This window comes from Hyperolius riggenbachi, chromosome 6 (assembly GCF_040937935.1).
Source record: "Hyperolius riggenbachi isolate aHypRig1 chromosome 6, aHypRig1.pri, whole genome shotgun sequence".
Taxonomy (NCBI): domain Eukaryota; kingdom Metazoa; phylum Chordata; class Amphibia; order Anura; family Hyperoliidae; genus Hyperolius; species Hyperolius riggenbachi.
In genome coordinates, this window is record NC_090651.1 from 279,692,156 (window position 1) to 279,764,244 (window position 72,089).

At 42.6% G+C, this 72,089-nt stretch overlaps 1 long non-coding RNA gene across 1 annotated transcript; it reads left to right on the forward strand.

Annotated features, from left to right (window-relative positions):
* Positions 1 to 24,895: 24,895 nt before the first annotated feature.
* Positions 24,896 to 60,532, forward strand: LOC137522762 (uncharacterized). Its single transcript, XR_011022434.1, has 3 exons — positions 24,896 to 24,970; positions 59,395 to 59,533; positions 60,070 to 60,532. It is a non-coding gene; the product is annotated as an uncharacterized lncRNA (long non-coding RNA).
* Positions 60,533 to 72,089: the final 11,557 nt, after the last annotated feature.

Below are 72,089 nucleotides of genomic sequence, written 5' to 3' on the forward strand. Positions count from 1 at the left end.
TGTAGTCGCCATGAAGAATTTTCATAGTCCCAGTGGCCAAATTTCAAATCTGTTGGGAAGTACTACCGTACACATGTATAAAGGAGACTCTTTCATCTTACTTCCAGTACCCCGTCCCTCTTCCTAATAGCAGAAAAGGGTCTGTTCAAGAGCAAATCCCTGTAAAATGAACTCTTACTCAAACATTTAACCAGTTCACCCCAAAGGTTTTTACTCTAATGGACCAGAGCAATTTTCACTTGTCAGTGCTCCTCCCTTTTATTCCCTAATAACTTTATTACTACTTATCACAAGAAAATGATCTATACCTCTTTTTTTTCGCCACCAATTAGGCTTTCTGTGGGTAGTACATTTTGCTAAGAATTTTTTTATTCTAAATGTGCTTTAATGGGGGAAAAAACAAAAAAATGAAAAAAAAATCATTATTTCTCAGTTTTCAGCCATTATAGTTTTAAAATTAAACATTCTCCTGTGGATAAAACAAACACATTTTATTTGCCCAGTTGTCCCATTTATTAAACCGTTTAAATTATGTCCCTATCACAATGTATGGCGACAATATATTATTTTGAAATATAGGTGTTATTTTTCTGTTTGTTTTTTTGCCCCTATATAATACATTAAAATTAATTTTCCCCATAAAATATAGATTAAAAAAGCTGAGTCCCTGAGGCAACGATTTATGTATTTATTTTAAGCTGTTTTTATTTTTACAAGTGTTTTTTTTTTTGGGGGGGGAGGGTTGTAAGTGTAATTTTATTAATTTTACTAATAGTGTGTATGTACTTGCATATGTAGGTGCTTTGTATGTGTAATATACTTTTTGGCCACAGTGAAGGAAGTGTAGGAAGTGATCACTTATAGGAAGTGATCACTTTTTTTTTTTTACTCTTTATTAAACTTTAACAGTTTCCTGTTTTATGAATGGACGCGGCCGCTGTTCGCGGTCGCGTCCATTCACTCCAGGCAGGGCGATTGGGTAGAGGACCTCTCGGTCCTCTTCCCCAATCACCCAGCACGGGAACCCGACGGAAACGGCGGAGGTAGCGGCGCGCACACGTGTGGAGCGGCGCCGGGAACGCGCAACGTATTAAAACGTCATGTTGCCATTAACAGGCAAAAGCATGACGTTTTAATACGCTAGGTTGCCGGTAAATGGTTAAAGGGGACATATAAGGCTGAGTGTCAACATTCTGCAATTTGCATGCCACGTCTGTCACTGAAATTGATGCGGCACCCATGGAACTGCAAATTCGCATCCAAATCCCTCTGCTGTGCCAATGCATGGCATTGGGAAATCAAATGCATTGTCCAGAAACATGAAGTAGGTTCTCTTCTTTTTTCCCTGCACCCGATTTGGAAGCAGCCTGTTGATTTCAATAGACTGCAAAATCACCTACAGGACAACGGAAAGAATCGCTTTTTCTGAAAACACACACTAAGGGCCCTTTTACACTTAAAGGAATACTGTAGGGGGGTCGGAGGAAAATGCGTTGAAATTACCCGGGGCTTCTAATGGTCCCTCGCAGACGTGAAAAAGCTTTCAGTTAAGATGCGTATAGTGGGAAATGAGCCATAGGAAAACATGGACATTACTTTGAAAATCAGTTGTCTTTCAGTTATAACGGAGGGCAACTGATTAAAGGAATACTGTAGGGGTCGGGGGAAAATGAGTTGAACTTACCCGGGTCTTCTAATGGTCCCCCGTAGACATCCTATGCCCACACAGCCACTCACCAATGCTCCAGCTCTGCCTCCGGTTCACTTCTAGAATTTCAGACTTCAAAGTCTGAAAACCATACTGGGCCTGCACAGTACGCTCCTGACATGGCAACGCAGGCGCTGGGGTTTTTATGGTCTTTAATGTCTGAAATTCCAGAAGTGAACCGGAGGTGGGGCCGGAGCATTGGTGAGTGGCTGCGGCGGGCACAGGATGTCTACGCGGGACCATTAGAAGCCCTGGGTAAGTTCAACTCATTTTCTCCCAACCCCCCTACAGTATTCCTTTAATCAGTTGCCCTGTTATAACTGAAAGACAACTGATTTTCAAAGTAATGTCCATGTTTTCCTACGGCTCATTTCCCACTATACTCATTTTAACTGAAAGCTTTTTCACAATGCACTGCTATGGAAAAGATGCACACTAACGCACACTAAGGCATACCAACACATTAAGTGTAAAAGGATCCTAAGCCTTCACCCATTTATATATGCTTTGTACTATTTGTGATGATAAGTGAATTCTTATAGTCATCCTTAAAATACTTTTGTTCTGAATTGCCTTTATATGGCAGTGTGCACAAATGTTTACTGTGTAACATGACATGATAAATATACTATTGGATGTACAGACATACAGTGGGATGGAAAAGTTTGGGCAACCGTGTTAATTGTCATGATTTTCCTGTATAAATCGTTAGTTGTTATGATAAAAAATGTCAGTTAAATATATCATATAGGAGACACACACAGTGATATTTGAGAAGTGAAATGAAGTTTATTGGATTTACAGAAAGTGTACAATAATTGTTTAAACAAAATTAGGCAGGTGCATAAATTTGGGCACCAAAAAAAATAAATTAAATTAATATTTAGTAGATCCTCCTTTTGCAGAAATTACAGCCTCAAAACACTTCCTGTAGGTTCCAATGAGAGTCTGGATTCTGGTTGAAGGTATTTTGGGCCATAACTCTTTACAAAACATCTCTAGTTCATCCAGGTTTGATGGCTTCCGAGCATGGACTGCTCTTTTTAGCTCACACCACAGATTTTCAATTATATTCAGGACTGGGGACTGAGATGGCCATTTCAGAACGTTGTACTTGTTCCTCTGCATGAATGCCTTAGTGGATTTTGAGCAGTGTTTAGGGCCATTTTCTTGTTGAAAGACCCAGCCCCGTTGCAGCTTCAGCTTTGTCACTGATTCCTGAACATTGGTCTCCAGAATCTGCTGATACTGAGTGGAATCCATGCGTCCCTCAACTTTGACAAGATTCCTAGTCCCTGCAGTAGCTACACAGCCCCTAAGCATGATGGAACCACCACCATATTTTACAGTAGGTAGCAGGTGTTTTTCTTGGAATGGTGTGTTTTTTCCTCCATATAGAAAAGTGAAACCGAGAGCCCAATATAGTGTAGTATGTACTGCAGCAAATGGGTAAGTAAAAGAGAACAATATATATACTCACAAGGTAGGGTTACGACCAAGGTAACCACTGTGTAGGCAGGTGAGGAGATTGTCCTGTCCCCACTCAGGAATAAGAAGTCACTCTCTGTAGATAGGAAAAAGAGGGTATCCCCCTCCACCAAGGGTGGATATTAAGTACTATGTAGTAAAACAGAGGCGCCAAAAGAATAAAACCACAAGGATAAAAAGGTTAAAAAAACTTAGGAGTCAGTGGTGGACGTACCTCCTGCAAGCAGACACTGGAAACTGTCTATTCAAATAGATATACATTTTATTGGCTTACTCCAAAAGGGGGCTGCAACGCGTTTCACAGGCGTAAACCTGCTTCTTCAGTAGAGTGACCAGACGTCCCGGATTGCCCGGGACGCGTCCCGGATTCGGGGTCCGCTGTCCCAGGAAGCATGAGGTCCCGGGAAACGTCCCGCTTTCAGCAGCGGGACGTCCCGGCCTCGGGACTCTGGCCACACTATACTCATGAACTGGCAGCGGCGTCTATAGACGCCGTGCCAGTTCATTGCCCGCAGCCCCGCTCCAGCCTCCTTAGTGTCTTCCGGTGTTCCGACACCGGCAGGCGAGTAGGGCTATGGAAAGATGGCTGCCGAAGCCCTGTACTGGAGACTATTTGTGTCTCCAGTACAGGGCTTCGGGCGCCATCTTGCCGTAGCCCTGTCAGCGCGGGAGAGAAGATCAGCAGCAAGATGGTCCCTGGAGCAGCGTGCCAGAGGCCGGAGACTTCTGCCAGGTGAGTAAATGCTTTCTTTTCCAGGTGAAATGTTTGCCCACATTGCGTTTCTTTTCTGGGGAAATGTTTGCCCGCATTGCGTTTATTTTCTGGTGAAATGTTTGCCCGCATTGCGTTTCTTTTCTGGGGAAATGTTTGCCCGCATTACGTTTCTTTTCTGGTGAAATGTTTGCCCGCATTGTGTTTCTTTTCTGGGGAAATGTTTGCCCGCATTGCGTTAATTTTCTGGTGAAATGTTTGCCCGCATTGCGTTTATTTTCTGGGAAAATGTTTGGCCACATTGCATTTCTTTTCTGGTGAAATGTTTGCCCGCATTGCGTTTCTTTTCTGGTGAAATGTTTGCCCGCATTGCGTTTATTTTCTGGTAAAATGTTTGGCCACATTGCGTTTCTTTTCTGGTGAAATGTTTGCCCGCATTGCGTTTCTTTTCTGGTGAAATGTTTGCCCGCATTGCGTTTCTTTTCTGGTGAAATGTTTGCTCGCATTGCGTTTCTTTTCCAGGTGAAATGTTTGCCCGCATTACGTTTCTTTTCTGGTGAAATGTTTGCCCGCATTGCGTTTCTTTTCTGGGGAAATGTTTGCCCGCATTGCGTTTCTTTTCTGGGGAAATGTTTGCCCGCATTACGTTTCTTTTCTGGTGAAATGTTTGCCCGCATTGCGTTTATTTTCTGGGGAAATGTTTGCCCGCATTGCGTTTCTTTTCTGGGGAAATGTTTGCCCGCATTACGTTTCTTTTCTGGTGAAATGTTTGCCCGCATTGCGTTTCTTTTCTGGGGAAATGTTTGCCCGCATTGCGTTAATTTTCTGGTGAAATGTTTGCCCGCATTGCGTTTATTTTCTGGTGAAATGTTTGCCCGCATTGCGTTTCTTTTCTGGTGAAATGTTTGCTCGCATTGCGTTTCTTTTCCAGGTGAAATGTTTGCCCGCATTACGTTTCTTTTCTGGTGAAATGTTTGCCCGCATTGCGTTTCTTTTCTGGGGAAATGTTTGCCCGCATTGCGTTTCTTTTCTGGGGAAATGTTTGCCCGCATTACGTTTCTTTTCTGGTGAAATGTTTGCCCGCATTGCGTTTCTTTTCTGGGGAAATGTTTGCCCGCATTGCGTTAATTTTCTGGTGAAATGTTTGCCCGCATTGCGTTTATTTTCTGGTGAAATGTTTGGCCACATTGCGTTTCTTTTCTGGTGAAATGTTTGCCCGCATTGCGTTTCTTTTCTGGTGAAATGTTTGCCCGCATTGCGTTTATTTTCTGGTGAAATGTTTGCCTGCATTGCGTTTATTTTCTGGTGAAATGTTTGCCCGCATTGCGTTTATTTTGTACTGACATGTTAACCGCATTGCTTTTATTTTGTACTGACATATTTGCCAGCATTGCGTTTATTTTGTACTGACATGTTTGCCCGCATTGCGCTTATTTTCTGGTGAAATGTTTGCCCGCATTGCGTTAATTTTCTGGTGAAATGTTTGCCCGCATTGCGTTTATTTTGTACTGACATGTTTGCCCGCATTGCATTTATTTTGTACTGACATGTTGCCCGCATTGCATTTATTTTATACTGACATGTTGCCCATTGCGTTTATTTTCTGGTGTCCGGGGTAACTGTTACTGCATTTATTATTTAATGGTCATAGATGGCTATGTTTGCTGCTTTGTGGTTACGGTATACTATTAGCATACAATGTCATGGCCACGCCCATTTTTTGACGCGCTGCGCGCGCCACAGCCCCCCCCCTCCGGTCTTCGTTGCTGCGCGCTCCTCAGTCCTCCCCACTTTTCTGAGACAGCTTTCTGTATTCTAAACCATGATGGTGACAAATCTTTGTCTTCAAGTCCTTTGAGAGTTGTTTTGAGACCCCCCTGTTGCTACTCTTCAGAGAAAATTAAAAGAGGAATTACACTTACAATTGACCCCTTTTAATTCCCTTTCTCATAATTGGATTCACCTGTTCATGTAGGTCCGGGGTCACTGAGCTTACCAGGCCAATTTGAGTTCCAATAATTAGTTCTAAATGTTTTGGAATCAATAAAATGACAACAGTACCCAAATTCATGCACCTGCCTAATTTTATTTAAACAATTATTGTGCACTTTCTGTAAATCCAATAAACTTCATTTCACTTCTCAAATATCACTACGTGTCTCCTATATGATATATTTAAATGATATTTTTTATCGTAACAACCAATGATTTATACAGGAAAATCATGACGATTAACAAAGTTGCCCAAACTTTCGCATTAGTGCACCAATGTTAGCGCAAATAATTCTTTTTTATACAGTTACTGGTTGATCACTTTTCGGGTCACCATAGCCTGAATTCTAAATGTTTCTTTTGATGTCCCCCCGAAGAAGTAGATGCTGCCTGCAAATTCATCTAGAATGGTTCCCCATGCTCTATGGTCTGAAGTTACTCCTATTTTGGTTGCTGGGTTGATGAGTCTCTGTACATTACACACAAGACACCCACTCCTTTCAATGCCCTACATTAGAGTGGTGGCTACAGAAGGACTAAAGTTTCTGTCTTGGCTGGATTTCAAAATGTGTGATTGGATGGTAACGGTCATGATAATAAAAGTGTTCTATGTCTTTCTAACCAGTTTATATAAAACAGTTGCACACTGCTCCATTCAAATGGCAACCATATGTGCATAGTTTAGCTAATTTGAACTAAAAGTCCCTTAGCAAATGTAAAGTTACAAAGAAACTATTGTAAAATAAAGGACTATTTGATTTGTTTTTTCTCCTGAAAGTGATGGAAGCAGAGACAGATCAGACACTATTATTTGTAAAGGTTGTATGAGTTGCCTGTGCCACTGTATTTTCCTTGTCTGCCAGCCAGAAAATATTGAGTAGTTGGAATTTAGCATATTACTATACAGGGCACTCTGAACACAAGCTTGGGTATTCTGTTTTTTCTGCTCCAAGCCACTATTCCATAGATTCATATCAATCTCTACCATGCACTGAGGAGGACCAACAGTCCGAAACGGGATGTCTGCATATTGGCTCTGTGAAATGTATAAGCCATAGGGCTTGTTTTACACCAGCAGTTCTGCATGTAAGCCTGGCTTCAGGGGCATAAAGAGATAATTTGCATATTCAGTAGTGTTGCATTTTGGGAGATCACAGTTGCTCACTCATCTGTTTTAAGAAGGCAAACTACACTGAACATTGCTTTTTAGTAGGAGAGATTTGCAGTCTCTTTTAGTTCCCTTTACTTTCCTAGTGGTTTTGGATCACCCTGAGCTGCTTGGGTATTCTGTTCAACAAATAGTGTTACAATAGCATGCTCTATATCACCAAGCAGAGCTGCACTTTTCCAGCGTGCTCCAGTAAGTAGGGGCACTTGTCTCACCTTGACCCCGGCACTAGCAGGCTGTATGGCTTTTTTCTGGTTTATAGAAGCATACTGACTCACAGCACACCTGAACTGAAAATTAACTGATGAGAGGATTCATTGTATATCTAATGGTAAATAAACTGAAAATAAGAATATGATACTTCAGGAAAGTCCTAAGGAATGAACTTCTAAGACAGAAGTGTAAATAACAGCCACGACAGTGTGATATAAAATATGCTTTATTCAGCCCCCAACAACAATAACTAATTAGCTTTAATTCTGAGATCATTATTATTTTGTTATATTTTGCTGACATATTCCACAGTGCTGTGCTGAGTACACAGTCCTGTCACTAACTGTCTCTCAAAATCTAATCCCTACCATGGTCATAAGTCTTGGGGGAAGCCAAATAGCTTATCTGTATGTATTTGTGATGTGGGAGGAAATAGGAGTGCCCAAAGGAAATCCCATGCCAGGATATGAAGAGCATACATTCTATGCAGATAGTACCCTGGAGAGCATTCTCTAGTTATCAGGGATTGCTTGCACAGCCAGATAAAAGTGTTTTGGTTTCTATTTACTATTCAGAACAGAAGACCTGTGGTTGAAATCTACTTGTTTCATGATTTACCTAACCTAATCTATTCCTCAACATATAAGTCACCAAAAATAAGTTGTCTCTGACCGACTAGAATTTATTATGGATCTTTTTCTTATTATTTGTTATACTACATTTACTTGAATAGTATTGAAAATGTATTATATACATGTGGAAAGAACACAATAAATAGAGAAAACTTATGAGAACATTTTAGGGCATGAAGTCTAGTGGTCCCAGACCAAATTATTTGTTTGTTGTTCTTTGAATGGATTTCCCATTTGAGAGAGTGCTAGATGATTAGGATGGGAAGGAGGCACAGTTATTTTGAAGAGCACAGTCACTCTCCTGATTCCTGAAAGTGGTGTGTGGTAGGCTTGCAGTTATAGTGCATGGATGAATTTATACAGCTCACTCTCCTAGGCCAATTTTTCTGGGGCCACCGTTCCATGTTCATCCCCATTTCTGTATATATCAGCATTCTATGCATCCCCCGCTTTCATGTGAAACATCCATGTACAGCAACCCCACTCTTTGATGTACATCTCTCTTTGCAGGTACAAGTGTGATCCCTCCCTAATCAGTCTGTGATTGGCCATCCATAAACCTAGATGGACCATCCTTATTTCCCCAATTTACTGAACAGAACACACATAATTATGGAATTCCAGACAATATTTGCCTAATGGGAAACATCCGTAGCTCTTGCCTGAGTCATAACTGACTATCACAAGGATTCAGGCCCAGATTTACATCACAGGAGCCTATATGCACAGATGTCCTGGCACCCTAGACTTTGCCATCCATGAACCTACAGATCCCCGCTGAACCGCACCGCAACTGTGCTGACTGCCCCAGCTGTCACTTCTCCGTTACTTCCCTTGCCTGGTAGTTGCAGTTGTCCCTTATCATTAGGTAGCCAGAGGTACCCTCAGTATTAAGTCGCTAGAGGAGCCCCGACTGAGGGGAGACCTTATCTGTGGAATACCAAGAGCCGGGTGAGTAACCTCTGCATAGGGAAGGAGAGAGGCACTGGGGGAGTGGAGTGAGCCGCCTTTCCATCATCAGGCGCCTGTAGGCACGAGCCTACAGTACCTTGTGGTAAATCTGGCCCTGCAAGGATAACTGATAGGTAAGTGTAGTGGTGACTGTGGGATTGCAGTTGTATGCATGCCCCTACCACAAGAACCTGTACAGCCTTAGTAAAGCAGGTTCAGAGAGGACCAAGACCAAACTCCCTTACTTTCCATTTTGTCAAACAAAAATATCATTACTGCTAAAGACTTAATCTGCTCACTGGACAACCAGATGAAAGACTGCAAACATTACGATGACATAGAAGTGTACCTGCAGAGCTTTTAATCCATGTCTTCTCTGTTAAGTCTACCTCCTCCTCTCCCTGGGTTTCTGCTCATCAGCGGAGCGCGGTGTGTTTGATTGACAGGCGATTGGGATTAATTGCAACCTAAGAAATGTGCATCGACCTTCCTCTTTTCCTGAACACAAAGCGTGTGTCTGTAAAACAAGCTTTCCTTGTTTGTGTGATCTTGTTCTTATGCTCAAACGTGTACAGCCATTGTAACTTCTAATGATCTGCAGCTACACGTGATGTCCACCTCCTCATCTCCTTAATTCACCATGTATTCCTCTGCCATGCCTTTCATGTGCATCGCCTAGGAGACCACGCTGTCAAGACACTTTAATACTTTTTTTTTGCAAATAAGATATTTAAAAGGGAAGAACATAGCTTTTTCTTTGAAAACCGTAAACTGTTAAACACTGTGCAGTGCATGGAAATTTCTGTTTGTTGCATGCAGGTCAATTCAGTCTTGTCAAATGGTTCCTATGCTGCCTATACCCAGCGTGATGCCCTATAATTAAGGATGGTCTCAATTTACTGGTCATTTGCACAAAGATTACATGTTGCTCTCCGTGCCTCGCCTGGAACCGTTCATCTTGGTGTAATGATGGTTACTTGAAGGTGAACAATCTCACAAAGAACACATTCGCCCTCAGGCCAAAGCTTTCTGATAATAGTGGCGCATCAAGATTTCACAAAGAGCCTCTTTCAAGGATTGTGTGATAGGGAAATTGCAGAAAGCCGTGGTGAGGCAGAGAGCGAAAAACGCCGCAGCAGACGCAAGTCGTGGCATGGACATTTGTTTCCAATTTCCATAAATAAAGTGAAGTGTCTTTAATCTATGCTGCTCTATTCTTTCTTAGCCGTAACATCCAGTTTTATTTGCATTCCATTTTAAAGCTGGATGAGCTTGATTCAGTGTCAGAAATGTGACAATGGAGACCACTTCACCATAAAAACAGCCTCATACACGATGGCAGGGGAAATAAACAGTTATGCAGGTGAAGTGCAATTTTTGTGTATTTCTATGCCAAAATTACTTTAAAATCAGGTATAGAAAATCGGACATCATGGGGAATCATCAGAGTCGTCCTTTTGTGCACAGTCACTGAGGGCCAGATTGTGGTTAAGTTCAGAAATAATAATTTCCTTTTCCTGCCCCCCCCCAAAAAAAATTGCAAGATCAATAGTAATGCATCCCCATTCACAGATGCTCCTTAATTAAAGAGGAACTGTAACTAAGAATTGAACTTCACCCCAATCAGTAGCTGATACCCCTTTTCCCACGAGAAATCTTTACCTTTTCTCAAATAGATCATCAGGGGAGTTTGTATGGCTGATATTGTGGTGAAACTCCTCCCTCAGTGTGATGTCAGGACCATTTTCCTGTCTGTGCTCCTTGTTGCATTGTGGGAAATAACATTGTTTTACAACTGCTAAGCAACCCGTATCTCCCTCTGTGCATATGTATATCTATAAGAAAAACAACCTTTTAGCCTATCGCATTGTTAGGGGGTGTGGTTATAGATAATGCACGTTGCTGCTGTCAGATTTTTTTCATGTCTGCCAGTAGTAAAGATGATGACGTGCAGGTTGACTGTGGATCAAATATATGGACAAAGTTTAAGGTGCATATCAATAGTTTCTTGATCTTTATTCTATTTTTAACTTCTCACTTTGCAATGCATTTATTTATTTATTTCCCCCCTTTTTTGCTAAGGTTCCTCTTTAATCACTTAAGTACCAGTGGTCTCTGCCCCCTTAAGGACCAGAGACCGCTGGTACCAGAAATGGCGAATAACGAATCGCCACACATACCTGCCGCAATCGCCGTCACCGCCGCACGTCAGGAACCTGGGCCACCCACTCTGCCGTCTTTACGATGGCAGAGTTCCTGTGAGCCAGTCAGCAGCCGTTTTCATTGGCTCCTGACGCTGCCTATCAATGTAAGCCAATGGGAGTTGCTTACGTTGACAGACAGGGTCAGGAGCCAATGAAATCGGCTCCTGACCCACTCACAGGGCTCTGCTGTTATAGAGACGGCAGAGCAAGTGAGCTGCGGCTGGGAGACAGCAGCAAGATTGTCGGGAGTGACAAAAAATGCGGTAAGAATGTTTGGTGTCGGTTGATTGAAATCGATGCCCTGGCAGCCAGGTAGCAATAAAAACAGGGCGTAGATTTCAATCACTAAGGTCCTAAAGAAGTTAAGGGTCCATAGCCTATCAGTCCCAAATGGGTTAAGGAATATGATTTGCACAGGAAGCCAGTACAATCTGAAATCAGGGAAAACAATCTCTCACTTCAGCTTTGAATTCTGCAGGGTGCTTAATTTTATTTTATTTTTACCCGGATTTTATAAAAATTGGGGCATTGTAGAGTTTCATTTTCCAAAATATATATAAAAATTTCGGAAGCAGGATCAGTTTAATCATATTCATTCTGCCAGCTACAGAAAAAAAAGTTTACTTCATACATCACACTTAAAGTGTGCCTCAAGGGAAAAAAATTACCCCTCGGAGGTACTTACCTCAGGAGGGGGGAAGCCTCTGGATCCTTAAGAGTCTTCCCCTTTCTCCTCATTAGAGAGGATCCAGCGCTGGCTGCATTGAAAATTCCCTTGTCACTGCTTGTTGGAAGCATCGTGTAGGTGCAGTATGAGACGCATTGCACCTGTGCAGTAAAGTGGACCCAATCGGGTTCCGCTATTTTTGCTGGAGATTGAGGGAAATGCCGCTACTGCACTTGCGCAGGAGTGCTGAAGGCGTTGTTATTGCTTTGGAACTTTCGGGCTGCCAGTGCTGGATCGGACTGGTTGAGGAGGATGGAGAAGCCTCATTAGGATCCAGAGGCTTCCCCCTTATGGAGGTAAATATCTGATTTTTTTTCATTAAGGAAAGTTACAGGTGTGCTCTAAAATACAAAGATACATACCTTTTTTTTCCACCAGAGAAATCCAATTTTTCCATTTGATTGAATAATTAAAAACAAAAAAAAAACCTGATAATACTTTATGAACTGAACATCTTTTCAGATGTTTATAGAAAAGTTAAGAAAAACTGATCATTTTTTTCTCAAAAAATAAAAAAAAAATTAAATTACATTACATTTTTTTATACAATAGATAATTTGTATTGAAAACATGTGGTAAATCGATTAGGTTGAATACTGTATGATCACCTTTAGTCTTAGTGTAGGAAAGGCATAAAGAAATGATGAAGATCTATGGTCAGATATATCTCTAGGACAATATATCATACGCTTTAAATAAAGTACCATGTGTCTAGAACAAAATATATTGCATAGCCTAAGGTCCACCAAAAGTATTTCCTCCATTAGACCACAAAATGCAAAGGGATGTATTTTAATCATATCCACCTCTAGATTAACCAGCAGATTATGATTATTTAGTATTTATATAGCGCTGACATATTACACAGCACTGTACAGAGTATATATTGTCTTGTCACTTAACTGTCCCACAGAGGAGCTCACAATCTAATCCCTACAATAGTCTTATGTCTATGTATGTATCATGTAGTGTATGTATCGTAGTCAATTTAGGGGGAAGCCAATTAACTTATCTATATGTTTTTGGGGTGTGGGAGGAAACCTGAATGCCTGGAGGAAACCCACACAGACACATACACAATACAAACTCCTTGCAAATGTTGAGCTGGCTGGGATTCGAGCTGGGGGTCCAGCGTTGCAAGGCAAGAGTGCTAACCACTATGCCACCATGCTGCCCGGATGCACATTTTCTATGCATAATCTATTCTCTCTCCACCATCTGCCGCATGTCCAGTTGGGACTTCTTACTTAGGCTTAAAAGCCTACAGCGTTGTGATGATGGTGACACAGACTCAGAGGAAGTGCCACCCGGTGCAAAACGGCCGTCGGGCTCTCCGGTGCCCGCACCCACTGCTCTGTAGAGATAGCCCGAATGGTTCGCCGGCGAACGGTTCCAGGCGAACTTCGGGTGGTTCGCCTTCGCCGGCGAAGGTGAACTTTCCTGAAAGGTTGATTCGCCCCATAATGCTCTATGAGGGTCAACTTTGACCCTCTACATCACAGTCAGCAGGCACATTGTAGACAATCACGCTACACTCAGCCCTGGAGCCACTCCCCCCTTAAATAAGGCAGGCTCCGCTGGCAATTACACTCACTCATGTGGCTGCAATAGTCAGAGTAGGGCGAGCATCTGCAGATTGTTTCTCCTAGGGAAATATTAGTTAGGCTCTTGGCTTGTTAGCTTGCTCCTGGCTGAATCTTATTGCTGTAATAGCACCCCACAACAGCTCTTTCCAGAGCTAATCCTGTTCTTGTGATCTATTTTTTTTTCTTCTGTGTGTCCCACTGACACTTGTGTTGCATACACAGCCTTGATAGTTCATACTGTGTGTGTGCTACTGCCAGCGGCCCAGCACATTCAGTGACTACCTGTGTGTGTGACAGGGAGCTGCACATTGTAATACCCAGTACTGCATATACCCAGTACCTGTTGTGTTTAGTTAACCCACCTCATCACTGCATATACCTACCTTTGTGTTAAGTGAACCCACCTCACTGCATATAACTGCCTTTTGTGTTCAGTGAACCCACCTCTCTGCATCACCCTACCTTATGTGTTCAGTGAACCCACCTCACTGCATCGACCTACCTTTTGTGTTCAGTGAACCCACCTCACTGCATATACCTAACTGTTGTGTTGAGTGAACCCACCTCTCTGCATCAACCTACCTTATGTGTTCAGTGAACCCACCTCACTGCATCGACCTACCTTTTGTGTTCAGTGAACCCACCTCACTGCATATACCTAACTGTTGTGTTGAGTGAACCCACCTCTCTGCATCAACCTACCTTATGTGTTCAGTGAACCCACCTCACTGCATCGACCTACCTTTTGTGTTCAGTGAACCCACCTCACTGCATATACCTAGCTGTTGTGTTCAGTGATCCCACCTCACTGCCTATACCTACCTTTGGTGTTCAGTGAACCCACCTCACTGCATATAACTACCTTTTGTGGTGCGTGAACCCACCTCACTGCATATACCTAGCTGTTGTGTTGAGTGAACCTACCTCACTGCATATACCTACCTGTTGTGTTCAGTGAACCCACCTCACTGCATATAACTACCTTTTGTGTTCAGTGAATCCACCTCACTGCATCTAACTATATTTTGTGTTGAGTGAACCCACCTTACTGTATATAACTACCTTTTGTGTTCAGTGAACCCACCTCACTGCATATACGTAGCTGTTGTGTTGAGTGAACCCACCTCACTGCATATACCTAGCTGTTGTGTACAGTGAACCCACCTCACTGCATAAAACTACCTTTTGTGTTCAGTGAACCCACCTCACTGCATCTAACTACATTTTGTGTTCAGTGAACCCACCTCATTGCATATACCTACATTTTGTGTTGAGTGAACCCACCTCTCTGCATCACCCTACCTTATGTGTTCAGTGAACCCACCTCACTGCATCGACCTACCTTTTGTGTTCAGTGAACCCACCTCACTGCATATACCTAACTGTTGTGTTGAGTGAACCCACCTCTCTGCATCAACCTACCTTATGTGTTCAGTGAACCCACCTCACTGCATCGACCTACCTTTTGTGTTCAGTGAACCCACCTCACTGCATATACCTAACTGTTGTGTTGAGTGAACCCACCTCACTGCATATAACTACCTTTTGTGTTCAGTGAACCCACCTCACTGCATATACCTAGCTGTTGTGTTCAGTGATCCCACCTCACTGCCTATACCTACCTTTGGTGTTCAGTGAACCCACCTCACTGCATATAACTACCTTTTGTGGTGCGTGAACCCACCTCACTGCATATACCTAGCTGTTGTGTTGAGTGAACCTACCTCACTGCATATACCTACCTGTTGTGTTCAGTGAACCCACCTCACTGCATATAACTACCTTTTGTGTTCAGTGAACCCACCTCACTGCATCTAACTATATTTTGTGTTGAGTGAACCCACCTTACTGTATATAACTACCTTTTGTGTTCAGTGAACCCACCTCACTGCATATACGTAGCTGTTGTGTTGAGTGAACCCACCTCACTGCATATACCTAGCTGTTGTGTACAGTGAACCCACCTCACTGCATAAAACTACCTTTTGTGTTCAGTGAACCCACCTCACTGCATCTAACTACATTTTGTGTTCAGTGAACCCACCTCATTGCATATACCTACATTTTGTGTTGAGTGAACCCACCTCTCTGCATCACCCTACCTTATGTGTTCAGTGAACCCACCTCACTGCATCGACCTACCTTTTGTGTTCAGTGAACCCACCTCACTGCATATACCTAACTGTTGTGTTGAGTGAACCCACCTCTCTGCATCAACCTACCTTATGTGTTCAGTGAACCCACCTCACTGCATCGACCTACCTTTTGTGTTCAGTGAACCCACCTCACTGCATATACCTAACTGTTGTGTTGAGTGAACCCACCTCACTGCATATAACTACCTTTTGTGTTCAGTGAACCCACCTCACTGCATATACCTAGCTGTTGTGTTCAGTGATCCCACCTCACTGCCTATACCTACCTTTGGTGTTCAGTGAACCCACCTCACTGCATATAACTACCTTTTGTGGTGCGTGAACCCACCTCACTGCATATACCTAGCTGTTGTGTTGAGTGAACCTACCTCACTGCATATACCTACCTGTTGTGTTCAGTGAACCCACCTCACTGCATCTAACTATATTTTGTGTTGAGTGAACCCACCTTACTGTATATAACTACCTTTTGTGTTCAGTGAACCCACCTCACTGCATATACGTAGCTGTTGTGTTGAGTGAACCCACCTCACTGCATATAACTACCTTTTGTGTTGAGTGAACCCACCTCACTGCATATACCTAGCTGTTGTGTACAGTGAACCCACCTCACTGCATAAAACTACCTTTTGTGTTCAGTGAACCCACTTCACTGCATCTAACTACATTTTGTGTTCAGTGAACCCACCTCATTGCATATACCTACATTTTGTGTTGAGTGAACCCACCTCACTGCATCTACCTACCTTTTGTGTTCAGTGAACCCACCTCACTGCATATAACTACATTTTGTGTTCAGTGAACCCACCTCACTGCATATACCTAGCATCCCCCAGAGATGGACAAAATGGACAAACCAGGTAGAGGAAGAGGTAGAGGCAGACCCAAAGGAAGGCCACCTGGCATCGGCAGGTCTGTGCGAGGTCATGTTGATGTGATTTCGTGCAGCCCTGGCCCAAAGTACAGTGCTCAGGAGAAGGCACGTGCCATCACTTCCCAAGATTGTTAGGACGTGCTTGACTGTTTAACACAGAACACCTCATCTCCCGCAGCCACCAGTGCTACTACAAGCACCACATCCGCTGCATTTGACACTTCACAGGAGTTATTTGGTGTGGAAATCCCTGCTTCACAGCCAATACTGCTACAACAAGATGAAGGCGCTAAGCAAGTTACACCACCTCATACGTCTGAGTTAGGTGGCGATAGTATGGACGTAACGTGTGAGGAGGGGATTGATGAAGTACCTGGTGTTGGTGCAGTTTTGGAGGTGTCTGAGGAAAGCAAAGTAATACCCAGTGCTGCATATACCCAGTACCTGTTGTGTTTAGTTAACCCACCTCATCACTGCATATACCTACCTTTGTGTTGAGTGAACCCACCTCACTGCATCTACCTAGATGTTGTGTTGAGTGAACCTGCCTCACTGCATCTACCTACCTTTTGTGTTCAGTGAACCCACCTCACTGCATATAACTACCTTTTGTGTTCAGTGAACCCACCTCTCTGCATCAACCTACCTTATGTGTTCAGTGAACCCACCTCACTGCATCGACCTACCTTTTGTGTTCAGTGAAGCCACCTCACTGCATATACCTAACTGTTGTGTTGAGTGAACCCACATCACTGCATATAACTACCTTTGGTGTTCAGTGAACCCACCTCACTGCATATAACTACCTTTTGTGTTGCGTGAACCCACCTCACTGCATATACCTAGCTGTTGTGTTGAGTGAACCTACCTCACTGCATATACCTAGCTGTTGTGTTGAGTGAACCCACCTCACTGTATATAACTACCTTTTGTGTTCATTGAACCCACATCACTGCATCTAACTACATTTTGTGTTCAGTGAACCCACCTCACTGCATCTAACTATATTTTGTGTTGAGTGAACCCACCTCACTGCATATAACTACCTTTTGTGTTCAGTGAACCCACCTCACTGCATATACGTAGCTGTTGTGTTGAGTGAACCCACCTCACTGCATATAACTACCTTTTGTGTTGAGTGAACCCACCTCACTGCATATACCTAGCTGTTGTGTTCAGTGAACCCACCTCACTGCATATAACTACCTTTTGTGTTCAGTGAACCCACCTCACTGCATCTAACTACATGTTGTGTTCAGTGAACCCACCTCATTGCATATACCTACATTTTGTGTTCAGTGAACCCAGCTCACTGCATCTACCTACCTTTTGTGTTCAGTGAACCCACCTCACTGCATATAACTACATGTTGTGTTCAGTGAACTAACCTCACTGCATATACCTAGCATCCCCCCGAGATGGACAAAATGGACAAACCAGGTAGAGGAAGAGGTAGAGGCAGACCCAAAGGAAGGCCACCTGGCACCGGCAGGTCTGTGCGAGGTCGTGTTGATGTGATTTCGTGCAGCCCTGGCCCAAAGTACAGTGCTCAGAAGAAGGCACGTGCCATCACTTCCCAAGATTGTTAGGACGTGCTTGACTGTTTAACACAGAACACCTCATCTCCCGCAGCCACCAGTACTACTACAAGCACCACATCCGCTGCATTTGACACTTCGCAGGAGTTATTTGGTGTGGAAATCCCTGCTTCACAGCCAATACTGCTACAACAAGATGAAGGCGCTAAGCAAGTTACACCACCTCATACGTCTGAGTTAGGTGGCGATAGTATGGACGTAACGTGTGAGGAGGGGATTGATGAAGTACCTGGTGTTGGTGCAGTTTTGGAGGTGTCTGAGGAAAGCAAAGCTGGGCAGGAGGATTATGATGACGATTATACGGATGCCACGTATGTTCCCAATAGAGGAGATGACCAGGGGTACAGTTCAAAGGGGGAGTCAGAGAGGAGTAGGAGGAGATGAGTTCCTGAAAGAAGCAGGGGGAGCTCGTCTTCAGAAACAGCTGGTGGCAGCGTCCGGCACCATGTATCACCACCTATGGACAGCCAGCCAACATGCCCTTCAACGTCAGCTGCTGACGACACCATAGTGCCCACACCCCAGGGGGCTCAGCGGTTTGGAAATTTTTGTGTGTGTCTGCCTTAGATCAGAGCAATGCCATCTGTTCTCTCTGCCACCAAAAATTGAGCCGTGGAAAGGCCAACAGCCGCGTAGGGACAACTGCCTTATGAAGGCACATGGAGAAAAGGCACAAACTGCAATGGGAAGAGCACCAGAGGAAAAACAGCACACAAAAGAAAAGCCACCCTCCTCCTCTTCCTCCTTCAGGTGCATCATCTTCAGCCACTTTCTCCCTTGCACCTTCACAATCACAGCCACCCTCCTCCACTCCGCCTCTCACCTTGAGTGGTTCCTGCTCCTCTGCACACAGCAGCAGCTAGGTGTCCGTGAAGGAAATATTTGAGCGGAAGAAGCCAATGTCTGCCAGTCACCCCTTTGCCCGGCGTCTGACTGCTGGCTTGGCGGAACTGTTAGCACGCCAGCTGTTACCATACCAGCTGGTGAGCTTTGAGGCCTTCTGAAAATTTGTAGCCATTGGGACACCGCAGTGGACGATACCAGGCTGCAATTATTTCTCAAAGAAGGTGATACCCAAACTGTACCATGAAGTTGAAAGGCAAGTGGTGTCATCTCTGGCACACTGCGTTGGGTCAAGGGTCCATCTGACCACGGATGCCTGGTCTGCCAAGCACGGTCAGGGCAGGTACATTACTTACACAGCCCATTGGGTCAACCTGGTGACCGCTGGCAAGCAGGGAGTACATGGCTGTGCAGCGGACCAAGTTGTGACACCTCCATGGCTCGCAGGCAGGCCTGCTGCCACCTCCTCTCCTTCTCCTCCTACTCTTCCTGCTACATCCTCTTCGCTGTTGTCCTCCTCCTCCTCGGCTGAGTGGCAGTATTACTCTAGTGGTGCTGCGATCTCCTCTCCAGCTACACAGCCCCAGCTCCCCAGGGCCTATGCTGCATGCCAGGTACGACGGTGTCATGCCATCTTAGACATGTTTTGCCTCAAAGCAGAGAGTTACACTGAAGCAGCTCTCCTGGCTGCTCTTAACAAACAGGTGGATCAGTGGCTGACCCCGCACCAACTGGAGATTGGCAACGTGGTGTGTGACAATGGCAACAATCTCATTTCAGTTTTGAATTTGGGAAAGTTGACACATGTACCCTGCATGGCACATGTGCTGAATCTCATAATTCAGAGATTTGTGTCTAAGTACCCAGGCTTACAGGACATCCTGAAGCAGTCCAGGAAGGTTTGTGGGCATATCAGGTGGTCTTACACGGCCATGGCACGCTTTGCCGGTATTCAGTGGAGAAACAAATTGCTGGTAAGATGCTTGATTTGCGATAGCCCGACTCACTGGAATTCGACCCTCCTGATGTTCAACCGCCTTCTACAATAGGAGAAAGCCATCAAACAGTATCTCTACAACTACAGTCAAAGGACACGCTCTGGGGAGATAGGGATGTTCTGGCCGAAGTACTGGACACTTATGTGAAATGCCTGCAGGCTCATACGGCCGTTTGAGGAGATGACAAACCTGGTGAGTCGCAGTGAAGGCGCCATAAGCGACTTGATCCCATATGCTGGAGCGTGCCATGCGTAGAGTGGTGGATCAAGCTGTGGAGGAGCGTGAACAGGAACAGGAGGAAGAGTTGTAGGATCAATTCTCAGCAGAAGCAGGTGATTCCTCAACACCTGCGGCTGCAAAGAGGGGGAAGGAGGAGAAGGAAGAGTCGTGTGGGGAAGAGGAGTCAGATGATGAGGAAGATTTTTTTTTTGGAGGAGGAGGAGGCGGAAGAACAACCGCAGCAGATGTCGCAGGGGCCTTGTGCTGCTCAACTTTCCCATGGCATTGTTCGTGGCTGGGGGAGGAGGAGAACTTAGCTGACATCACTGAGGAAGAGCAAGAGAAGATGGATAGTATGTCTGCATCCAACTTTGTGCAGATGGCGTCTTTCATGCTGTCCAGCCTGTTGAGGGACCCCCGTATAAAAAAACTCAAGGGGAATGAGCTGTACTGGATGGCCACGCTACTAGACCCTCGGTATAGGCACAAAGTAGCGGAGATGTTTCCAAATCACCAGAAGGCAGAAAGGATGCAGCACTTGCAGAACAAGCTGGCAACTATGCTTTACAGTGCATTTAAGGATGATGTCACAGCACAACGGAATAAAGGTGCCACTGCCAGTAATCCTCCTCCTCCCATGTCCACGCAGGCAAGGACAGGACGCTCTAGCTATCTCATGGTGATGTCAGACATGCGGACATTCTTTAGTCCAACGTCTCGCCTTAGCCCTTCCAGATCCACCCTCCACCAATGCCTGGACCGGCAGGTAGCTGACTACCTGGCCTTAAGTGTGGATGTAGACACTGTGAGCAGCGATGAACCCTTGGACTACTGGGTGCGAAGGCTTGACCTGTGGCCAGAGCTGTCCCAATTTGCCATCCAACTTCTGTCTTGCCCTGCCTCAAGCGTCCTGTAAGAAAGGACCTTCAGCGCAGCTGGAGGCATTGTCACTGAGAAGAGAAGTTGCCTAGGCCACAAAAGTGTTCCATCCCTCACCTTTATCAAAATGAATGAAGCATGGATCCCGGAGGGCTACTGCCCGCCCAAAGACTAAGTCAGTCCCCACACAGCATCTCTGCCTGCATGCCGTGTGACTGCCTTCTCCACCACCACCAACAGGGTCCAGGACTCCAGGTGGATTCCTGAATTTTTAAGGACGCTATATTAGTTTTTCCGGTGCGTGTACATGCCTGCTTAATTTTTCTGGCTGCCCTGCGGCTGCAACAACAAAACAAAAGGCATGTACATGTGACAATTCCCCTTCATGATCGTTATCTTGCCGCGCTGAAGAGGCTTGCATATCACAATGAAGCTATGACCGCCGGGGGGGGGGGGGGGGGGTAGGTGTATGGGCATAGGGGGGTGCGATGTGTTTAAAACGCTGCTGTGCATCAAATCCAGATTTTTCCCCGGGACTTTTGTCGTGTATCCCACTCCCCCATGCAAAAACTCAGATGTTAGACCCCTTGAAACATCTTTTCCATCACTTTTGTGGCCAGCATAGATGTTTCTAATTTTCAAAGTTCGCTTCCCCATTGAAGTCTATTGCGGTTCGAGGAAGTTTGCACGAACCAAACTTTTTGCGGAGGTTCGTGTTCGAGGTTCGTGAACCAAAAATCCGAGGTTTGAGCCATCTCTACTCTACACTAATGACACTCAAATCTATTGCTTAGCTCCTGACCAGGGCTGCTCAAATCCGGATCTGGGAGACATCCGGATAGTTCTATCCAGATATCTCCCAGTTACCTGTGCCGGGTGGGCAGGGGTGTCAATCTTAACTGTCTGACGTCTTCTTCGATCCGTCCCTCGGCGCCTCCCACAATGCGGTCCAAGCGGCGGTCACGTGATTACAAACACTTCCCCCTTCCGTGTTGAAGGAGGAAGTGTTTGTAATCACGTGACATGCATGGAGCGCATCGTGGGAGGCGCCGAGGGATGGACGAAGAAGACATCAGACAGGTAAGATTGACCCTCCTGCCCACCCCGCAAAGGTTTACTGGGAGATATCCGGATAGCAACTATCCGGGTATCTCCCAGATCCGGATTTGAGCAGCCCTACTCCTGACCTCTCTACACTATTATCTCAAGTCCCTGGCTGTATTCTCAGCTGTTTCTGCATTCATGCCATCCTGTTTTCTCAAACTTAAAGGACAACTGAAGTGAGAAGAATATGGAGGCTGCCTGCCATATATATTTCCTTTTAACCCTCCTGACAGTAATCCCGACCTGTGCTTAGCCTCCGCTTTGTGAGCTGAGAACGGTAAGCCCGAGTTCAGGTTGGGCTAGCCAAATTCGCCGCATGCTCACTGTTTCCGGTTCTTTTCATCAGCGCTGCACAGCGGGACCCAGGCTTCTCCCCCCAGTTGTTTACCTTCCTTCTGCTGTCTGTCTTTGGCTGCCGGGATCCCCATGTCCTCTATTGACGACCAATCGTTGCAGCAGTGGCGGCGTGGTGCCGGACTAATTTTAAAGCGGACCTGAAGTTATTTTTTATAAGAAAAACAGATAAATGTGCCATGTGTGTATGACTTCTCACGTATTTCACCTCTGTTTTAGAATCCACTCCCACAACCTTACAAAATAAATGGGATACAGTTGGGGACATCAAACTTGGAGAAGGACTTAGGAGTACTCATCGACAACAAGTTAAATAATCGTACTCAATGCCAAGCAGCTGCAGCTAACGCTAACAAAATTTTGGGATGCATTAAAAGGGAAATAAAAACTCGAGATGCTAGCATAATATTGCCCCTGTTTAACTCTCTAGTAAGGCCACATCTGGAATATGGAATTCAGTTCTGGGCACCACATTACAAAAAAGATATTGCAGTTTTAGAGCAGGCGCAGAGACGAGCAACAAAATTGATATGTGGGATGGAAGGTCTCACTTACCAAGAAAGATTAGATAAACTGGGTTTATTTAGTCTAGAGAAAAGACGCCTTAGAGGGGATCTAATTAACAAGTATAAATACATCAGAGGGCAATATAATAGCAGTGGCGCACCGAAGGGGTAGTTCTGGGTGTCTGGAACCCCCCCCCCCGCACCGAGACCGGAGGTGGGGCTGCCATCAGATAGATATAGAGTAGATACAGTGGAGGAAATAATTATTTGACCCCTCACTGATTTTGTAAGTTTGTCCAATGACAAAGAAATGAAAAGTCTCAGAACAATATCATTTCAATGGTAGGTTTATTTTAACAGTGGCAGATAGCACATCAAAGGGAAAATCGAAAAAATAACCTTATATAAAAGATAGCAACTGATTTGCATTTCATTGAGTGAAATAAGTTTTTGAACCCATACCATCCATTAAGAGTTCTGGCTCCCACACTTCTACTCAATTAGTCACCCTCATTAAGGACACCTGTCTTAACTAGTCACCTGTATAAAAGACACCTGTCCACAGAATCAATCAATCAAGCAGACTCCAAACTCTCCAACATGGGGAAGACCAAAGAGCTGTCCAAGGATGTCAGAGACAAAATTGTAGACCTGCACAAGGCTGGAATGGGCTACAAAACCATTAGCAAGAAGCTGGGAGAGAAGGTGACAACTGTTGGTGCGATTGTTCAAAAATGGAAGGAGCACAAAATGACCATCAATCGACCTCGCTCTGGGGCTCCATGCAAGATCTCACCTCGTGGGGTGTCAATGGTTCTGAGAAAGGTGAAAAAGCATCCTAGAACTACACGGGAGGAGTTAGTGAATGACCTCAAATTAGAAGGGACCACAGTCACCAAGAAAACCATTGGAAACACATTACACAGCAATGGATTAAAATCCTGCAGGGCTCGCAAGGTCCCCCTGCTCAAGAAGGCACATGTGCAGGCCCGTCTGAAGTTTGCCAATGAACACCTGAATGATTCTGTGAGTGACTGGGAGAAGGTGCTGTGGTCTGATGAGACCAAAATAGAGCTCTTTGGCATTAACTGAACTCGCTGTGTTTGGAGGAAGAAAAATGCTGCCTATGACCCCCAAAACACCATTCCCACCGTCAAGCATGGCGGTGGAAACATTTTGCTTTGGGGGTGTTTTTCTGCTAAGGGCACAGGACAACTTAATCGCATTAACGGGAAAATGGACGGAGCCATGTATCGTGAAATCCTGAACGACAACCTCCTTCCCTCTGCCAGGAAACTGAAAATGGGTCGTGGATGGGTGTTCCAGCACGACAATGACCCAAAACATACAGCAAAGGCAACAAAGGAGTGGCTCAAGAAGAAGCACATTAAGGTCATGGAGTGGCCTAGTCAGTCTCCGGACCTTAATCCCATAGAAAACCTATGGAGGGAGCTCAAGCTCAGAGTTGCACAGAGACAGCCTCGAAACCTTAGGGATTTAGAGATGATCTGCAAAGAGGAGTGGACCAACATTCCTCCTAAAATGTGTGCAAACTTGGTCATCAATTACAAGAAACGTTTGACCTCTGTGCTTGCAAACAAAGGTTTTTCCACTAAGTATTAAGTCTTTTATTGTTAAAGGGTTCAAAAACTTATTTCACTCAATGAAATGCAAATCAGTTGCTATCTTTTATTTAAGGTTATTTTTTCGATTTTCCTTTTGATGTGCTATCTGCCACTGTTAAAATAAACCTACCATTGAAATGATACTGTTCTGAGACTTTTCAATTCTTTGTCATTGGACAAACTTACAAAATCAGTGAGGGGTCAAATAATTCTTTCCTCCACTGTATATCTGCAGAGGCCGGGGAGGCTATCTGATCCTGTTTGCAGTGGCTCTATCATATTTCCCTCTCTGTGCACGCTCTACTTCCTTCCTCCTCCAGCAGGTCTGATTGGCTCTCCGTCCCTCCCCTTGGCATCATGGTAAAATGGAGCTGCATAGAGCCAGACCAGCAGACCTGCTGAAGGAGGAAGGCAATAGTGCCTGCACAGAGAGGTAATGTGAAAGAGCCGCTGCCAGCTCTGCACAGGGGGGAGGAAGAACGGGCTGGGGTGGTAATGGAGACTGTGTGCCATCATTTGTGCCTGCAACTCTGCAATTGTTATCACCCTCTGTGCATTTACGCTCTGTGCTTCTTGTGTATTCAATCACGTTGCAGCCTTTCCCTCTCAGTGCAGCCCGGACTCTGCAGGCAGCATCAGGAATGCCAGGCATGTGTGGGGCTGAGTGCACTGACAGGCTGATCTGCAGTACGGAGCTTACAGTATGTTTGTTTTACAGGAGGCAAGGCAATATGTTTGGGGTGAGACCACTGGGTGTGTGTGTGTGTTCCACTGAGGGGGGGGAATGTGTGTGTTCTGAGTCCACTGGGGTGTGTGTGTGTGTGTGTGTGTGTTTTGAGTCCACTGGGGGGGGGGGGGGGGGAGTGTGTGTGTTTTGAGTCCACTGGGGGGGGGGGGAGTGTGTGTGTTTTATGTTGGTTGGGGGGCTGTAAAAGCTGAATGATTATGGTCTGGCTCTGCAAATAGAGTTGTACATATGGCAAATCCTGTACTTGTAATCTAACTAATAGTTCTACTATTGCACTCTCTCTTTACTCCCTCTAGGCTAGCTCTCCCATCATTCCTTTCAACTTCTCTGTGCCTCCTGTTCTGTCTCACTTTCCCTGCCAACCCCCTCTACTTTGCTTTCTCTATCCACTTTCTCTTTCATGCTTTATCCGTCCTCACTGTCTATAAACTTATGCCGATGTATTTAAAGTGTACCCAAGCCAGGTATAAAATTATCTTTATCTAAGTAGAGGGAAGCCTCAGGATCCTATTGAGGCTTCCTTCAGTGCTCTGATGTCCCTCGTCGCTGACCGCTGCCCTCCAGAAGATTGGCTACAATGGATTGCCACTAATCATGTTAGGGCTGCTTGCCTCCTCTTTCATCAGCACAGTAAGCTGGAGCTGCTTTGCTAAGAGCGATAACGTGCTACTGCGCATGTGCGTCCGCACTCGTACTAGCAAGAGGAGCGCAGCCACGATATGGAAGGGGGTCGCTTTGATTAAGGGAGGGGACATCGGTGCATGGAGGGAAGCCTCAATACAATCCTGAGGCTTCCCTCTCTTTAAGTAGATATCTCTTTAAACCCAAGCTTCAGCTTGTGTTCCCTTTAATAGCACTGACATCTTCTGAAGCACTCTACAGGGTACAAAGTCCTTTCACTCACTATCCTCAGCTTGCAATCTAATCCTACAATAGTCATAGTTTAATGTCCTACTATATTATTATTATGTATTTATATAGTACTGATATCTTCTGCAGCACATTACAGAGTACATAGTCACGTCGCTGACTGTCGTCAGAGGAGCTCACAATCTAATCCTACCATAGTCATAGTCTAGTGTCCTACCATATTGTTATTGTATATTTCCATAGCACTGACATCTTCTGCAGCACTTTACAGAGTACATAGTCATGTCACTGACTGTCCTCAGAGGAGCTCAAAATCTTATCCTATCATAGTCATAGTCATAGTTAGGCCAGTTTTGTGGCGGGCCAATTAAATTAATATTTTTAGGGATGTAGGAGGAAAATACAATTGACAAAGCATACCATACGCTATAATCAAACACATGTACAGGCCTCATTTAGATGTGTAAGTTGGGGGGGGGGGGGGCTGGTGATAGGTGGCCTTGGGTGTTAAAAAGTAGAAATCCGGCCCTGATCTCAGCTATATGTATAGTATGTAGGATATCCTTAGGAGAGGGGGCTTCATATAAAGTTTCCTGTTGATGTCCACTGTCAGTGAATTTCTAACTGCTGCTAAGTTCATGAACATTTGGCCCTGCTCTTAAACCCGTCATTACCGTGCCCACTTTCCAGTGCACGGACAAGCCAATTTTTTGCCGCGGTGCGCTATGAGTGCCGCAGGTCAGCTACCCCTGCAGTGGATCTAGCAATTGCATAGCACCCGCAAAATAAAAAACATCTTGGAAGCCACCCCTGTTTACAATCCACTGTCCTGTCTTCTCACTGCACCTACTGCCTCCTAGCTCACTCACCCTCTGTGCTAGGTTCCAGCCAGGTGCTCTAGATTGCATACATGCACAGTAGTGAGCGGCTTTCTGAAAGAGACCTTTCGTGGAATCCCCCCCTTCAAAATCCTGGGTTTTCCCCTGAATAGCTTGGCGGATGAGCTTTTTGTCCCTAGGCCTTCTCAAAGGACTAGAGGACATGATCTGCGCATGGAGGAAAAACGTTTTAGCCATTTATTTAGGAAAGAGTTCTTTACAGTAAGAGTGATTAAGATGTGGAATGCATTGCCACAGGAAGTCATTATGGCAAACTCGATACCTGCATTTAAAGGGGGCTTAGATGCTTTCCTTGCGTTGAAAGACATCCATGGCTACAATTACTATTTAATGCCTAATGATGTTGATCCAGGGATTTTACCACCCTCTAGTTTGCAAGCTCGCAAGGTCAGAAACCTCCCTTAGTGTTTTCTGTCTATGTGTATTTTATCAAATGAACATATACCAGTTTTGGTGATGTCAAACGTATGTACTTTTACTTGTGTTGCTGGATGTCCCTGGAGGTTGTATTGCTCATGTATCTATGCTCCCTACTAGGGATTCACAGTTGGATTCTGCGTAGTTGATATTACCACATTTCCTAACGGAATTTGGAAAATGGAAATCGAAAATCCACGGAAATCCAATTTACCGCAACCCGGTAATTTTAGCCGAGTCACAGAACTCAGAAGCACTGGACCAGTCAGAGAATGCAGAATTTTTCAGCAAAAATCAGATTACTGCAGTAAATTTATGACAATCACAAGATTCCATATTTTCTATTCTATTTTTCTTATAATATTTTTGCATTCTCTGATGCAAAATAGTAACAAATAAAATCCTCCTTGGAAATTGGACAAACAGCAAACGAAAAATGGAAAAAACTGTCATTGTCGGAAATCGGAATTTTCTCAGAATCGGAAATGGGCATTTCCGACCATCCCTACTCCCTTCTTAAAGGGACTCCGAGGTCAACTTAAAAAGAAGGAGCCCGACACTCGGCCGAGTGTCGGGCTCCTTCTTCCGCGTATGACGCAGCTGACGTCACCACGCTGGCCGCCTCCCGTCACCACGGTGGTCAGCGTGAAAGTACTGCGCATGCGCCGTACTTTCACGCCGGCCGCCGTGATGAAGCGAGGCGGCCGGCGTGGTGACGTCAGCCGCGTCATACGCGGAAGAAGGAGCCCGACACTCGGTCGAGTGTCGCCGGGCTACCGCTGGGCAGCCCTTCCGGAGCGGGGACTAGGAGAGGATCCAGGACGCCGTTGTGGGACCTCCCGACCAGCACTGGGCTGGAGAAAGCCCCGGGTGAGTACTATTTTCATTTTTAAGTTGACCTAAGTGTCCCTTTAAGTCTGTTTTGAACTATGTACTGCGCTACGGAATATATAAATGAAAGATAATTATTTTTATTCTAATATAAGGATTGCATTTATATAAGTGGATGAAGACCATTGCTTTCTTGGAAGCCGAGTCATATTGAGTAATGTCATTAGATATGATTTGTTCATAACTTCCGGCCTGAAAGCTACTTAGAGGGATAACCTTCAAAATACTATTAATACAAGAAGGTATTTAAACATGACTACATATCCAGAGCCATGCAATGTATAAAGCAAATATTCACGCAGGAAAAAAAAAATTACACAGGAAAAAGGATATAACGTGAATGTCCTGGACTTTTTGAGACAATATATTGGCCTCAATTCTGGTAGGGGTAGTGTCCGTTTTACCGCATACATGGTAATTTACCGCATTCTGTAAATGCAGTTTGCAATTCTGATAGATTTTAGTCATAAATTACCAAATGTGGTGCGTCGGGTCATAAAATGTGTGGTATTTTGCGTTATTTTATCGAAAATCTGAATTTTCATGGAAAATAAGGGGCATTTTAGCAAATCATTTATCAATCATTTTAAGGCTCGCTGCACACTGCAAATTTGTTTTGCGATTCCGTTTCCGATTCCGACTTTCAATTCCAACTTTCCCTGAATGCAATCAACAGCAAAAAAGGAACAAAAAACACAGCATGCAGTAACGATTAAAAATCCGAATCGAATGTAAAGATCGATTAAAAATCGCAATCGCATGCAGTGTGCAGGGAGCCTTAGACCTGCCTGGTAAAGTCAATTTGTGTGCATTTTGCAGTTTTTAGTGGAGTTCCTATTCAGTTCCTATTCCTATTTTAGTGGAGTTCCTATTCAGATCCTATTCTTATTTTAGTGGAGTTCCTATTCAGATCCTATTCTTATTTTAGTGGAGTTCATATTCAGTTCCTATTCCTATTTTAGTGGAGTTCCTATTCAGTTCCTATTCCTATTTTAGTGGAGTTCCTATTCAGTTCCTATTCCTATTTTAGTGGAGTTCCTATTCCGGATGTGTGAGAGAAAAAAACAGTAGAAATAAAACTTTAACTATTTAATAGATTATTTTTTTTTGTAAAAAAACACATTCCAAAGACTTTCTTAACTTATGGAAGACAATTAAAGACTATTATTATTATTTACCACATGCTTACCGCTGAAATACCACACTTTTACTGCATTTTCCACACTTTTTGCTGTACTTCTTACCACAAATTTTGGCAAATTACCGAAAACTAATCGCATTTGTGGAAAAATCTTTCAGAATTGCTAAAAAAAAAAGAAAGGAAAATACCGATTGCAGTATTTTCCCAGAAAAAATAATTACTGCACATAGCTACCAGAATTTAGGCCATTATCAGATAATTATAGCTATACATGAAGTTAGCAAAAATTTGGAAGAGAAAAATGTAACTTTGAATCCTGTCACCCAGGATTGGTGTTTATGTTATTTCTTATCTCATTAGTGCCTGGATAATCTTCTATTAATATACGCTAATGAGAATAATACTTGAGCATGAGAGATGTTATTATGGGTCAACATGTGAATGACTCAGTAGCTGCTGAATATTTTTGAATGTCATTGCTCAGTCTGAAGAAAATATCTGCAACCCAAAACGTAGCATCTTCAGAGCATCCCAGGTACTTATTGCTGGTTCATTTGTGGCATGTTTTTTATATCTAACTGCCATGAGTCATCACCCATTTATATTAATCATGGCTATAGTGTATCCATGGCAATAGAAAATTGCATCTTTGTCAAACTGAATTAGAAAATCCTGAGATGGTTTCGTGACAGAAGGAAAAGACAGTAGATTCACAGTCTGTTTAATGTCAAGGACTACCATGCTATGAGTCTTTCTTTTGTATTTGGCCAGACCCAGGAATCTGAAAATGAAGTAAATAAAACAGGATCACCCCGATCAATGACTCAGAGTCTGGATATGCCATGGAATAGACAAAGATGTTTTGTTATTTCTTGAAATGCTGCTTTTTGTTTTTCAAACTCAGTCAAATAATTCAGGAAAAAAAGGATATCACAACATAATTGAAAGTTATCTCACTTTTTTTAAATCAAACTTTATGCATACATTTGTAGACCTGTAGTGTTTAGGAGTCTGACCAGGAAAGGTCTGGGTGTTGGTGGAGGTCTTGTTGGTGCTCGATGACCTTTTTCCACTGCATAGGTTTTACACCTGAAGTGAGATGGATATTTGCCATATTTATTTCCTTTTAAACAATTCCAGTTGCCTGGTTTCTTATTCACCTTTATGGATTCAGCAGTGTCTAAATCAAACACCATAAACAAGCATTCAGCTAATGCAGCTAATCTTCTGTCAGAAACAGCTGAACATGCTTGTTCAGGATCTATGGCTAAAGGTATAGGAGGAAGAGGATCAGGAGGGCAGCCGGGCAATTTCCACTATTTAAAAGGAAAAAAATATGTCAGCCTCCATACAGTGGCGTAGCTAGGGTGTTTGACACCCCCCCCCCCCAAAAAAAAAAACGAAGCGCGAAGCGTGCAGCGGCAAAAAAAATGGGTAAGGACATGACATCGCATGGGTGGGGGTAACTGTAATGTAACTGTAACAGTAATGCAGTGGGCTAATTTAGGTAGCCAGAATAGTTGCCCCCAGCATAGGTTGGATAGGTAGGTGCCCCATTATAGGTTAGTAAGCTAGGTGCTTACAATATAGTTAGCCAGTATAGTTGCCACCAGTATAGGCTAGCTAGGTAGGTAGGTGCCCCCAATACAGGTTAGATAGGTAGGCGCCCCAGTATAGATTACATAAGTAGCTGCCCCCAGTATAGGTTAGATAGGTAGGTGCCTCCAGTATAGGTTAGATAGGTAGCTGCCCCCAGTGTAGGTTAGATTACGTAGATGCCCACAGTATAGGTTAGATTAGGTAGGTGTCCCCAGTATAGGTTAGATATGTAGCTGCCCCCCCAGTATAGGTTAGATAGGTAACTGCCCCCCAGTATAGGTTAGATAGGTAGCAGCCCCCCAGTATAGGTTAGATAGGTAGCAGCCCCCCAGTATAGATACATCACACATGCTGTATACACACACACACACACACTGTACACAGATACACACACTGTACATAGACACACGTACACACACACACACACACCACACAAACTGTGCACACACACACACACTGTACACACCACACACTTTACACACACAGACACACTGTACACAGACATACACACACTGTACACACTGTACACACACACACACACACACTGTACAGACACACAAACACACACTGTACACAGACACACACACACACACACACACTGTACACACACAGGCACACACACACTGTACACACACACACACACTGTACACACAGACACACCACACACACACACACTGTACACACACACACACACACACACACACACACACACACACACACACACACACTGTACACACACACACACACTGTACACACACACTGTACACACAGACACACAAACACACTGTACACACAGACACACAAACACACTGTACACAGACACACACACACACACTGTACACACAAACACACACACACACTGTACACACACAGACACACACACACTGTACACACGCACACACACTGTACACACAGACACACCACACACACACACACACACACACACACACACACACACACGCTGTACACACACACACACACACACACACACACACACACACACACACACACACACACACACACACTGTACACACAGACACACACACACGTACACACACGTACACACACACACACTGTACACAGACACACACACACACTGTACACAGACACACACACACACACACACTGTACACAGACACACACTGTACACAGACACACACTGTCATCATGTGCCATCGCATGTACCAACCCACAGGAAGATGGATCAGTTTTAGTGATGTCATATCTTGGCAAGTAAGGCCTCAATTTGTACTGCCTCACTCTTTTATTCTGTTTTGTTTTTTGGAGTAATTGTACAGCCAAAAATTGCCTATTTTTATGTGTCTAGTACTTGCCTTAAAATATGATCTGGTGTGTCAGCAGTAGCATTAATCATCATCATCCTCATCATCATCATCATCATTTCCTGGGTTTAGAATGTAGAAAATCTGTTGAGGCATGGAAATTCTTTGGCAGATTTCCCCCTCTCTGGTTGGGGGTACCTAGAGTTATCTAAATGTATGTCATGCTTACCTTCTTACGTATATGTTGGCAGGTGCTCTTACCCTGGAGTAGGCTACAAAGCCACAGACTTTCCTGATTACGTCAGGCCAGGAGCGTTCATAGCCATGGAACTTTGACACAATCACAGGCTTCTTAAAGCACAACTGAAAAGAGAGGTATTCGGAGGCTGCAATATTTATTTCCTTTTAAGCAATACCAGTTGCCTGGCTATCCTGCTGATTGTCTGCCCCTAATACTTTTAGCCATAGACCCTGAACAAGCATACAGTGGATAAGGGGGTTGATCCACTACAAATAGCGAGCATTACCTCCTGGAATGCCGCTATCTCCTTTTGCTCCCCTTACTGCACGCTTAGCGTGCCTTATCAGATTTAACTTTCATTATCAGAGTTAGCATGCCTTAGAATAGCATAGCGAGCGCTACGAACTTATGCCTGCTAATTGGCAATGACGAGAGCTCCGCTCCTCCTGCCCTGCGGGTCCAATCACTTTAAAGGACATTATCCCCGCACTTTGTTTAGCCCAATAGGCTGCCTGTCAAGTTTCCTGTCAAGTGACAGGCAGCCTATTGGGCTTTCCGGACTTTCCATGCCTTCCCTCAACATTGACTCACTCCAACTTTTTCTCTGATCTATAGATAGCAGTTGCTCACTATCATAACACATTCACCTTTGCCCTTGATTATTTTCCTACTCTTTTAACCCCCCATCATCACTGTGACATCTGTGAACCTTGGCTTAATGATCAGATTGAATTATTAAACACTGATCTCCATAACCTTTCCCTTTTTCGATATCTTCCCTTCCATGTTGAAATATGTTCTCATAACCCAATAACCTAATATTTCAAACAAGGTATCCTGCTGCTCTTCTCAGCTACTAGAGTGTCTCTATTCGTCTTGTCTCCTCTGACAAACTACTCAAACATCACATTCATCCCAAATTGGTATATTACCTGTCTACTAAATCTATTTGATAACCTCCACGATAGTTTCTGCCCTAATCACTCCACTGATATTGCCATCATAAATGTGTGATTTATTAACTTCTATATATAAGTATTATTATTATTCTATGCTTATTATTATGCTGTATTTCACTCTCAGTTTTTAACACAGTGGACCAGCCTGTGTTCCTACCAAAACTCACCTCTTTGGGGATCCAGGATCTTGGTTTCTTTTGGTTGTACTTTAAGCATTACATATTTCAGCACCAACCTTTAGTCACTCTCCCCTCTTAAAGTACCACAAGGAACAGACCTCAGACCCCATGTCTTATCCATCTACACCTTTAGTCTTTGATAGGTTATCTGCTTGTAGCTTGTTTGGCTTCCATTATAAACTACAAACTGACGGCATTCAAATCTATTTCTCTTCTGGTCTGGTTACATTAAACTCACCCCAGGTACCATCATGGTAGGGATGACACCCGGGCAGAAGTGATTCATCACATATTAGTATACCTCTGGTGAGTTGGGCTCAGGGTAAGCCAAATGACAGCTTACCCAACTGCCGCTAAAATCCCTGGCGGCATTAAATACTATTCCCTCTCCGAGCCGTAGCAACTTGGAGGGAGAAGTAACTCCAAATTACCGTTTTGCGCCCCGCGCACTAGAGCATTACTGTTATGGGGCGCCTAGTTTCCAAGCTTGGCGCTGAGTGCTGTGTGCCAAAACCACTTGCTTTGATCCATCTGTCCCCAGTGAAAACTCTGAGGGCGCTGTTACCAGCATAAAATACTAAAGGTCAGCAGCGCTGTACACTGGGTACAACAGATAATCTTTCTAACAATCTCCCCTCTACTGTTGGTTAGTGAAATGTTCTGCAAAAATGGGTATTTTATGCAAACATTTTAGCTGTAGCGCTGTACAGGGGACAGCCATGTCACTCGGCTGTCCCCTCTGGTGGCACCAAAGCGATCCGCTGTGATAGGCTGAAGCCTATCCCAGCCGATCACACTAATTGGCTGGCGGGGGGAGGGAGGACTGGGGAAATAATGAATAAAAAAAAAGGACATTTATTTAAAAAAAATAAAGTAAAAATTTATAAAAAATAAATAATTTTGGGGGTGATCAGACCCCACCAACAAAAAGCTCTGTTGGTGGGGGGAATCACTTGTGTGGAGAGTTGTGCGGCCCTGCAGTGAGGCCTTAAAGCTGCAGTCGCCCATTTGTAGAAAAATGGCCTGGTCTTTAGGGGGGTTTAACACTGCGGTCCTCAAATGGTTAAAGAGGTAGCAATGGTTGACAACTTTAGTGGTTAATAGCAAAGTCCTTGTATGTTCTAGAATCACCAGATTTACAGGGTATGTTAAAAATATCTTTTTTAAAAACCTATCTTTTTGAAAAAAAAATGTTTTTGTCTTGTTCCCAAAGATATTTTGGGAACAAGACAAAAACATTTTTTTTTCAAAAAGACCTTGTAGTTTTTCGAGAAAATCAATTTGCATACTTCAAAGAATTTTTTTTTTTTTTAAAGTCAGCAAAATTACATTCTGCAGCAAAATTCCGAATGTCATTGCTCTGGACCTTGCTAGACTTAGTTTAGCAAGTCCAGGGCTGGGAATGGGATCAACGTGTGTGGCGCTATTTGTTGGTCATTGGGGCAGGGGTTGATGCATGTGGCCTTCTAAATCATTCATCTGGTATTGAGAGGACATGTTTTGTACAGAAATGTTATCTTGCCATGCATGAGAGATCTCACACTGGTGAAAATCCCTATTCATGTTCTGAGTGTGGGAAAATGTTTTGCACAAAAATCCCATCTTGCTCAGAGGGTGGGAAAATGTTTTGCACAGAAATCCCATCTTGTTCAGAGTTTGGGAAACATTTTTTCCCAGAAATCCCATCTTGTTCAGAGTGTGGGAAAATGTTTTTCCCAGAAATCCTATCTTCTTATTCAGAGTGTGGGAAAATGTTTGCACAGAAATCCCATCTTGTTCAGAGTGTGGGAAAATGTTTTCCCAGAAACGCCATTGTGTTCAGAGTGTGGGAAATGTTTTTCACAGAAATCCCATCTTGTTCAGAGTGTGGGTAAATGTTTTGCTCAGAAATCCCATCTTGTTCAGAGTGTTGGAAAATGTTTCAAACATAAAACAGAGCTTGTTTCATATTCATTTAACTGAATTTTAAAAAATACTTATTTCCTCCTCTCGTAGCTCTAAACTCAATTTTCTTAAAAGCTACAAGGTCTTTTTGAAAAAAATAAAAAAAAGGTTCCTCTTATTTCAACTGTTCTCCTTAACATACCTTGCACATTTGGTGATTCTAGCACATGGTGTACCTGTTTTTTGGACAATTAAATGTCCACCCTCCCAAGCTTCATTAACCTCTTGTCCCCCATGCAGGCTTGGCTTACCAGAATGTGGAGACCCGGCTGCGTGGGGCTCCACAACTTGAGCTCTACCAGCCTGCATAGTCCATGAAATGGGGGCTGTGGAAGAGAGGGGTGGCCAAGCCCCCCCTCTCCTCTGCCCCAGAGCCCTTGTCCGATAGATGGAATTAATTGATTATGTTGAAAATTCCTAACGCTATATGTTGTGCAGCAGTGATTATAATAGGTGTCTTTGCTTCACATGTGCTCTGAGGAAGAGGGCTGTGCTTCCACAAAATGCATTGTCTTTTGAGCTAGTAAATGTCTTTTTGGTTTTTCCCCATATGTTTGTGATCCTTGGAGGAAAAGTCCGCCTCTTGCCTCACCTCTTTTTTTGGTGGGTCCTATACTTTTCATGTCATCAGTTGTTTTGTTGCCCTGAGTACAGATTTTAGATCAGGAAAAAAGGCCATTCTTTTCCATTACAAAAGTTTAAGTTAGATAAAGGCATCACTAAACCATATACCTGACATGTGCCTGTTTTGTTCATTTAGCAAATTCTTATAGCAAAACTATAGTAATGTATTATTACTATTATTGATTCATACAGTGCCAACATATTCCATGGCACTGTACAACATAAGAAACAATCATGGGGTGCATAATAATAAAGACAAATGGAATACACCAAAATACAAAATTGGTGACAAAATACAGAATTCATAATGACAGTGACAAAAGTAACATGATGAATAAAATGTATAATGAATTCCAAGATACAAAAGGGGGAGGGAACCCTGCCCTTGTGAGCTTACAATCTAAAGGAATAGGGAGAAAACAAGAGGCGGGGTAGTATACAACAAACATACCAAAAGCAGTGTGTTTTTAGGACATCTAGTAGGAGTGCAACTTGGCTTTTGGACAAAGGGAAATGGCCTGAGGTAGAACGTGTGCTTGTCAGAACAAATGAGTTTGAGAGCGCATTTAAGGTAACAAAGGTTGGAGAGTGACAGATGTGTTTTGGGAGGGAATTCCAGAGGAGGGGTGAAGCATGTGCAAAATCTTGTATACATGAATGCGAGAAGGTAATTCTAGAGGAGGACAACAGCAGGTCATGTGCACATCTGAGATTGTGATTGGGTTGGTATTTGGAAACTAGTGAGGAGATGTACAGGGAGCGAGATTGTGGAGAGCTTTTTAGGTTAGCGTTAGTTTGAATTGGATCCTCTGGTTAATTGGTAGCCAATGAAGAGCTTGACAGAGAGTGGCAGCTGAGGAGGAACAAGAAGATCAAGAATGTATGAATGCAAGCAGGAGGAAACAGAAGGGCAAGTGGGGCACTTGTTCTGTATGACAGCAGAGAAAGGGTTAAATATCTCACCAATAGCTCCAACAGCTTGAATCACATCTCTGATGTGCTCTGATAGGTAATGCAAGGAAGACGTAGGACCGATATGGATCAAAGAGGCCGAGTCGGGTACCAGCAGTGACGTTTTGCAGCTTTATTTACACAGATTCCAGCATGCACATAAAAATGCCATTTCAGCCATCACAAATGTGGTATCTCTATTTCATTCTATGTAGTGTGCAAGGTGATGCTGGAGTGGGAGTGGAGGAGGGTGCTAGGGCACCTCCAAGAGTCACTTTTAGAAGAGCCCCTACTTTAGCTAACCAACTAATAAGAAGTGAGTTCTGTTCTCCTAGACTCACTATATGGCTTAATCGCACAACACCCAAGGGCAGTTATAGATGTGATTATTGCAGTTTTTGTTCACAAATGCTAGCACAAAAAATAATCAGTGCAGGCAAGGTGGTATTCAATTTTAAGTTCATTATTTGCCATTTTCTTTCAAAGTGGCTATTATGCTCCTCCAACCAATTTCACCCTAACCGAATTGTACACAATGCAACTCTAACTCAGGTGCGCATTCCCTTTAAGGGGGTATTCCCTCAGTAAACTATATCTATATTTGGTATGCGCTTCTCAGAGCTGAGCAGTTTACTAGTCACAGATCTGTAATTCCCATGGACTTCACACATTCCTATATAGCCATAGTCTTTATTGCACTGTAAATGTCCTTCAGGAGAACTTAACAATGTCCCTTTGAATCCTTATGTAGTCTTTAGACAGCGTGAATATCCACCACAGCAACAATGTTATAAACACTATACGCTCACCAGACAGCTTGGCTGACCAAATTATAGATCAGCAACAGCGCTTGTTGGGGTTCCTCCCCTTACACACTGGCAGACTGCGACCTTCAATCCTTAGGATAAAAAAGGACAGAAACTCCATATAGCGTAATACTGTTAATCTTTCAGCACACCTCTTGTGCTCAAACATGCAATTTGGGTGAATATACTCCTCCACCAGAATACTTTGAGCCACTCACCAGATATAATGGCTGACCCTCTTTGGAACCAGCAAATTGCGCTCAGCCTTTCTGGATGGCTTCAGTTACCCTCAGCGCCTTAAAACTCAAAAAGAGGCCTCCATAGCATAATACCGTTTATTAAAAAATATATAAGTTTAAAATTACACTCACAAACAGCTGTTCAAAATGCGCATATCATAAAATCCACGTGGGGTTGGCGTCTCACACTGCATCCCAGGCTCCGCCCAATCGGTTTCGTTTGGTGATGAGTCAGCAGTGACAAAACCGGTTGGGCGGAGCCTGGGATGCAGTGTGAGACACCAACCCCACGTGGATTTTATGATATGCGCATTTTAAACAGCTGTTTGTGAGTGTAATTTTAAACGTATATATTTTTTAATAAACGGTATTATGCTATGGAGGCCTCTTTTTGAGTTTTAAGGCGCTGAGGGTTACTGAAGCCACCAAGAAAGGCTGAGCGCAATTTGCTGGTTCCAAAGAGGGTCAGCCATTACATTTGGTGAACGGCTCAAAGTATTCTGGCGGAGGAGTATATTCACCCAAATTGCATGTTTGAGCACAAGAGGTATCCTGAAAGATTAACGGTATTACGCTATGTGGAGTTTCTGTTCTTTTTTATCCTAAGGATTGAAGGTCGCAGTCTGCTAGTGTGTAAGGGGAGGAACCCCAACAAGCGCTGTTGCTGATCTATAATTTGGTCAGCCAAGATGTCTGGTGAGCGTATAGTGTTTATAACATTGCTGCTGTGGTGGATATTCATGCTGTCTAAAGATTCAAAGGGACATTGTTAAGTTTTCCTGAAGGACATTTACAGTGCAATAGAGACTATGGCTATATAGGAATGTTTGAAGTCTATGGGAATTACAGATCTGTGACTAGTAAACTGCTCAGCTCTGAGAAGCGCATACCAAATATAGATATCATTACTTGCCATACTCTCTATGTGGTTTACAAATTAATGTGCCCCTGTGGTCGATATTACATTGGCCAGACTACACGTCTGATGTTTATCAGGAGTACAGGAGCACATGAGGTCTATTAAGTCAGGAAAGGGATGTACCAGGTTAATTAAACACATAAGAAAAGCTCATGGTGGAGGGGGTAGTTGTGTGTATCCTTTGCTGGTTTGGAAACAGCAGCTGTCCCCAGGAGAGGTGGGGATCATGATAACATGCTCCTACATTTGGAGACCCACATTATTTTAAAAACAGGAGTGGTGGGCCCACTTGGTCTCAATGACAAGATTGAGCTATCTTGTATAATAATCACAATTAAAGGCAGTGTAAACATTACTGGTGGGGCATGTACTCCTAGATCATACAGCACAGAAAGTGTATAAAAATGTATTATTTCATAGAAGACAAAAAATTATTTAAAACTATTAAAAAATACATGGGATGGCCACCACGCCACAACACAACCACATCACACATCTCCTCGCACCACAATCACACTCTGACATCTAACGATAGCGATATAATTAGCAGCAGCAATTAGGAAGTTTCTTGATGTAATGATGTCAACTTCAATCCAAAAAATAGCTAGAGAGAGCAAAAATCAAGACTACATGCGGAAGGCATGCAAAATGTTCAACAGGCCAAATCAAGCAGTGATGTCATGAGACACTTCTTGCTAGCAAAGCATTGTTAGTATAGCAGTGTTTAGGCACAAAGCCAACAGTGTTAGTCCATACAGCACAGACGCAGCACAGCGGCCTGCAAACTAGTGACCATCATCAGCCATCAGGTACATACTGCGGACAGTCTTCATAGTAAATTACCACTGCAGGATGCTGTTGCTTCAGAAGTTTATAAAATGCATAGCTTGTCTCATCATCTCCTGTGAAGTGCTCTCCCTGTCAGTGTTGGATAGCCACGCTGAATCCCCTCAATGGGCGCTGTGCATCAAGGATCCCTGTGTAAAAGTCCAGAGCAGGCTAATAATCTATTAGCTAGAAGCCTCCAGAATCGTCATCGTGGATGGTCAGCGTGAATAGTGAAGCAGTGAGCTGTTGGAGTGTGCCCCAGAGAGATGAAGTGGAGGTTGGGACGGCGTGGCGTCCCATGCAGCAGGCAGGCAGCTACCCCGACGTTTCGCCGGCTTCCGGCTTTATCAAGGGGTGGGTGAGCTATCTTGTATGCTAGACCCTTAAGATATTAGTGCTATACCTTTGTTATTATATGCAAAAGTTTTTATTTGCTGTCCCCAATATTTCCATACTCTTACCAAATAATCATTCTGTACCTGATAGGAAGGCTGTGACAGACATGGCAGGATTACACTGTTGCTACCACAACTGAAGAGAGAGGGGGAAAAGAAGATGGTTAATGGCCAGACATTGTGTTGAGGTGCCCTGAATTGGGTACCTCATATTGTGGTTCCCATTTATTTGGAGGAATACTCTGACGTATTTTATTAGTAATATTCTTATCCCATTATTGGATCTTTAGAGTAATGGCTGTTTGCCAACCCCTACCCCATATACGCTTACACATATGTATGAACCGGGGGATTCTCCCCCCTCCCCATTGTACATATGGGTTTACTTTCCCAGTACCCTTATTGTGGTCTAATTGATAAAGTGGATGCATTTCCTGTTCCTGTCTAGCTATTGCCCATAATGCACAGTCCAGATATTTTTATGTTTTGAAGTCGGGCCCCTCACAATGGGTTTCCCTATTTTAATGTATCACTACAAACACTTTGCTTAAGATTTCCTTGGGATGTAGTCGGTGTAGTGCAGGCGGGGTGGATTTCACACTTTCCTGTAGTCTGATTTATGCGGGATATGGCCTGTGTTGATGTAATTATTCCCAGGCCAATTATATTTTACAATATTCCGCTGCGCATAATGTTTCATGATGTGAGATGATTGCCCATTAGCTGCACCTCCTCCCCACACTGCAATTGTACATTGGCTCCGTCCCGCTCCATTCACACTTAGCAAGGCTATGATGGAAGAGGGCAGAGTTACACAGATCTTCTACGGCCCATCACTTCCACCACCTCGCTTATGGACTTACACGTATCCAAGTGTCCCAAGAGGACTCGAACACAGCTGTGTATAGTCTCATCTGTGCCCTAGCACCCACCTCCACTCCCATGCCAGCATCACCTTGCACACTACAAGTGGCTGTGATACTTCCTATTCCTGCTGTGCCTCATGAATTCTGCAAACTCAATCTGCTTCCTCAGAGAACCTCCAAGGAAGTTGATTGAAATGTGGTAGGTACGGATTGATCACAGTAAACGTGTCCTCGGCTTCTGGACTCCAGGGTAAGCACACTTTTTGACCCTAATTGTCATTTTTTGCAGTTACTTTTACTGTGCTTCTTTGAGAACTGCGTATGGATGTTTGACAGCTATCTACTGTGTTGTCAGACATGAATACGCAACTTTGATTTTTCTTAGCCTGCATTTATTTATTCAGTTGACTGATTGACGGAATTTAAGCATTTATCACTTTATTATCATCAGCGCTGTATTCCATTCCTGTTGCTGTGTGGTTTTAATTGTTTGTTGACAAGTCGCTAATAAACTTTCTCTATCCTTATTAGATCAAGGAGTTATGATTAGTTTTGCTATATGAGTGTCTGATGTTGTGAATTTGTATGTATTACTTCATCCATGGCATTTTATTTAAAAACTTTGATTTTGCTCTATCTTTGTTTTTTACATTTAAGAAATGCTGTCACTCCTTACACGGTGGTATTCAATATAATTCACATGTAGTGTGACCATAGCCATTGGTCAGCTTTAAGAATTGTCAGTATTTAGAGTATTGATGTTTTACAGATGTATGTTTGTAGCAAATAAAGGTAAATTATTATTTGATTCCCCCAGCCAGGTCGACATCTGCAAGGAGTTTGTATGTTCTCCCCGTGTCTGTGTGGGTTTCCTCTGGGCACTCCGGTTTCCTCCCACATCCCAAAGACATACAGATAAGTTAATTCGCTTGCCCCTAGACTACAATACATACACTACATGATGCATACATACACATATGACTATAGTGGAGAGACTAGATTGTAAGCTCCTCTGAGGGACAGTTAGTGACTAGACTATATACTCTGTACAGCGCTGCAGAAGATGTCGGCGCTATATAAATACTAAATAATAATAATAATAATAATTCCCACAAAGGTAAAGATGCCAAAGACTACCCTTCTTACTTAACTTGCTCAAAACTAAGACTAGCCATGTGCAAAAATGACGATATTCTTTTCCATTTTTATGCGAAAATTCGACTTTTAAGCAGAAATGCCTTTGAAAATCATTTTGTAATACGTTTGTGATTTTTCACATCTTTTGGGATATTTTTGCTTTAACTTGATGCCGACCGTGTCAGCCCCAGGACTGCCTAACACCTATCGGCACAAAGTCCTGGGGCAGGGAGTTGCAGGATATCACGCGCGCGGAAGCACGTTCATCTCTGCTTGGATGACCGAGATCTGCCTTCAACTTCCCAGCGGCGATCGCCGCTAGCAGACTGTTAGACGGCGTAACTGCTGTCTATTTACACCATGCAGCGATGCGATAGAAGGCAGCACTGCACTGGGGACAGCTGTGTGACACGGCTGTCACCCTGGCAGGCTCAGTCAGGGGTGATCCGCTGTCATAGGCTGAATCCTGACAGCAGATAACAGTGATTGGCTGGCGAGGGGAGGGAGGGATTAAAAAAAAAAATAGGCATATTTATTAGAAAATAAAACAAATATTTACAAAGAATAATATATAAAATAAACATCCTGGGAGCAATCAGACCCCACCAACAGAAAGCTCTGTTGGTGGGCAGAAAAGGGGGGGAGGAATCACTTGTGTGCTGAGTTGTATGGCCCTGCAGCGAGGCCTTAAACTGCAGTGGCCAAATTTATAAAAAATGGCCTGATCTTTAGGAGGGTTTAAGCCCCTGGTCCTTAAGTGGTTAAAAGGCGTGATTTGTCTCGTTTTTACGATTTTTCGCTTTGAAGGTGTGTTTTTTTGCCCTTTTTTGTGATGTTTCTCTTTAAAAAAACCTGAACTGAAAATAAAAGTCAAAATAAACATAAACACGTCACACTTGCCTCCCGTGTAATCTACTCCTCAATCCCTTTCTCCTGTCCCACGCCCTGTTTCTCCACTGTGATCAATAGAATTCTCCGTCCTCCATTTTGAAAATGGCCGTTACCCCATAACAGCTTCCAGGTCAGCACACTGTTAAACTGTTACTTTGCCCACTTGAGCCATAGGGAAACATGGACATTACCTGGCACAACAGTTTTCCTCTCAGCTATAACTGACAGTAACTAATATATTTCAGTTCTGACAAAATGTTGTCAGAAGAAAATGGTGAGCTTCTGAGAGGAACTGATGGCAAGGTAACTATGTAATGTTCATTTGAAGTTACCTCATGTGTTTGTTTTACATAATTTTACTCAGTTCAGGTTCCCTTTAAAAGGTGTTATTTCCTCTTAACTCATGAATGACAATTGCAGTTTCTGTGAAAATTCCCTCTGCCAAAATACAATGTATTTTTGCAAATATATTTTCAAAATCGAAAATAAAATTTTTGATGCGCAAATGACTAGCGAAAATTTGCAAGCAACACTGACTACGATAAATGGGATGCAAAAGCAAATGAAGATAGAAGATAACACCAACAAAATCAAGAGATACAATTAGTGAGTAGCTAGATTGTTTCAATACTGTTCAGTCTCCGTATGTAATTTACAGAAGCTGCAGATAGGAACAATTCACCAGCCACTCTCACAGTCCCAAGCGACAGCTTTGTATGGCAGCCCACTCCTCCTCAAGCAGTCAGGTATACAGTTAGTAAAGGAAATGCCAACGGCAATAACTGTATTTTCACAAGGGTGCTTTATTAAATGTACGTAACAACCAGTAGGAATAAACATTCCATCTACAAGCCAGGAGGAAGAAATAACCAATCTGGCAGCATCTGTTGCCATGTTTTAAGCCGTTAAGAGTTATTAATTATAACAAGCTACTTTTTACAAATAGTATGTTGCCTTAAGCATTACAGGAGTGAATAAAGGAAAGTATGACCTGCCCACCCATACCTTTCAATAGCATAAGCACAAAATCCCACAGCAGAGCTACACTTACATGTGCAGGAATAAAGACACTCCACGCATAACAACAACCTGCTAAGGCAAGGAACATATGTAACAGAGTTATGGTCAACATATCATAAATATGAAATACTGTTCTGCTTATAACACTGAACTTTTTATTGCAAACCAGCTGGTGGAATATGTAATAACAAATTAATCATTTTAGCAGGCAATTTATTAAGAGGCTTGTAAGTATCTCAGGCCAATTTATTGTAGCACTTTCTTGTTTGTTATGTTTCCTTGCTCCTAATTAGTACTGCTTTGATGTTTATGGCCACTTGTCACTAGGAGGCAGTGTGAGACAATAACAGAGGATTTATGCTTTCAGTTTCTATATTATCTGCAAGCAGAGAGACATCAAAGCATCCCAAGAATTTGCAGCATTTTTCTAAGTTCAGCCCGCTAAGGTGAAAATCAATGCTTTTATCTCAAACGAGATACAGCAAAACCTTGGATTGAGAGTAACTTGGTTGGGAGCAATTTGAAATACAAGCAAAAATGTATGTGATATTTCGACTTGATATACAAGCAACGTCTTGATATACAAGCAAAAAAAGTTTACACGTTTCACATCATCACAACTGAGCCGAAGGTTCTTCACCCTTTGAGGGGACAGTATTGTTGTTAACTGTACTTAATCTCAGTGTAAGGACTGTACAAAGTCACATTCCTATGAAATCCTCAAAAGTATACAAAGGCAACGGTCATTGGATATGGTCCTTGTTAACCACTTCCCGACCGCCGTATTGACAAATGGCGGCCGGGAAGTGGACCCCGCAAGGACCGCCGTATAGACAAATGGCGGCGGTCCTTGTAGGGGCATGGGCGGAGCGATCGCGTCATCCGTGACGCGATCCTCCGCCGGGGTTCGGAAGCCTGGCATTTTGCCTCTGAGACCCCACTTCCCACCAACCCCCACCCCACCACCACCCCCCATCACCTTCCGAGTGCATCAGATTTGATTGTGCTGCGCTTGCATTCGGTTGTGCTGCGATTGTATTTGATTGTCCCGTGATCTGCTTCGATTGTCCCGTGATTGTTTGATTGCCTCTGAGACCCCACTTCCCACCAACCCCCACCCCACCACCACCCCCCCATCACCTTCCGAGTGCATCAGATTTGATTGTGCTGCGCTTGTATTCGATTGTGCTGCGATTGTATTTGATTGTCCCGTGATCGGCTTCGATTGTCCCGTGATTGTTTGATTGCCTCTGAGACCCCACTTCCCGCCACACCCAACCCCACCCTCCCCCCCACCACACCCAACCCCACCCCCCCCACCACACCCAACCCCCCCCCACACCACACCCAACCCCCCCCCCCCCCCACCACCTCCAACCACCACCTTCCGAGTGCATCAGATTTGCTTGTGCTGTGATTGGAGTCGATTGTGCTGTAATTGTATTTGATTGTCCCGTGATTGTTTGATTGCCTCTGAGACCCCACTTCCCACCAACCCCAATACCTCTCAAATACTCCCTTTTTGCTAGGTAGGTGCTCTTTTTTTCTGGGTAGTCTCGGAGGAAAACCCCATAAATTTAGCAATCCACAATGGCAAGAAGGGGGCTTTCCGATGACGAGGTATACAGGTACTTGGACCAGTCGGATGAGTTCTTTTGGGAAGAATCATCCGTCGAATCTTCCGGGTCCGAATTTGAACCTGTAGAAAGCAGTGATTCCCTGACCGAAAGTGATGACGAGGCTTTGGTCCCGGCTAGAGCCAGGCGTACCAGACCCCATGTCGTTAGACCGCAGGTGGCGCAGGATCTGCCTCAAGGGCAGCAGGGTGGTGCTAGCGCTGATGATAGTTTTCTTGGTGAGGCAGGCACCAGCAGCGCAGCATCTCCTGGACTTGGTACCAGTACTTCTGCAGACCCTGGCGAAGTGGTGAGCGTCAGCATGGAAGTTGAAACTGGTATGGTGGCAAGTGCAGTAGTACCCCCGTCGCAACCACCAAGAAGAAGACGGGCCCGTAGTACCCATAGACTCCCAGAGGTGCTGGCACAACCAGATTGGCAATCCCCTGATTCCACTGCACCCGTAGTGCCCCCTTTCACCGCCCAGTCTGGAGTCCAGGTGGCGACAGCTCATCTAGGAACGGCCCTAGACTTTTTGCAGCTGTTCATCACCCAGGTTCTCTTGGACTTAATTGTGGTTGAGACCAACCGTAAAGCCACACAATTCATCACCGAGCACCCGGAGAGCATGTATGCCCAGCCTTTCGGGTGGAAACCAGTCCAAGTTTCCGACATTAAAATCTTTTTGGCCCTTATCCTTCACTTGGGACTAATGAAACAGAATGTATTGCGGTCTTATTGGTCTACGAACCCAGTACATCATGTTCCCTTGTACCCTGCTGCCATGTCCAGGACACGATTTGAGTCCATCCTGCGCTTCCTGCACTTCAACGACGACGAAACCTGTCATGAAAGGGGAGACCCTGCTTATGACCGGCTCCACAAAATTCGGCCCCTCATAGACCACCTGTCATCAACATTTGCAGATGCTTATATCCCTGAACAGAACATCTGCGTAGACGAGTCCCTCTTACGCTTTACCGGGCACCTTGGCATCAAACAGTACATCCCAAGCAAGCGCGCCCGGTATGGGGTGAAACTGTATAAGCTCTGTGAAAGGGCCACAGGCTATACATGTCGTTTTAGGGTCTATGAGGGAAAAGGCTCAAAATTGGAGCCGGTCGGATGCCCTGACTACATGGGGAGCAGTGGAAAGGTTGTGTGGGACTTGGTGTCACCCTTGTTCCAGAAGGGGTACCATCTTTTTGTGGACAATTATTACACAAGTGTGGCCCTCTTTCAGCACTTAAAGTTAGAAGGAATCCGATGCTGTGGCACTGCGCGGCCTAGTCGCCAGGGCTTCCCCCAACGGCTCGTTACCACCAGACTTGAACGGGGGCAGAGGGCCGCCTTGTGTACTGAAGACCTGCTCGTGGTGAAATGGAGGGACAAGAGGGACGTTTACTTTCTGTCCACCATTCACAGAGACACGACAGTCCAAATTCAACGGGCAACTAAGGTCATTGAAAAGCCCCTTGTCGTCCACGAATATAATGTCAACATGGGAGGGGTGGACTTCAATGACCAGAGGTTAGCGCCCTATTTAATTACCCGGAAAACAAGACGCTGGTATAAGAAAGTGTCTTTTTATCTGATTCAATTGGCAGTTTACAACAGCTTTGTTCTCTACAGTAAGGCTGGGAGAACTGGATCTTTCCTCCAATTTCAGGAACAGATCATTCTGGACATCCTGTATCCAGGAGGTGCCAGGCCCCCCCCCCCCCCCCCCCAGATGCAACTAGCCGACTGCATGGTAGGCATTACGCCTATCAGATTCCGTGTGCCCCAGGTCAACGCATCCGAAGAAAACGTTGTCGTGTCTGCAGCAGGACTGGAAGAAGGAATGACACCAGTTTTTATTGTCCCCGCTGTCCTGACCAGCCTGGCCTATGCGTAGGGGAGTGCTTTGAGAGGTACCACGAGCAGGTACACTATTAGAACCTAGGGAACTCCAGACATAGGAGTAGGCACACACTCAGTGGTCTTTCGCACATTGTCCCAGGTGGAGGAGAGGTGAGCTTGAAAACCAAAAAAACGGGTAAGCATAAAAGTCGGAAGAAGGATCGGTTTCCATGCTTGATATTGCTGATCTGTCCTGGGTTGGCGATATAGGACAGCATGTTTGAATTTCCCTTGAGTGTGGACACCCCCGGTTTATATGTGATTTGGGCCTATGATGATGCTTTAATGCCACACAGAGTCATCTCTATTGGCAGGCATATTGCTGTATCCTACAGGCATAATGCTGTATACTAAAGTTCTGAGGCCCAGTCACATAAGTTGGTGGCTCACCCTGAGTGCAGGGTGGCACGGGGTGTCTTTCTCCTGAGGTTATCACTGCCATTGATGTGGAGGAAGATCTGCCATTGATGTGGAGCAAGGTATGTTTGCCGTTCATTTTTCCTTTCAGCCCAGAGTGCATTACTTGTATACCCAATATAAGGAGTATAGCAGAAACTCCTAATACTGGCCATACATGTAATGATTGCAGAGACCCTAAATGCCAGGACAGACTCCACAAATGACCCCATTTTGGAAAGAGGGCACCCTAAAGTATTATGTGAGGTGCACGGTGAGTTCATAAAAGATTTTAGTTTTTGTCACAAGTTAGCAGAATTTTTTTTTTTTTTTTTTTTAACAAAGTGTCATTTTCCGTTAACTTGTGACAAAAAAATAAAATTTTCAATGACCTCACCATTCCCCTCATGGAATACCTTGTTGTGTATTCTTTCCAAAATGGGGTCATTTGTGGGGTTTGTTAACTGTCCTGGCAAGAGGGCGGGGTGCTAAATTTTGAGCACCCCTGTAAAGCCTAAAGGTACTCATTGGACTCTGGGCCCCTTAGCGCAGTTAGGGTGCAAAAAAGTGCCACACATGTGGTATCGCCGTACTCGGGAGAAGTAGTACAATGTGTTTTGGGGTGTATTTTTACACATACCCATGCTGGGTGGGAGAAATACCTCTGTAAATGACAATCTTTTGATTTTTTTACACACAATTGTCCATTTACAGAGTTATTTCTCCCACCCAGCATGGGTATGTGTAAAAATACGTGTGCATGTTTGCATGTCTGCACTATGCATGTTACAGGGCCAGAGTTAGGACACCTATGTTTACCTGGGTACTTCTGCGCAGTATAGGTGATTAAGCATAAGAATGCATTCTTCTGTGAACTAAAACCCTGGCTTTTAATTTAGCTGTAGGGATAACAGTTGTGCCTGGATGAGTGAATCTGTGAATGCAATTGTTTGAACATTTGCATGTGAGTGTGCAAAGGGTTAATAGATTTTTGCTGTTTTCTAGCCACACCACCTTCAGCACCTCCCTTTCCCTAATAATTTATTTAATGTCCTAACTAGAGGCGATGTGCCTGGATATATGTATGTTTATTCTTATCATTGACCCCTGTGGCTAGGGTCCAATTCGGTGCACTCTCCCCTTCCCCTGTATGTTTGTCAGCATGCAGACAGCTTATGCTGGTGTATGCGCATTGTGCACATGGACACATAACATTAGCTCCCTTGTGCGATTGGTAAGATGCACTGTCTTTCCCAGGAGAGGAAGTTAGGATGTGTGCTCCTAATCCATTGATAGGTTTGATGCAATGAATGTGTTTGCATGTCTGCACTATGCATGTTACAGGGCCAGAGTTAGGACACCTATGTTTACCTGGGTACTTCTGCGCAGTATAGGTGATTAAGCATAAGAATGCATTCTTCTGTGAACTAAAACCCTGGCTTTTAATTTAGCTGTAGGGATAACAGTTGTGCCTGGATGAGTGAATCTGTGAATGCAATTGTTTGAACATTTGCATGTGAGTGTGCGAAGGGTTAATAGATTTTTGCTGTTTTCTAGCCACACCCCCTTCAGCACCTCCCTTTCCCTAATAATTTATTTAATGTCCTAACTAGAGGCGATGTGCCTGGATATATGTATGTTTATTCTCATGGAATACCTTGTTGTGTATTCTTTCCAAAATGGGGTCATTTGTGGGGTTTGTTAACTGTCCTGGCAAGAGGGCGGGGTGCTAAATTTTGAGCACCCCTGTAAAGCCTAAAGGTACTCATTGGACTCTGGGCCCCTTAGCGCAGTTAGGGTGCAAAAAAGTGCCACACATGTGGTATCGCCGTACTCGGGAGAAGTAGTACAATGTGTTTTGGGGTGTATTTTTACACATACCCATGCTGGGTGGGAGAAATACCTCTGTAAATGACAATCTTTTGATTTTTTTACACACAATTGTCCATTTACAGAGTTATTTCTCCCACCCAGCATGGGTATGTGTAAAAATACACCCTAAAACACATTGTACTACTTCTCCCGAGTACAGCGATACCACATGTGTGGCACTTTTTTGCACCCTAACTGCGCTAAAGGGCCCAAAGTCCAATGAGTACCTTTAGGATTTCACAGGTCATTTTAAGAAATTTTGTTTCAACACTACTCCTCACGGTTTAGGGCCCCTAAAATGCCAGGACAGTATAGGAACCCCACAAATGACTCCATTTTAGAAAGAAGAGACCCCAAGGTATTCCGTTAGTAGTAGTACGGTGAGTTCATAGAAGATTTTATTTTTTGTCACAAGTTAGCGGAAATATATTTTTATTGGTTTTTTTCACAAAGTGTCATTTTCCGCTAACTTGTGACAAAAAATAAAATCTTCTATGAACTCACCATACTCCTAACGGAATACCTTGGGGTGTCTTCTTTCTAAAATGGGGTCATTTGTGGGGTTCCTATACTGCCCTGGCATTTTAAGGGCCCTAAACCGTGAGGAGTAGTCTTGAAACTAAATTTCTCAAAATGACCTGTGAAATCCAGAAGGTACTCATTGGACTTTGGGCCCCTTAGCGCAGTTAGGGTGCAAAAAAGTGCCACACATGTGGTATTGCCGTACTCGGGAGAAGTAGTATAATGTGTTTTGGGGTGTATTTTTACACATACCCATGCTGGGTGGGAGAAATACCTCTGTAAATGACAATCTTTTGATTTTTTTACACACAATTGTCCATTTACAGAGTTATTTCTACCACCCAGCATGGGTATGTGTAAAAATACACCCCAAAACACATTGTACTACTTCTCTCGAGTACGGCGATACCACATGTGTGGCACTTTTTTGCACCCTAACTGCGCTAAGGGGCCCAAAGTCCAAAGAGTACCTTTAGGATTTCACAGGTCATTTTGAGAAATTTTGTTTCAAGACTACTCCTCGCGGTTTAGGGCCCCTAAAATGCCAGGACAGTATAGGAACCCCACAAATGACTCCATTTTAGAAAGAAGACACCCCAAGGTATTCCGTTAGTAGTATGGCGAGTTCATAGAAGATTTTATTTTTTGTCACAAGTTAGCGGAAATTGATTTTAATCGTGTTTTTTTACAAAGTGTCATTTTCCGCTAACTTGTGACAAAAAATAAAATCTTCTATGAACTCACCATACTCCTAACGGAATACCTTGGGGTGTCTTCTTTCTAAAATGGGGTCATTTGTGGGGTTCCTATACTGCCCTGGCATTTTAGGGGCCCTAAACCGTGAGGAGTAGTCTTGAAACGAAATGTCTCAAAATGACCTGTGAAATCCTAATGGTACTCATTGGACTTTGGGCCCCTTAGCGCAGTTAGGGTGCAAAAAGTGCCACACATGTGGTATCACCGTACTCAGGAGAAGTATTATAATGTGTTTTGGGGTGTATTTTTACACATACCCATGCTGAGTGGGAGAAAGATCTCTGTAAATGGACAATTGTGTGTAAAAAAAATTAACAAATTGTCATTTACAGCAATATTTCTCCCACCCAGCATGGGTATGTGTAAAAATACACCCCAAAACACATTATACTACTTCTCCTGAGTACGGCAATACCACATGTGTGGCACTTTTTTGCAGTCTAACTGCGCTAAGGGGTCCAAAGTCCAATGAGCACCTTTAGGCTTTACAGGGGTGCTTACAATTTAGCACCCCCCAAAATGTCAGGACAGTAAACACACCCCACAAATGACCCCATTTTGGAAAGTAGACACTTCAAGGTATTCAGAGAGGGGCATGGTGAGTCCGTGGCAGATTTAAGTTTTTTTTTGTCGCAAGTTAGAAGAAATGGAAACTTTTTTTTTTGTCACAAAGTGTCATTTTCCGCTTACTTGTGACAAAAAATAATATCTTCTATGAACTCACTATGCCTCTCAGTGAATACTTTTGGATGTCTTATTTCCAAAATGGGGTCATTTGGGGGGTATTTATACTATCCTGGAATTCTAGCCCCTCATGAAACATGACAGGGGGTCAGAAAAGTCATAGATGCTTGAAAATGGGAAAATTCACTTTTTGCACCATAGTTTGTAAACACTATAACTTTTACCCAAACCAATAAATATACACTGAATGGGTTTTTTTTTAATCAAAAATATGTTTGTTCACATTTTTCGCGCTGCATGTATACAGAAATTTTACTTTATTTGAAAAATGTCAGCACAGAAAGTTAAAAAAATAATTTTTTTGCCAAAATTCATGTTTTTTTTGATGAATATAATAAAAAAGTAAAAATCGCAGGAGCAATCAAATAGCACCAAAAGAAAGCTGTATTAGTGACAAGAAAAGGAGCAAAAATTCATTTAGGTGGTAGGTTGTATGAGCGAGCAATAAACCGTGAAAGCTGCAGTGGTCTGAATGGAAAAAAAGTGGCCGGTCCTTAAGGGGTGTAAAGCCCACGGTCCTTAAGTGGTTAAAGCCACACACAAAAAATAGTTTGGGGAGAGCCACCAGATAGCAATGACTCTGTTAGTTATAGTGAAAGTCTTGTTTAAATTTTATTTTATACATTACAGTACTTTGTGTTACCCATAAATATTTTTCTCTAATTGTTTTTGGATTGTGGAATGAATCATCTAAGTTTACATCAATCCTTATGAGGACATTTGTTTTGATACTGTATAAGATTGTTTTGGTTTACAAGCGTGTTTCTGGAATGAATTGTGCTTGCCAACCAAGGTTCCACTGTAATTCTTTAGCTGCTAATTGGTTAATGTTAAGTAATGATCAGGGACAGTTTGGCCAACCTGGTCCAAATGGTCGGGATTTAGAGGACCTTTTATCCAACATTGACATTAACATTGTTGAAACCAATACAAAATAAAAATGATCTTTTATTATTTTTTATCTATGTTAACCATGTGCTAAAAAGAAGTTGAATGGTATGGGAAGAACATCAAGTCTGAGATGTGTGTTGCTGTTTAAAGCAAAGTGGGGAGGAATGACTTTGTAAATGGATTGAAGGTGTCAAGATGGCATCATGAATAGGTCTATCGCTTTGCAATTGCAATGTTGGGTCTCCAGTTTAAGTCCGGGACAGGATGCTACATGAAGTCTGTATGTTCTTCACATGTTTGCATGGTTTTCCACCAGGCACTTCTGATTATTCCCACATTCCCAAAACTTACAAACATGTTCGTTGACTTGATTGGACATATGCCCATGATAGGGATTAGACTGTGAGCCCTGTAAAGTATGGCAGAAGATGTCAGCACTCTATAAATATAAGCACACATGCACGCACGCACGCACGCACGCACGCACGCACACACATTATGGAATCACCAAGGGCCATTTCTGAGACCCCCAGCAAGGATACACTATACTTTTACATTACATTGTTTGCATGTATGTTAACACTTTTCTATTTCTTGTTCAAAATACAGTATCTGCATATAATAAAGTAAATAATGTATCTATTTTCTTCACTATTTTTTTTTGTACTATGTACAGTGCTACGGAAGATGTTGGCACAAAATACATAAATAATTATAATATGCAGGACCACCCAAATAATAAATATATATAAAAAAACTCCTATTTAAACATTGGTGGTGGGGTAAAAATGCTGTTTTTCTTAGTAGCTGTAAGACAGATAACAAGCTAAAGGCATAAATGGACTTCAAAGAAGGGATCTGTCACAGGAACCATATATTAGAGCTTCAGCCCCCTGGATTTGCAAGTAAAAAATTTGTAAACACAGATTGTAAACACTTTCTTGCTAGAAAAACATTAGAATGCCAGCCCCTGGGTACACATGGATACATATTTGTTCAAGTAACTGACCTGTGCTACCAGAGTTGAATGCACCATTAGAAGGCCTAAAAAATTAGGCCCTGAGAGGCATCATCCTAAAAAAATATTTTTACCATTATTGTGTATTACTATAGCACTGATGTCTTCTGCAGCACTGTGCAGAGTTCATAGTCATGTGACTAACTGTCCTAAGAGGATTTTATCTAATGCCTACTACACCATAGTCTAATGTCTCTATTATAGGCTAAGGCCAATTTGGGGGAACCCCGGTATGTTTTTTGAGATGTGGAAGAAAAGCAGAGTGTCCGGGTGGCCAAATAGCACGTAGTCATAGTTATTCCCATTTCCTCACATAGCATAAAAGCACTGAAGGTACTCACTCACTGGTTTTGTATCAGCCACATAGAACTTATTATCATACCCAACCCGGATCACACAGTCAGAATCAGATCTCAAGGTCTGCACTCTAAATTATTCAAATTGGAATGTAGAGCCATAAAGAACATCCAAAGCAGAATAAACATGCAATTGAAACTGCTCACCAACTGCACTCACCAATGCAAATGGCAACATTATACAGCTGCACATACCTCATTGTACATTGAAGATTCAAGTATTCAGTTAATTGAAGAATCCCAGTAACAGCTGTGTCTTAATAATGCCTCTTTATAAGATGCTCAACAAAGTGAAATTAGTATCACATCCAGTAGCTGTTCAAGCCCCTGAGGACTATTAATCCTATCAAGTGCCTTGTATATTCCAAAGCTATTTTATATGACACTCTCTTCTCTCTCTCTCTCTCTCTCTCTCTCTCTCTCTCTCTCTCTCTCTCTCTGTATATATATATATATATATATATATATATATATATATATATATATATATATACTGTAGGTGTTTTTAATTTCCTTTCTCCCATTTAGTTGACCATTGAGCTTTTCGGATGGTTCCCACTAGAACGCTGATAAAAAAAAAACTAGCATTTATGCCTGGTTAGAGTAGGACTCACCAGATTGAGGACACTTTGGCGCAGTTGGTGAGCTTAAACGCGTTAAAGCGTAACCAAGAGCCCCTGTCACTGCTTTCATGTTGTGTGCTGTAGCCCCTCTGTGATTATATATATATATATATATATATATATATATATATATATATATATATATATATATATATATATATATATATATATATATATTTCCCCTTCTTTCATTTTGCCATGGTCCTGGGAGCATAGAAAGGATTAATCTCCAGTGTTTACACATTAGCCTGGAACAATAGCACACCTCTGCATGGTTCAGACAGGGCTGACAGTCCTTATTTACACTTGCTGATTACTTGCAGATAAGGGGGAATTAGACAGGCTAATCTCTCTAAACACACAAAGAGTGAATGAAGAGTGCAGAGTGTTTTCATTGTCTTCTCTGCAAGAGTTTAGGTCCACTTTAAACAAAGGCAGCTACATTTGAAATTGTGTTGGTGGTTGCACCAATAAATCTTCTTCGACCTCCACATCTTTCAGCTCCACCACATCAAGCTGAAGCAGCTCTTGTTCTTCCCTTGTGTAACAGCAGAAACTGGAGTTCCACGGGTCCTTTCCAGCATCTCCACAATGGTCTCCATCATCATCTTCCTTCTCCTCCTCCTCCTCATCATCTTCCACATCCTGATGCTGGACACTATCCTTTCTGACTCCTGATGCTAGCTGTGAGTGAAATTTCTCCCTCAGCCTCTTCCTCCTCCTCCCTGTCTTCCTCTCCCTCTCGCTCTTCCTCCCACTCTCGGATCACCAGTTTCCATCAGGTTACCATCAAGCATATAGATGATTGGTATGACATTGTTCCAGCCTGACCACCCCAACTCCCAACATTTATAGTCTGCTGAAAGGGTCCATTTCCTTGCAAAGCATCTCCATCTACAGCCCATGGTCAATGGATAAAAGAGACAGCTGTATGTCTGTGGTGGTAGTTTCAGTTGACGCTGACTTTTAATATTCAAATATGGTGAATGTGTCAACATTATCTTTCACACACATACAAACAAGCTCTTCAGGTTTAGATGTAGATATAAAACAGATGAAGCCTGGTAATGATTGCTCCACGTGTTCATTTCTGAAGGTCAGAAGAAAGACAAAGGTGGATCCATGCTAAAGCTATAGTACTGTATTTTAGTGAGGCAAAACCTTTTCCCATACTGTATGTTCCGATCCAGCCCCCTTCCCCCCCCCCCCCCCCGAAAATCCACTGACAAGCTTATTGGCATATGTGCGCAAGTGCAGTAGTGCCTGTTGCACACAACGATATTTACCTTTGTGATCCAGCGCAATACCATCTTCTCACTTGGGCTCCAGCGGAAATAGCCAAGTCAATCAGGTCCACTCTTCTGCACAGTCACAAGATGCCTGTGCCTGCAAAGTAGAGTGAACCTGATTGGGCTCGGCTATTTCCCGCCAGAGCCAAAGGTGGAAGATGGTACTACATCTGTGCTGGATTGCAAAGGTAAATATTGCTGTTTCCTGCTGTCTCGGGTTCCCACCGTTGGATCAGTGCTGCACAGGTGGAAGGGGAAGCCTGATTAGGAGACAGAGGCTTCCCCCTCCTGAGGTAAGTACTCCCTGGGGCTCTTTTTTTTATCTTACAGGTTTTTTTTAAACATTGCATAACATAAATGATGCTTAAAGAGAATCTGTATTGTTAAAATCACACAAAAGTAAACATACCAGTGCGTTAGGGGACTTCTCCTATTACCCTCTGTCACAATTTCGCCGCTCCTCGCCGCATTAAAAGTGGTTAAAAACAGGTTTAAAAAGTTTGTTTATAAACAAACAAAATGGCCACCAAAACAGGAAGTAGGTTGATGTACAGTATATCCAATCATAGAAAATACATCCATACACAATCAGGCTGTATACAGCATTCCTTTTGTCTCTCAAGAGATCATTTGTGTGTTTCTTTCCCCCTGTTCTCATGCACTGAAGTTTCAGGCTGCTCGTTTCTTCCTGCAAACAGCTTTGCCCTTGTCTGTAATTCTTCAGTATGTGAAAGCCCAGCCAGCTCAGAGGACGATTTATCCAGCTTGTAAAAGATAAGAGAGAAGAGAGAAGCTGCTCTAATCTAAATAATGCACAGGCAGTGTGCATACAGGGGCCTGGAAGGGGGAGTTCATAGCAGAACCACAACACTGAAGAACTTGGCAGCCTTCCAGACACAGGCTGACAAGTCTGACAAGAGAGAGATAAGTTGATTTATTACAGAGACTGTGATAGTACAAAGTGCTGCAGTAAGCCAGAACACATTAGAATAGCTTTTGGAACTTGTAGGATGATAAAAAACAGGATGCAATTTTTGTTACGGAGTCTCTTTAATGCAAACAATGCAGGCTAGTTACAAAATGCACCCATCCCAGGGCAGTTTACTATTGGCTGTTCCCTGAAAACAACGAACTTTGCAGATCTTGACACGCACCTAGAAAAATCCTGTGAATTAGCTTTCATGATTTTTATTAATTTCCCAAATTATATGGTATTAACATTGCTATCGAAAAGCAAAATACATAATCCTTCGTGAATCTCGCTAGCATAGCTGTGAACACCAAAGAAGAATAAATATGTGAAAATATGAAATACTATTTTTGCCTTCATGATAATTGGCCTGTGCTACTCCTCCCGCTCCCCAGGCTGAGAGCTGTTGTGTAGCGGATTACAGGAGACAGATTCAAACACTTAAAACTGCTGTATATAAAAATACATTTAATGCCTTTTTAATGAATATATAATTTGATTAAATGCTGGCTTTTTACATTTGCCTGGAGTTCAGATCCATCGTCTTCAATCTAAAAAGTTAGTATTTGCTGCTGCTGCTTATACAGCATTCGGTTTTCAGTAAGAAACAAGAATATTCTGTCTATCTTCTGCAAAGTTAACTATACTACAGTGTCCAATTTCAAGAAATGTAGCTATACAAATACACGTGAGACCGAAAAGGTTCTGCATTGTACAGAAGCAATTTTAACTGCAAATATGGGTTGTAGCAGTATGGGCAAATGAACACTACTTAATATGACTACAGCAAAACTTATTCTTACAAACCAGATTTTGCTTACCATGAACAAGATAATGGAAACATTAAAACTGATCACCAGCCTAAACTTTTTTTTCTCTCTTTTTAAGTGTGGATAAAGTGTAGAGGGGCCATAAGCTTTGACAGCTTGCTCAGTGAACTAGTAAGGGGGCACAATCTAGAGAAGTGGGCGATTCAGTCAAAAACACTGTTTACCATTTAATGAAATTGTCCTATTTTGTGCACTGGTACTTTGACCTATTGGGTGGATTGCAAAGTATCTACCTAAATGATCAAATGGAATTAGAATAAGGTATATCTGATTTCCTCAACGTTAATTGCAGTTCTACTTATTTCCATATTAAAAATGTGATGGGGACTTTTTTTCTGCAGAAAGTTATGGAGAACATTGAATGAACGTGGACAGTATACATCGCTGTTGCCCAACAGTCTCACAATCTAAAGTCCCTACCACATTTTAGGTATAATTTTAAAGAGCGCAATTAAAGTACCAGAATGTTATAGACTGTGGAAGAAAACCAAGGAAGCCTAGAAAAGCCTAGAGTAAGCATACAAACTTTATGCCAAGGGTGCCTTAGTTTAGTTTACACATTCATAAAATAAAGTGCCCATATAGGGTTAATTCAATAAATAATTGATATAACAGTCATGAACCAATGATTTAAAATCACAAACACTGTTTCGCAGGACAGCCGGTGGCCCCAGTCTCTCTCACTGGCTGGGGCCCCCAAACCACCATGCGATACCAGTGTTTGTGATTTTAAATTTCTTTTTTTGCTGCTTCCAGGATGTGGTTGACAGGTGAGTGGTTAGGGAGGGGGCCGTGTGGGAGATGTGCCTACACGGGGCGCCCCAGTAATGGATGGAATCTACGATTATGTCCAACCGAAGCCTCCCACCTGAATGCTAATTTATGCAATTCCTGCTAGATTTGGTATGGCAGGCAAAGAGTGTACGACAGTGCACCTGATTGGCTGACTGGCGCATGCTGACCAGATAAAGGTAGGAAAGTGCTTTAGCTGGGAGTGAGCAAATTGTGTGTGTTGCCATGAACCAAAGATTTAGCAAGAAAACAGAAGAGTGGTGCAAGCTCTCATGAACACTCCCAGAATTCAGAGCTACTTACAATAATTCATCTTTTTGATAAACATTTGACAGAGGGAGAAATTTCAGTCCTCCAAAAAGGATTTTCATTTGCACCTATCAATCCTTTTGATCATTTTGAGGTTTTTGAAAGATGTATATTTATTTTCCAGGTGTCTGGTTCTGAGAAAGATCTGTGACAAACCTATGAAATTAATGGAACAACTTGAATATGACTTCCCTGAACTGCAGGACAGGCAAGCCATATAGGATTAGGTGGAACTCCTGGACGAGAATCAGTCAGTAACGCAGGTGGGTGGCTTTCCCTTCAAACCTACCTCAAAATATTTACCAGCTTTGGGTACATTTACTGAGGTCAAGATTTTTTATGACTTGGTCAGTAAGGATTTGGAATCCCTGGACCAACAAAATGTTAAAGGGGTACAAAATCTGAATCCACAAGAAAAAATGGCTTTGAAAACACTAAGAGAACAACAAGATGTAGATATAAGAGAGGCCGACAAGGGCCGCAATGTCGTTATCTGCCCAAATGATAAATATCTAAGGGAAGCTGAGACACAATTAATGAATAGAGAGTATTATACCAAATTGAGAAGTGACCCCACCTAAAGATTACAAGCACAACTTAAGGATTTGTTGGGAGATGCCAGGGTATAATAACAGATAAAGAAAAGAGATCCTTATGGGTCAGAAATCCTGTCACACCAATTTTTTACATGTTGCCGAAAATCTAAAAAAATGCTCAAAATCCACCAGGAAGGCCGATAATTTCGGGCATAGGTAGTCTAAATTAGAAGTGTAGTCAATATGTGGATTTTTTCTTACAGAAACCCGGTGACCAGTCTGGCCTCTTACATTAGAGACACGATTGATTTACTTGGACTCATCAACAATTTGAAAATTGATGAAGAAACTTTATTACTTACATGACTCTGTCAGTCTCTTCACTGGCTGCCAGTTACGCAAAGGATACAATTTAAAATCCTTACTCTCGCCTACAAAGCTCTCCACAACCTAGGTCCTTCCTATCTAAATCAACGGATGCTGGCGCCATGTAAATCAATAATAATAATATTTGCATGCATTTGATAACCTTTGTTAAGTTCTTCTCTTTTTCCACCCTTTATTCTTACAAACACTGCATTACTCTGCTCATGTTCCCTCTGATCCTTTTAGCATACTTTCTGCATAACACTAATGTATACGCTGGGTTTTTACAAAGTACCTTTACATGTGACCTGTGCTTACTTTTTGTGTTATTTTTCTATATGGTGAACACTGTACCGTGTTGATCTGTACTTATTCTTTTCAATAAACTCTTAGTTAATAAAAAATATGACAGCTTAAAGTGTGTTACCTTAAGCGTGCATATTTACAATGTGCATTTAGATTGTTCTGTTGGAATGGGGATGCAATTATTATTACAAATGATTAGTACACTGCCAGCCCTTTGTACAAAGCTGTACATAATACCATAATAGCAGGGTGAACGATGCAGCTATAGCAAAAATGATTCACCTTACAGTTCGGAAAATGTGTACTTTAACTACTTCACCCCAAGGCGGTTTTTACCCTAACGGATAAGAGCGATTTTCAGGCAGGGAACACACTTAACTTTCAGTTTTCCGCGCGCGTTTTTTTGCATACTTTTTCTGCACACCAAGTGTGTTTTCATGCAGGAAAACGCGCGTGTTTTTTCCCAGCAGCTGATGTAATTGATACAAAAAACTGACAAAATGTGCAGAATCAGGATGCAGAATGTCAGTTTTTTTTCTACGTGCGAACAACACAGTACGTGTGCACTAGCACATTGATTAACATGAGTTCTCAGTTTTTCTGTGCAGAAAACGTGCACGAAAACAGTCAAGTGTGTTCCCTGCCTCACCTTTCAGTGCTCAACTCTTTCATTTGCCAATAGCTTAATCACTACTAATCACAATGAAATGATCTATATCTTGTTTCTTTTTCACCACAAATTGGGCTTTTTTGGGGTTGATATTTGTTTTCAGTAATTACTCTATTTTCTATGCATTTTAAAGGGAAATACAAGGAAAAAATGAAAAAATACACTATTTCTCCAATTTAATCCCCTATGGTTTTATTATAAACACTGAAACTGTACATAAAACCCACACATTTTATGTGCCTATTTGTCCTGGTTATAACAAGATCTTAATTATGTCCCTAGTACAAAGTATGGTGACAATATACCATGGCTTGCAAAAGTATTTGGCCCCCTTGAAGTTTTCCACATTTTGTCATATTACTGCCACAAACATGAATCAATTTTATTGGAATTCCACGTGAAAGACCAATACAAAGTGGTGTACACGTGAGAAGTGGAACGAAAATCATACATGATTCCAAACATTTTTTACAAATAAATAACCGCAAAGTGGTGTGTGCGTAATTATTCAGCCCCCTTTGTTCTGAGTGCAGTCAGTTGCCCATAGGCGTTGCCTGATGAGTGCTAATGACTACATAGAGTGCACTTGTATGTAATCTAATGTCAGTACAAATACAGCTGCTCTGTGACGGCCTCAGGGGTTGTCTGAGAAAATATTGGGAGCAACAACACCATGAAGTCCAAAGAACACACCAGACAGGTCATAGATAAAGTTATTAAGAAATTTAAAGCAGGCTTAGGCTACAAAAAGATTTCCAAAGCCTTGAACATCCCACAGAGCACTGTTCAAGCGATAATTCAGAAATGGAAGGAGTATGGCACAACTGTAAACCTACCAAGACAAGGCCGTCCACCTAAACTCACAGGCCGAACAAGGAGAGCGCTGATCAGAAATGCAGTCAAGAGGCCCATGGTGACTCTGGACGAGCTGCAGAGATCTACAGCTCAGGTGGGGGAATCTGTCCATAGAACAACTATTAGTCGTGCACTGCACAAAGTTGGCCTTTATGGAGGAGTGGCAAGAAGAAAGCCAATGTACACAGAAAAGCATAAGAAGTCCCGTTTGCAGTTTGTCACAAGCCATGTGGGGGACACAGCAAACATGTGGAAGAAGGTGCTCTGGTCAGATGAGACCAAAATTGAACTTTTTGGCCAAAATGAAAAACACTATGTGTGTCGGAAAACTAACACTGCACATCATTCTGAACACACCATCCCCACTGTCAAATATGGTGGTGGCAGCATCATGCTCTGGGGGTGCTTCTCTTCATCAGGGACAGGGAAGCTGGTCAGAGTTGATAGGAAGATGGATGGAGCCAAATACAGGGCAATCTTGGAAGAAAACCTCTTGGAGTCTGCAAAAGACTTGAGACTGGGGCAGAGGTTCACCTTCGAGTAGGACAACGACCCTAAACATAAAGCCAGGGCAACAATGGAATGGTTTAAAACAAAACATATCCATGTGTTAGAATGGCCCAGTCAAAGTCCAGATCTAAATCCAATCGAGAATTTGTGGCAAGATCTGAAAACTGCTGTTCACAAATGCTGTCCATCTACACTGACTGCGCTGGAGCTGTTTTGCAAAGAAGAATGGGCAAGGATTTCAGTCTCTAGATGTGCAAAGCTGGTAGAGACATACCCTAAAAGACTGGCAGCTGTAATTGCAGCAAAAGGTGGTTCTACAAAGTATTGACTCAGGGGGCTGAATAATTATGCACACCCCACGTTGCAGTAATTTATTTGTAAAAAATGTTTGGAATTGTGTATGACTTTCGTTCCACTTCTCATGTGTACAACACTTTGTATTGGTTTTTCATGTGGAATTCCAATAAAATTGATTCATGTTTGTGGCAGTAATGTGACAAAATGTGGAAAACTTCAAGGGGGCCAAATACTTTTGCAAGCCACTGTATCATTTGGAAATAAAGGTGTATTTTTTTTGGTGATTTTTTTTCGCTATTTTCACGTGCACGAGGATGCACGTGCATGCGTGTCATTAAGTGGTTAACATCACATATGCATGCAATAAAATATCTTTTCCTCACCTGTTGTGGGTATATTTATGCCAAGTACCATTTACAACAACTAATGTGTGCTGCAAATGCTGTTAGGTTAGACCTGAGCACAGTCCTGTAAAAAATGCAATGACACGTCAGTACTTAGATGTGCTGTTTTAAATTGTTCTACTTGATGTATATAAACTTTCAGGCGCGAGGGAGAGAGTTGTAGAGTGAGGGTCTGCAGCTGCTAAAAGACATCTCATAGCCACAGATTCTCCCCTGCCGATCTGCCTAGCAGCTAGTAGATTGCAGTCAGGCTGAAGTCAATAAAGCACGCTGATATTCAGCTATTTATCATCACTCTATGTGTAAAACAAATCATATGCGCTGTAACAGCAACAGTGGGGGTGTATTCAGTAAATGCTAATAACATTTATGTGCACTGTCTGCATTAACTTCACAGATAGTGAATACACCCTATGTTGGCTATTTTGGCTGAGAATTGATAAGAGATGGATTTGAAGATGATCTGTAATGATAACCTACAGGAATCTGCACACTAGAAGAATACATATGAGATTGGGAGTGGAGTGGTTGGTGAAAGGAGTCGTCTCTTGCTTGCCAGCCACCCTCAGGGTGATGTCATATATAATCCATTAGCAACTTCAATATAGTTATCTCGTTTTAGATAAGTGCATTGCTTTTGACCTTGGTCGTCAGAACTTGCTGTGCTATAAATTCTTGGAATGCTTTGATCTTTCTCTACTAACAGAAAACTTTGAAACTGACAGCAGAAGTCCTCTGTTATTGTCTCACAATGCCTCCTAGTGGCACGTGGCCATAAATACACATTACAGCAGTACTAATTAAAAGCAGGGAAATGTAACAAATATGAAATAAAAAAAATGTGCTAAAATGAATTGGCCTGGAACACTTGCTAGCCTCTAAATAAATTGGCTGCTAAAGGGTTCATTTTTAGTGTCTGTGTCTACTCTTCATAAAATGGACACGAAACGCCTGCACTCCTTCCATTAGATAACATTCAAAATTGCTTTACTGGAATATCCATAACAATACACGCAAGGCATGACAGCATGCAAGGTGATGCATTTCCAACCTCACCTGGTCCTTAGTCATAACTTCATAAAATGGACAGCCACATAGGCACACAAACATGTATTGCCCAAAATGATCATTCCTGATCATTTCAGCACAAGTCTAAAGTGTATACAGTACAAAAGTCCCCTAATGTTCTTGGCCCTCTCTTCCATGATCAGGTGGGAATAATTGCCTTACCGCATACCTCTTTTGTTCTCTGGGAATTTCAAAGGCAGTGTGGTGCCTTTTGTGCATTCTCTCCCATCTCATCATATACACGGTACAACTTTTTCTCAAAACTTTCCCCCAAAAGGATCAGTACAGAAGAGTGAAATTTGTAGTAGGCTTTAGAAGTACCATGTATACTCACGGATAAGCTCCCCTGTGCATATTCTGACTTCCCCACTGTTTGCACAAAAAAATAGGCCAAAAGCTATGAGCAGAGCATGCATTGTGGCGGCCCTAATATGCAGAGTGCGCTGTGGAACATGCTGCAGTATGTTTAGTAACCGGTCCTCATTATGACTTGCATCCTCTATTGTTGCAGTGTAGCTTCTGAACTAGCCACTACAGCTCCAGGCTCACTTTCATGTGGCTCCAGTGAGCATGAAGCTCTAGTAGCCTGTTCAGAAAGCTGCCCGGAACACTACAGGAGGCAAGCCAGAGCAAGGACAAGTAGCTATACACACTGCAGCAGGCTTCACAGCACATTCTATCTGCAGCCTGATCTCTCCACTTTACACCCAAAATTTGGGTGTCAAAACATCAGCATACCTGTGCTGATATTTTAACCTCCTTCCCTGTACATATACTGGTGATTGGTGAAGCAACCAGTGATGAGCAGTTGGCAAGACAGCATGCCACTCCCATGCTCAGTCAAGCAGGAGATGTTGAGGAGGATGAAAGGGGTAGCAGGAAAACACTTGAGGGAAGTGACAAATGAGAGGGGCAAAGGGGGCAGCATTTACCATTCCTGGAAATCAATGGTGGGGGTTTTACCTCATGAATATGTCAGTTAGTGCAAAATACTCATGAAAACATCAGTAAACTCAAAACCTATGTAAAATATAAGTTACACTTGTCTGCATAAAAGCAAATATATTTCATTCTAATATGCTGGTCGAAAAGCTTATAAAGTCTTCCACTGTTCACCATTAAAATAAACTTAACAGATGACCATCAGTGGGTCCAGGATCTGGAAATGATGGTAACCTAGCCATCAGGTATGCTTTCCGCACATTCCTCACTCTTCTGATTTGCTTCTTTCTGCTGGTCCACTTAGTCCATCAACTGTACATTTTTATATCAGTTTGTAATAACTTAACTAATTGGATCAGCAAGAAGCCACAAACTGGAAGGGAGGTAAGAGCATGCTCAATGGCTGGGATGCTGACAGCTCGATACTTCAGGATCCAGTTATTGCTGCTTGTCTAGTAATACATGCCAACATGTACAATCCTGCACACATCTGAACTAGCATTGGGTGGAGTTCTCATTTACAGTGTACATTATCTTGTGTATCTATTGTGAATAGTGCCTACAGATATTATTTGCAAACATCAATATTTTAGATTTAATTGTTCAACCTTCTCGGGCTCAGATTGTTTGAATTTGTTATAAAATGTTATTATGCTGACTTATTGAATTATAGCATAGTTTCATACACACTTGCTGAATCGTTTATGAAAAATAGAGGTAATCATAAAACATACAATAAAGCTTTACTAGTTAATAATTTGCAGCATTTTTTCGTGTAAACAATAATTTCATGTAATGTGGATGTTTGCAAGGCATAAGAAAAACAAGCAATAATTCTCACAGGTTAATGTCCACTCTGGACTGCTAAAATATTGTGAAATTTTTGAATGTGCAACTATTTGAAGGATCTTCTAATGGACGTAATTTCTAAAACTATCATTGAAAATAAACTGAGTTTATTTTCTCAGCGCAGTTTCATGAAAAACCCATCATGCAAAAATAATTTGATGTAAGATTACAGAATACTACAAAAATGGTAAGATATTATAGACTAGTAAAATGTTTGACAAAATGTTACTACGGAGCTGAAAACAATGGCTGGGGGTTACACTAAAAGAGTAGATCAGATCAGTACCACAGGGTTTAGTTTTCAATCCCTACCCCTTACATGTACATATTCATTACATGCACCACCCAAAAACTGAATATTTTACATGAAATTATAATCAGTGATGATCATAATCCGCTAATTACAATTACGTGAAATTACGCATACATTTTCGCAATTACACCTATACTTGATTACAAATTTGTAATTCAATTGACGTTGTTTAATTCGTAATTACACATGAATTTATGCATAATTTATATGTAATTACATGCTGACTTTGGGGGTGAATAGCAAAGCCCCCATACATGCTATTGCTACCAACATTGCTAAAGAGAATAGTGGGTGTAAGTAAAATAAACATTTTTTTCAAAAAGACCTTGTAGTTTTTAAGAAAATCGATTTTAAAAATGCAGAGAAAAATGGTTTTTAAACTAAGAAAAATGACAGTTTAAAAATCATTTTTTCTTTGTATTTTTAAAATCGATTTTCTCAAAAATCACAAGGTTTTTTTTCAACAACTCTTTTTTGACATTGTACCCACTATTCCCCTTAACATATGTAGCAATAGCATGTACAGTATGGGAGCTTTGCTATTCACTGCCAAACTTGGCACAAAAATTACACGTAAATTACACGTAAATTCATGCGTAATTACAATTGCTTACAATTACATACAAAATGTATCAAAATTTCCCTGAAATTTTGCATTGCGATGCGTAATTGCTAATTATGATTCGTAATTACGCATAGGCGTAATTTCTGCTCATCACTCGTTATAATCACAAACCACATGTTCCATGGCAAAACCTTTATGGGGCACTCTGGACTATTTATTAATAATAATAATAATAATAATAATATATAATATAATAATAATACATAATATATATATATATGACAAACCAGCCAGTATTAAGATAGGCCTGCTACAGCTATGGCTGCTATAGCTATTTCTATACCACTGGTCAGGTCACTGCTTTAACCACTTCAGGATTCTGCGTACGCATAAGTACGCCCCTGAATCCTGAAGTGGTTTCCATGGAAACGGCCGCTCGTATGAGCGGCTGTTCCATGTCAGTTCACGGAGGGTGTCTCCGTGAACACCCTGCGAGCCTCCGATCGCGGCTCGCAGGGTAAATGTAAACACGCGGGGAAGATCTTCCCCGCTATTTACATACATACGGCGCTGCTGCGCAGCAGCGCCGTAGAGGAGATCAGCGATCCTCGGCCTCTGATTGGCCGGGGATCGCCGGCATCTGATAGGCTGAAGCCTATCTGAGGCGGCGCAGGACGGATTTCCATCCGCTCACAGGGGGAGGGAGAGGGAGGGAAGGGGAAGGAGGCCAGAAAGCGCTGCGGAGGGGGGCTTTGAAAAGCCCCCCCCACCGCAAGCGTAAACAGCCGGCGGCGATCAGACCCCCCCTGAAGGACATCCCCCTAGTGGGGAAAAAAGGGGGGAAGTCTGATCGCCCTGGCTGCTATCTGATCTGTACTGTGGGCTGAAGAGCCCCCGCAGCACAGATCAGCAAAACCACCCGGAAGTGGTTAAGATCTGCTATGAGATCAGATGAAAGGCAAAGCAGATTCATGAGTGATGTCCTAGGTCTGTGTGCAGAATTCTGGGTTGAGAACTAAGTAAAGAGTTACTGCTGTTCTGTGTTGTTTACAAATCCATGTGACTTTACAAACTGAGTAAGTTGGCTGCACTTTGTATGAAACATTTATTTGTAAAACTGTTTTTAATAAGCAATATCAAATAGCAATCTGTTAAGTTGTGAACATTCTAAAGCATCAATGTTTAGGTCATTGTCTCCCAGCAGCATGGAGAAAGAATGTATTGGGTTTTTAAGTGGAAAGACTCCAGTAGTTCCTTGGGGAAAGTAAGCCAAATAATTGTTCTTCTAACTATTCTTAGCTGTGCTGCTCCTTTCCCCAAATTGATTAGTTAAATTAGGCAGAACAGTTTCTCATTTTGCATATCCACCAACCCAAAGAGGTAGGTATAGACCCGCAGTCTATATATAAATTCAAATAATCTTTATTGCATCTAACAATCTATACATTTCAAGACAACTAAATTCCTTCTTCTCAATGGATGCAAAGGGCTTGATTCACTAAACCGTGATAAGTCATATCACGGCCATCTTCGCACGATTTTCGTGTTTGCGCGCCATAGCGAATTTGCACACGTAATCGCGAATTAGCGCACCAAAACAATATAGTTTTTGCCAGAAAATTCGCGATTGCGTGCGCTAATTTGCAATTGCACACGCAAATTCACATCGTGCGCAAGCATGAAAATCGTGCGAAAACGGCCGTGATATGACTTATCACGGCTTAGTGAATCAAGCCCAAAATCAAGCCAAAAGCTGTAAAACAACACAGATCCCACAAAATAATATATGCAAGGTAATTACAAACACATGTTAGTACTCATATGTGGTAAACAAACCATCACCCATTAGAAGTAAAGTGGGTGGGAAGGAAATAATAATACTATTTATGTGCAGATAAGGCTACAACCAAAAGGATTGTAAGTATAATGTTATTTCTCAGGAAAGAAAACTTCCCAAATAAATAATCCCAATATATATACCAGTAATTAGCAAACCCTCCTAAATTCACTCTAAAGCCCCGTATACATGCTTGGTTAAAGTCAACGATGGCAGCAAATAATCACCGCTTCAGCCGATAATCAGGTGTGTGTACAGTAGCTCCTGACCCTCGACTGCTACCCTGCAAGCCATCTTCCAGGCGGTTCAAATTGGCTGAGCAATGGTCAAATTAATTGTGCATACCACTCCCCCCTCCGTGACATCACACATGCGCAGCTGTGATGTTTTTCTGCTCCGTCGTAAGCTGAATTCACATCTGTACAACTTGGCCCAGCAATGTTGCTCAAGGGGATTAATGTCTCAATCCCCGATGGACAAAATTAGTCACAGTAATGTACGCACCTTTAGAGATAGATCGATGATAGATAGAAATATGTGGTGCTCCGGCTGCTTTCTTGACGTTCAATTAGCAATGAAGCAAAAATAAAAATGTAAGAATTCAAGGTATCTGTAGAGGGTAACAGGCGTGCTTGTTTTTCCTTAGTCAACAGCTCAATGTGCTCATCATAACTTGAATAGCAACTGCACTATTTGGCTGTGCAAGACAATGGGTATTAAAGAAGGAATTAAACTCTCTTCTACCACATGTCTGTGTGAGGTGAGCACATACTTAACCCTTAGTCCTCCAAAATGTATGTTCACTGTAAACTGTAACACAGATAGCAATTAAAAAAACACTAATGTGGTGTTAAAATATAGAATATTGAAAGGAAACAGACAAAAAAGCTGCAGGTTTTTTTGAACCAAGCCATGTCACCACATCACAGTGGGTGAGTATATAAGTGAGAAGACATTTCTCCACCCATCAAAACACTTACTACAGCTGAAGTATTTGTTTTTGACATATAGAATATCTTGCCTATATAAGTTAAGTGCAGCCATACAAAGAGACGGATAAGACCATGAGTCCAACTTTATCATGGCTATTATACTGCTAAAACAGGTCTCATATCACTACTTAAATATACACATTTAAAATATCCCATGATATATAGAAATATCTAGTACTAGTTTTCTGGAAGATGTTAGTTCCACTTTCAAACGGTGTCTTGCCTCTTGCCAGCAAAGATGCTCAAGTGTTCCATCAAAAATGATTAGGGTGACTGCAGTAAACATTTAATGTACAGAGCAAATGCATAAATAACGAGATCAGTGGTATGATGGCATAGTGGACAGCACTCTCACCTTGCAGCTCTGGGTCACTGGGTTGAATCTAAACCAAGACACTATCTGCATAAAGTTTGTTTTCTCTCCTCATGTTTGCATGGGTGCCCCCCAGGCACTCCAGTTTCCTCCCACATCACAAACAAATACTGATGCTTACCCCAGACACTGGCCTAAAGACTCATATACACGTCCCAACAGTCTGCCCAACTATCTTCTAAACTACTGATAACAGGTTGTTTGCCAGATCCAACCGGTGGATCATCCTGCCCAACTATCATGCCGGTTGGCCACGTGTACAAGTCTTTTGAACTTTGTGTTTTTGAATGTGGACATATTGTGCAGTTTGTCGTTTAGCTTGCAAACATAGTATTTAAGTAAACTGGTTGTTTAGTTGGTTGGTGTTTGTGTACGTACTTGTCATGTATAGAACTTGTCGTGCAGTTGGTCATGTTGTGTGGTTGGTTGTGCATTATGTTGGACATTTGTATGAGCCTTTAGACTATGGCAACAACACATGATTGTCACAGGGATTAGATTCTGAGCCTCTCTGAAAGACAAGACTAAATACTCTGTGAAAGCGCTGTGTAAGACAACAGCACTATATAAATACTAAATGCTAAAAAAATAAAATGATACATTTCTTATTTAGAAACTTAGGCTGATCATGGTTATTTTAGCAGACTGTACCACTGAGCACTTCCTTTCAGGCCCCCACTGACATTCTGTGTACCATAATGGAGACAGAGTACTGAGTTGCTTAAAATTCTTGCTTCTTCTCTGCAAAGAAGCAAAGTTATACTTAAAACATTTTGTAATTTTTTATAGGTACTTTATGATTTAAATAATAGATTATAGTTGTCTCTTTGAAGTGGGCAGTAAGGATCAGCTTCATTCTAAGAATATATAAGCAGTATATGATCGAGAAACACATTTTTTTTGTGAATAAAAATAATTTATAAAAATGTCTAAATCATTTTTATAATTCATCTTAAGCTGATGATACCCAGCCTGCTTGTTAAGAATTGATATAGTATCTTCACAACTCATGCCATGCCTTCCGTAGGGCACCTGTTTGAAAATCTTTTGCTTGCCTCTGACTGAGATGTAGTTGCAGGCTATATCTGTTTGTTCAGAATTAGTACAAAATATTCCTGCTCTTTTCTGAAAATAAAGTTATAAATGAAGCATGCTCTGGGTAGGGGGACTCTCATCTCATTCCAGCTTTTTTGGAGTATCAGCAAGCAGCTCGCAATACTCTGTGGTGTCAGGTAAACACACTCTACAGAAGGGACGGTGTTTTTTGTGGTGTTAGAAATGAACAGTTTGTCTAGGAATAGCCTTTTGTCAGCCTTATTTTATTTACAGCGTTCAGCTAACTTCTGTTCACCGCCACTAATTATACACCGAGAACATTTCTGTAGGTGGATTACTCCCCTAGATCTTTATTCTTGGCTGCAATTTGGCCCCTTGCCCCGGGGACTGCAGGCTGTGGCTTTGGAACTGAATATAACGTTGGACTGATCACACAGAATAGCCATATGAGCTTCCACTCTGGGGTCTCACTGGGAGATACTTTTCAGCCAACAATCAGTGCTCTGTGTAGGTGGAGAAGCTAACAGGCAACTAACTTCTGTGATTGGACTTAGCTGCATAAATAAAGCCTCATGGTGGCAAACCCTATGGATTTATTTACTAATGGAAAGTCTGCTGCGGTAACCTGCCCTGATGCTTATGTAGCGAGCTGTACATTTTTTTGCATGATGAAATATTTTTTTTCTATTCAGTCGTGGAAAAGTACCTTGTAGATTCATTGAGATTTCACATTCACTTTGTAATAAGTGCAGATAAGTTTTGGAATTTACATGAAATAGTAATAATAAATAAAATAAAAAGCCAATTAATAAAAAAACAAAAAATTGGAGAGTCTTTATGCGTAGGTTCAGTTAAGCATCACATTGCTTAAAATGAAATA